The sequence below is a fragment of the Pangasianodon hypophthalmus genome, chromosome 1, assembly GCF_027358585.1.
Source record: "Pangasianodon hypophthalmus isolate fPanHyp1 chromosome 1, fPanHyp1.pri, whole genome shotgun sequence".
Classification (NCBI taxonomy): Eukaryota; Metazoa; Chordata; class Actinopteri; order Siluriformes; family Pangasiidae; genus Pangasianodon; species Pangasianodon hypophthalmus.
Window position 1 is genome coordinate 14,672,431 of NC_069710.1, and position 72,089 is coordinate 14,744,519.

General features: G+C 36.4%; 2 protein-coding genes across 2 annotated transcripts; one reads left to right on the forward strand and one right to left on the reverse strand.

Moving 5' to 3' along the window:
- Positions 1-245: 245 nt before the first annotated feature.
- Positions 246-18,936, forward strand: LOC113534116 (doublecortin domain-containing protein 2). Its single transcript, XM_026926727.3, has 9 exons — positions 246-844; positions 1,483-1,534; positions 2,790-2,866; positions 3,630-3,764; positions 4,307-4,456; positions 5,056-5,110; positions 5,575-5,728; positions 16,388-16,470; positions 17,933-18,936. Exons 1-9 carry the CDS (start codon positions 558-560, stop codon positions 18,410-18,412), a joined length of 1,473 nt encoding a protein of 490 aa, XP_026782528.2. The 5' UTR covers positions 246-557; the 3' UTR covers positions 18,413-18,936.
- Positions 18,937-19,554: 618 nt separating this feature from the next.
- nrsn1 (neurensin 1) lies at positions 19,555-29,416 on the reverse strand. The gene is made up of 3 exons (XM_026926058.3): positions 29,306-29,416; positions 23,823-24,010; positions 19,555-22,188 (listed from the first exon to the last, which is right to left on the reverse strand). The coding sequence occupies exons 2-3, from the start codon at positions 24,000-24,002 to the stop codon at positions 21,805-21,807; spliced, it is 564 nt and encodes a 187-aa protein (XP_026781859.1). The 5' UTR covers positions 24,003-24,010; positions 29,306-29,416; the 3' UTR covers positions 19,555-21,804.
- Positions 29,417-72,089: the final 42,673 nt, after the last annotated feature.

Below are 72,089 nucleotides of genomic sequence, written 5' to 3' on the forward strand. Positions count from 1 at the left end.
TCCCTGTGAATGAGATGTTACCATAGAAACAGAAAATTGATCAACACCTTCTGACCAATCAGAATCCACTTGGATTCATAAACACTTCATTCATCACTGTAGAATTATTCACATTAATATCATTCTTGTAAACTGAATCCTATACCTGTGTTTCCCACCTCAGTGTTTGTATCAGATCCACCTCTCGGAGTGGTTAACGACGTCTCCAAGGCAACCGTTCAAAATAACACCGGCGTTCCCGAGATGCTCGGCGTCAGTTCTGCGCGCGCTGCGCGGTCACCTCTCCGGTTTATTGTCTCTGCTTAGTATTTTATTTGATTTTTATGTATTCTTTAAGTTAATTAATATGGAGTGATGGTAATTTAAACACTGCACGATGATAATGGCGTGCGCGCGACTGCCTTCGGTAATTTCCAGTAACCTTCGACTCACTATTTGGAACAGAGATTTAATTCCGCGCACTTTATTTAGCGTGAAATCCAATAGCGGATTTTCTGATTTGTTTATTTGTTATTAACTTTATAAATTTAATTTTAAAAAATAAATAAATAAAAGTGATGTCTGGTGAGAAGCCGAACTTCCGCGCGCAGCCGGCGGTGAAGAGCATCTTCGTGTACCGGAACGGGGACGCGCACTCGGAGGCGCGGCGCGTGCTCATACACGAGAAGCGCGTGTGCGACTTCGAGACGCTGCTGCGCGAGGTGACCGGGCGCGTGCGCGCTCCGTTCGGCGCCGTGCGCTGCATCTACACGCCCAGAGCCGGACACCGCGTGCACGCGCTCGAGCAAGTGCGCCACGGCGAGCAGTACGTAGCGGCGGGGAAGGAGACGTTCAAGAAGTTAGAGTGAGTGACAACGAAAAACACACAGCTATGAAGAATAGCTTTATTAGTTAATTAGTAATTAGTTAATTAATTAATTAATTAAGGAATAAAGAAAACCCCGAAGCCTAATATATTATGTATAATATAAATAGCCTACGTATAAAAGGGGCGTGTTTCTAGACAGTGTTATAATGTATATAGTATACATGTTTTTATAATATAATATAAAAACGGATATCCAAAATCACACTGTTAAAGTTACATAAATAAGTAGATGTATTCTTCATGTTAATGGTTACACTAAGTAAACAAAACTCAGTATCTAAATATAAGTCATTAAATACATATAATTAAATATTAATATAAATAATTATCAGCACATTCCTGAATTAATGCATTTCTCTTTGTCGCTCATCTCAAATTTAAATGACTTCGATTTCATGGAAAATCTGAACAAATGTGAATGATTAAAAGGTTATCATATGGTTACATTTTTTTTTTTTAATTTCATTTGTCCTAACACAAGGCATGAACACTAACTCTGCCCCTATCCCTTAGCCACACCCCCTAACCCTAACTCAGTAAAGCATCCTGACCTTCTTGGTTTTAACACCTGAATTTTATGATGTATGTCATATAATAGTTCTTTTCTTTCCCAGCTATATGCAGATCGGAAGCAGGAAGAAACGGATGCTCCAGAACAACGGACTGGTGAGGGGGAAAGTCAAATATCTGCTTTATAATATATAACTAAAATGCTTGTGTGTGTAAATAATGTAATTTCCCTGGTTCCACAAGTCTCTCTGGAGTTAAATCCCACACCACTATCTAAATCACTAGCTAGCAAATTAGCCAACTATAATTACAGTACGTGAAAAATAACAAAACTAGAATAATAAACACAAATTTATTAAGATCCCAAATTTGCAAGTACAATTTTGTGTAAATGATTATTATAATTTGACGTAGCGTTCAATTCTTTATTGCCCTGCTGAGTTCAGATCTGTACCATGAACGATAGGTTTATATTAACGGGCTCCTTCTAGTACGTGACCGTTTTATGAATTTCACATTTATGTAAGGAGTCTCCAGTGTCAGCGTATTTGTAACAGTCAGAGGTAATGCTGTAAGTTTTCTGACATCTTCAGGAAAGAGAAGTTTACGCTTTGTAGTTTCTTGGTAACATAAGTTCAAGAGAAAGAAAAAAGAAAGGCTGGTGAGGGAACAACTGTTTATAGGTGCTAGAATGTAAGTGAGAATGTTTTGCCAGCGCTCCACAGCAATAAATGCCGCTATAAATGGTATAAAGAGTATGACTTTTCATTCTTTAATAAATAAATTGCAATCATTGGCAAACTCCTGTGGTGTCAGAAGAAATAAAACACTTGGGGATGTGCTGTTATAGAACAATAATCAACTTCAGAGTGATAACACTTACACTACTCTAACAGCAAACACAAACTAGCTTCCACAAATTTAATATCTGCCCTTCAACTGTATTAATCACGTTCTTGATTTTCAAGATTTGCTGGTAAATTAAAACAAATATATACGCGCACACACACAAAAAATTTCAGCAGAACTCGAGTAATGGGTAATCAGCGCCTCTATGGTTTTTAATGATTCAAATTAAAGTGCTGTCCTTTGCTTTCCAAGTAAAGCATGGCTGTTCCCTCGACACACGCACCTCACCATGTTGCTATGAGCTGATGCTAAACAGGAGAAAGAAGCCTTAACAGAACACAAACACACACACTTTAACAGCGAGGGTGTGTAGGACTCAGGAGTCCTGAAGTCTGTCCTAATTAAAAAAGTCTGTTACACCATGTGAGTGAAACACGATTTCATATACAGAATAATCAAGTCCCCATTTTTAATAGGAGATCTGTCCACAGAGGGAATTGTAACAGCTTTTGATAATGATAATATGCACGTGTGCTATAACTCATATGTTTTATGCGGACAGGTGAAAGCTGCACCACAGAACCGGATTATCGTCTCGGCCCGATTCCTGAAGCCCATCAAAGAGCCGTGTGCAATATTGTAAGTTTTTCTATTATTATTTACCACATGACACATTGCAGGAATGTCTTGGTATGATATCGCAGCTATTTCACACACATCTACGTTTCAGCTGTTTTTCCATGAACACAAGTGAAACAAACCATCCATCCATCCATCTGACTGTCAATCCATCCATTCATCCCTGTCTTTCCATCTATCTGTCTGACCATGCATTTAACCTATCTGTATGAAAATGTATCTATCCATCCTTTCATCCACATGTCGATCTCTGTACTATAGAAATATTGTAACCATAAAACATTAACCAAAATGTGTACTCATATTTGATAATATTTAATCCTCAATGTTATAGATGTATGGAACCGGTATAGTGCACAAGGTGACACAGAGGCCTGAAAGTGATCAATATGACCTTACATAGGTATATGTATCCCGCTAAGTGAGGAGAGCAGGAACATTTAAATTTAAATGTAAATTTAAGTGAGAAAGGCTGCCTTAAACAATAACATAAGCACATATGGGAATGTTGGGTCTTGTGAAAACCTGGATGTGGAAGTTTTGTTCATGTAAATGTATACAAGAATGCCCTTCTGAAGAGTTGGGTAGCTTTTCTCTGCAGAGAACTGCTCGGCTTGATTCGTGGAAGAATAAAGTCTATCAACCTCAACACCCCTGCTCTCTGGAGTGATCTTTGATCTTCATTACTTGCTATGACAGTACCAGTCTATCAATCTGTCTGTCAGCTGTTTTGATATTGTGTGTGTGGTGTGTGCGCGCTCAGTGTTGTTGCTAACGGAGACGTGCTGAATCCAGCTGTGAGGTTTCTGGTTCCTAACCGCCTGCTTGGTCAGTTTGAACGAATCCTGGAGATGATCACAGAGAAAATGGGGCTGAGGATTCTAGGAGGAGTGCGCAGGTATCAGTACACCTGAACACCGCTACAGCAGAACACCTCTACAGTAGAACAATCACACACCTCTACACCTGTACTACACCTGAGCTTTCATGTTCATTAGATAGGTAGCTAACAGGAATTTAACCTTTAGTTACAGCTGACGTTTACAACTGACATTAAACAGCCCATAAAACTCCCTTAACTTCCAATCAGCTACTTCTAACCAAGAAAAACAGTCAGTCAGTGTTTATAAAGGTTTTGACAATGATAACGATATTGCGATGTAACAATATCAATATTATAACTCACAACTCTATTCAGTAAAATTGACAATTATGGGCAAAAAAAAAAAAAAAAAATCTAAGACAAGACAATCTAAACTGTAAAATTCAAGACATGTCCATGTGTTTTGATAGTCTTAGCACAGCTTGTCGCTTATCACAAAGTTAGCGGAACTAGCTAGCTAGCTGTCTACTTTATAAGCAGAAGATGAATTAAAATGGCTAAAACTTTAATGTGACCTGTTCAATAAATGGTTGGTGTTTTTTGTTCATGTCTCGCAGTCTGTGTTCGTTCGAGGGAGTTCCTGTAACAGACGGGAAAGAGCTGGAAAACGGGCAGTTTTACGTGGCAGTCGGCAGAGACAAATTCAAATGTCTGCCTTACGCTGATTTGCTGTTCACCAAACCTGTGGGCATGAGGAGGATCGCCAGGTGAGACAACACACTTTGTCACTTTAGTCATAGCTTCACGTAAATAATTCCAAAATTTAATATTTTAAATCTGGATTCTGATTGGTCAGAAGGTGTTGATGAATTTTCTGTAACAGAAGCTCTGACAGTAGTGCAGCTGCAAGTCACAGGTTTTATTAAATACGTTATTGTTTCTATAGTAACGCATTCAAGTTTTCTGAAAGGAGACGTTTATTTAACGTTTATGGAAAGTCTTTTATGGAAAATAAGTGATAACAGGAACTATTTAAATGTAACTAAACAGATAAGTATCATTTTTCTCACAAAGTACTGTGGTATGGGGTGTAATAACGTCGTGCTGTTAAAGAAAGTAAATAATGCAATTTATTTGATAATATACTAATATTAAAATATGCATTGGCTCATTTGCATATTTTAATACACATTCAAATGTAAGTGACAAAGTGACTGAGCATAACTGACACAGTTATGCTCTAGTGCTAATTATTGCTAACATTTCACCAGTAATCACAGCGTTTCACTTCTGCATGCCACGAACTAGACTTATTACAATTTTTATGCTAATCCATTTAACCAATGTGTAATTTTGTTGCTTACAGATCAAAAGCAGCCTCTCTTCCACCTATTTACAAATACACAAGACAAAACGAGGATGTAAGTAACCACTAATCAACCATTAGACAACTTATTTCCACATGGACTTTTCACAGCCACACTTCAACGTATTTGGACACAACAGTTCATGTTCAGATCAATACTAGCTTGAAATTTCACTTGAACTAGCTACAGTCATAACGTTTGCATTTTCAGAATTTAGCAGTGATTCAAAAACTGAATACTGGCTTTTGTTCTAACGTTAATCCATCTTAATGGTTAGCATAGCTAGCTCACTAACTATCTATTGTTACATCACTTATGAAACATAAAAGTTGTGCTAGCATCTTTCTGTCTAGTTAGCTTGACATGCCACTATGAGATATTTCATACTGTCTCATCACTTTAAATTGGTAAGAAAGTTGTGACCCCTGCTCGGTTAAGCTTAGTGCGAGGATTGAGGTTAGTGTTTATCACATTAGCCACAAAGAAATCCTTCACACATTGTTTTCACTCTCCATCAGGCAGTTAATGGTATGAGCAAATCGAATCACAGCGACGAAGTGAAGATCACTGAGCCAGCGGCGTCTCTGGTGCGACAGATTTCCCAGGCGAGACTCATGGCCATAAGGAAGAAACGGAGCAGCCTGACCAAATCATACAGCACCCAGGATAACGGTAACCCCTGAACTGCTTACTGTACTTACTGTACACTCTAACACTGCTGAAAGCATTGGTTCATTTTGCAGTTTTCTTAACACAGTATTGCTTAATGCCGATTTATGCTTTACCATGTTTTTTAGCAAAGATTGTGAGGCAGCCAATCATATTTGAGAATTGTGCAATATTAAAAGAAAACATATATTACAAGTTACTTTCTAATTTCCTCTTCAGCTGGAAATTAGCTTCCCCAGGCACCGCAGCAAAAAGGCTGCCCACTGCTCCGGGTGTGTGTTCACGGTGTGTGTGTTTTCTACTGTGTGTGCACTTGGATGGGTTAAATGCAGGCTTTTTTGTGGAATTTAAAGTGACAAATTAATTAATTAATTAATTAATTAATTTATTACTAGTCATATTTATATGTTTAATATTGGCCTCATAGTTTATTCCAACTATTTATTCTGTATAGCGCTTAAGTACATCTAAGGTCTGAATGTGCAATTTTGTTATTAAATCCACTGCACACACTTGGACTTCAGGTTGTTAATGAAGGCGCACTGTAATTCTGTGTGTGAAAAAGAAGGGATGATGTCATGCTAATCACAATTTAATCATAATTAAACACAACATTCATTCCTTTTATTTGTATAGCATCTTTCTTATACTCGTACGCATACAGTATTTATTTTTAAACACACAGACGCCGAGATCGTGCTTGAACTGACATCATCGTGTGGATGCCATCATGTTTGGCATCCTTCCTTTCTCTCTATCCCTGTCATTTAATCTCTCGCTTGCCCTCTTTATCTTTCCCCAACCTATGACGTAATGCAGTTGTAGTTTGGTGTTATTACGTGTTCCGACCCTGAGATGGCGCTGTCGCTTCATGGGAGCTGCTGAGCAAACAATGTCATGGAGATCACAGTGGTGTGAAGAGCATTACAACATCCCTCTACTTCTCCCATCATCGTCATGATAATGCTAACACACACACACAACCCAGTTATTCAGCTGTTCATTAACACCCTGGGTGGCTGATGGCACTCTATTAAATCTCCATGGTGATGAAATAAACATCTCAATCTCCAGGGAGCTCATGTTGTTCTCTAAATGCTGATGTTCTTACAGGATATGGACAAACCCCTGAAAAAGTGATTATCACTCCAAGTTACAGTTTCTTTCTGATCGAGTGATTTATTCTAAGATTTCTCGATGTGTTGGAATCTATTCTGTTCCACCATGCCCTGCCTTTATTTCCATCTTATTTACTTCACATATACTTTAATGCATTTCTTAGAAGTTTTCTTGGTTATTGAGGTTGGTAATGGAGATTGGGTGGTTATTGAGGTTGGTAATGGAGATTGGGTGGTTACTGAGGCTGATAACGGAAATTTGTTAGGTTATTGAGGTTGGTAACTGACATTGGTCGGTTATTGGGGTTGGTAACAGAGATTGGGTGGTTATTGAGGTTAGTAATGGAGATTGGATGGTTATTGGGGTTGACAACTGAAATTTGTTAGGTTATTGAGGTTGGTAACGGAGATCGGTTGGTTATTGACATTGCTAATGGAGATTGTTTTTTACTGAGGTTGGTCATGGAGATTGGTCAGTTATTGGGGTTGGTAACAGATTGGTTGGGTATTGTGGTTGGTAATGGAGATTGGTTTTTTTTTACTGAGTTTGGCGATGGAAATCAGTTGGTTATTGGGAATGATAATGCAGAATAATTATGTATTAATCTACTAATTTAAAAACTATAATGGCAGATATTGTAACCTTTGACACACTGATCAATCCAACGCTGTAACCTCAAATATTAAGTCTTTTACTATCTACGTTCTTTATAATGTTTATAAATCATGTATAATTTGACATGTTGATTGTATGTTAGCGGTTTTGATTTCCAAAGCAAATTTCTGCACAAAAAATATTTCTAACCTATGAGTTAAGTCCTATATTTTTCTTTGAATAAATCATCCAGCAGTGGGATTTAACACCTAGTTCACCATGCACTTGGTGTTAAATATAAATCTTTTACAGGGAAATGGCACAGGGTGCAACAAACTGCAAATGTTAAATAACTGCAGGACAAATTACATCAGTTAATGAAGCTAAAGAGATGGAGCAATTGATGGAAGAGAGTCTATCAGAGAGAGAGAGAGAGAGAGAGAGAGAGAGAGAGAGTGAAGCAGAACAAGAAATGGATGGATGGAAGGAGGTGGTGAGGAAGATATGAGGAGAAAACTGGCATGGTACAGCAGCCTCTCTCTGATAATGGCAGGCAAGATAAGAGGGTTGAGAAAGTGTGTGAGAGAACGCCAATGATGGCCTTAACACACTCGTTATATTCCTTGGACAATCTTTCCGTAATGGTGTGAAAATGTTCAAATGGGCCTCCAGAGCCTCAGTGTCCACTCTGAGCAGAGTTTGTTCTTCTTTGAAGAGACCAGACCCTGGGAAGCTGTAAAGACTTACTAATCAGATGATAGCTGGTAAAGGAGCTAATACAAATGTGGAACTGATGGATTGACAAATTGATAGAGCTTTTGTACTTCTGGTGCCTGAGTTCACCGTAATAGGGGCTTTTCTGTCTTTCCAAGTCTCTTTGGTGCACTCTGCAGAAAGCTCTGCTGCCCATTATCACCATCTGAAACCCGATTACACAACGCAGTTACAGGAAATACAACAAGCTAGGACAGTTGTGAGTGATTTTTTTTAATCTGTAGAGTTACAAGAGAAGCTTACAACACTTTTTGGCTTCTGGAACATGCAGTGCAAGTTCCTTGGGGAACACCTGAAGATTCTAACACTACATTCACACAAACGAGTGGAAAAAGCAACAGGTGCTCGTTCATTTTCTACATACATGCACAACATTTAAATTAAGATTTCCAGATTCTATACAAATTAGCTACAACTCTTTAAAGGAACAAACCCAAATGATCAACTCAACTGAATCCCTGATGGCGGTCTGATCCTGTGGCGCGTGTGGTCTGATGTTTCTTCAGTTCCCCACTCACATTAATGCCTTAATTCCACTCGTCACTTGCTAGTATAAAAGTAGGGTAACAGTTCTACCATTAATCCTTAACTTCCTCCTGCATTTGTTCCTTCACTGTTGGAGTTCAGAGCACTTAGCATAAAATGTTTCATATTAGCCTTGCAAATGGAAGCCTATCAATATTAAAAATGAATGGCACCCCTATCCAAATCCATTTAGCCTGCGTAGTATGTGTTACCGTATACAATACTATTCTGTCTTTGTATAATACTGAGGAAGTGTGCTTGTGGAATGAGAATACACAAAAATAAACACAAAAATAAAATACATTTTTTTCATGAAGAGCCACTCTGTTCCCTTTAAGTGATAAAGTTTTTTATTTTCCAGCAGTGATCTAATGACTCCCAATTAAGTCATAGTCTACGGTTTGTTGTTTCCATCGCTGCTGGTATGGTTGGGGATTAGGAGCCCTGCTCAAAAACGCCACACTGGGTTGAGCTGGTTTATGCTGGTTAGTGCTGGACTGGTGTTGACTGTGCTGGGTGAAGCTAGCCTTGCTTGTTGCAGAAAGTGGTGCCAATCTGAGACCACAAAGCTTATAATACAAAGCTACAAAGCATAGAATAATGGCTGTACGGCATAGAATAATATATAACATTCTAAGGTCTACATTTATGGTTATAATACACTAAGATTTATATTAATGCTATAATACATTATAAGCTCTACATGTATGACTACAATATACTATAAGGTCAATATTAATGCTATAATACATTATTTATGTCTATAATACATTATAAGCTCTACACATCCACTCCACAGTACGCCTTTCCCTCTCCCAGTCTTTGCAATATATCTTACAATAGAAATTACGTACATCGTACATGCATTGTCTGTGCTTACACTTTGCCTTTGTAAAGATTAGGATTTGACAGCATTAAACAGCTCATATACTGTACACTGATCAGCAATAACATTATGACCACTGACAGGTGAAGTGAATTATATTGATTATCTCGTTACAATAGCACCTGTCAAGGGTTGAGATATATTAGGCAGCAAGTGACCAGTCGGTTCTCGAAGTTGATGTGTTGGAAACAGGAAAATGGGCAAGCGTAAGGATTAGAGAGACTTTGACAATGGCCAAATTGTGATGGCTAGATGACTGGGTCAGAGCATCTTTAAAACGGCAGGCCTTGTGGGATGTTCCCGGTATGCAGTGGTTAGTACCTACCAAAAGTGGTCCAAGGAAGGACAACCGGTGAACTAGCGACAGGGTCATGGGCGCCCAAGGCTCACTGATGTGTGTGGGGAGTGAAGGCTAGTCCGTCTGGTCTGATCCCATAGAAGAGCTATTGTAGCACAAATTGCTGAAAAGTTAAAGCTGGCATTGATAGAAAGGTGTCATAACACACAGGGCATCGCAGCTTGCTGCATATGGGGCTGTGTAGCCACAGACCTGTCAGAGTGCCCATGCTGACCCCTGTCCGCTGCCAAAAGTGCCTACAATGGACAGGTGAGCATCAGAACCACGGAGCAATGGAAGAAGGTGGCCTGGTCCGATAAATCACATTTTCTTTTACATCATGTGGAAGGCCGGGTGCGTGTGCATCATTTACCTGGGGAAGAGATGGCGCCAGCATGCACTATGAGAAGAACACAAGCTGGTGGAGGCAGTGTGATGCTCTGGGCAACGTTCTGCTGGGAAACTTTGGGTCTTGGCATTCATGTGGATGCTATTTTGACACATACCACCTACCTAAACATTGTTTCAGACCAGGTACACCCCTTCATGGCAACGGTATTTCCTAATGGAAGTGACCTCTTTAGGCAGGATAATGCACCCTGCCATACTGTAAAAATTGTTCAGGAATAGTTCGAGGAACATGACAGATTTCAAGGTGTTGACTTGGCCTCCAATTTCCCCAGATCTCAATCCAATCGAACATCTGTGGGGTGTGCTGCCCATCAAGTCCGATCTAAGGAGGTTCCACCTCACAACTTACAGGACTTAAAGGATCTGCTGTTAATGTCTTAGAGCCAGATACCACAGCACACCTTCAGGGATCTAGTGGAGTCTACGCCTCGACGGGTGAGGGCTGTTTTGGCAGCAAAAGGGGGACCAACACATTATTAGGCAAGTGGTCATAATGTTATGGCTGATTGGCGTATATGGTCGATCCGTTGTCCCACCTGCACCTAAGGACGAGCCACCAGTGGTGGTATCTAACACTAGACAATGAAATAATGTGGATAAAGCAATGCATTTACTGTAACTTTAAAAAAAAAAAAAACCACCACCACAAAACAAAACCAAACGATTCCGCTGTTCCAGGACTAGTAGATCTTGACACAACTTGACGCAGTGTTACTTGCTCTAGTTCATTGTTGTGTAATTTTATGAGGATCAACTATGACCTTGTTTGGAATTCACAAATGCATTTACTGGAACCTCAGACTTCAGGGAAAAAAAAAAAAACAAAAAAAAACATGAAAGACCCAGACGCTTCCTTTATACTCTGGATCAATAGCCGTTTTAAATTTTTTTTGTATAACTTCACAAAAGCATTTTAATCACTAGACCTTTGTTTCTTCATCCAAAGCCAGTGGATAAGTACCTTGTACAGAACACATTAAGAGGAGAGAATGTGAATAGAAAGCTTTTTACAATCGGCTGCATGTCTAACCTGTAAACAGTTTGCACAGTGTTATTGGAAGGCGACAAGTATGCGTCAAGTACTTTCCCTGTTCATAAAAACAAATTTAATTTTTATTATGTGTACAGACTAAGCCAGTGACATTGACTTTGTTCAGAATTACTTATTTCTCCACGTTCAAGTCATGCTTTAAAACCTTTTATTATTTCTTTTCTTTTTTTATTTAGCCCCTCAGACAGAATTCAAAAAGCACTGAGCTCCATTGAGTAGAAGTTTGTGAAAGAGCACAGAAATCTGAAAGCACTGCTGTGCCCTTGATCGATGCCCTGGAAGCAGCAGTACACTGCTAAGACACATTTGATTTTCCTTCTTTAATTTCGCACTAGAGAAGAGCCTAATAGCTACAGCTAATGAGTAATGGGAGTCTGTCTCACCCAAAAGACATGGTCAAGTCAAATCCAAAATCTCATTAAGCCTCATCACAAAGACCATTTCTCAAAATTTCAAAGACTGTTTGGAATTACAAAACACTCAGTTCTGAGCATGCAATCTGATTGGTTTGAAAATTTTCACTAAATCTGTATCTTTCTGCTGATTTAGTAACAGCAGCAACAGCATTACTCCAAGGGGTATCAAATTATTAACTTTTTTGTCATAAGAAACTAATCAGCAGTGTGCTGTGATGACGCGACCAACCAGAGGTTGATTATTTTTCTATAAGAGCATGTCCCAGAGTCTTATTCCTCCAACACTGCAGCAATCTGCCAACCATTAATTTTTTTTTTTTTTTTTTTTTTAAAGACCGACACATCATACTCTTTAACCATTTACTGTTACATTTAATGTTGTGAAACATCCGCAAAACAAGTTCATAGCAGCTATAAACAGTGGCTTCTGTCACCAGCCTCTCTTTTTCTCTCTTCAAGTTAAGATAATTTACCAAAAAAAAAAAAAAAAAACGCTTGTCATGTTACCAAGAAATCACAACAGCATAAACCTGCCTGTCCTGAAGATGTCAAAAAAAAAAACCTTTACCCCTGACTCTTAAAGTGCTGACATTGGTGACTCCTTCCATAACCATTTATTAAAAAGTCTACTTACAGAAAATTTGTGCTGTAACAGAAAATTAATCAACACCTTCTGACATGTCTGAAAATGGTTTTAGCTTCAGCAGTGACATTTTAATTCTGTACACATCTCACACATTATCATATCTATGGTGTTTAATGGTTTTATCATTAGAACTGTGCGTCTCTGAGCGGTCACACTCGGGCAGGAGCTGTAATCAGTTTCCCAGTGGCTTTGTTATTGCAGCAATGGCGTAACACACTTGCACATGGAATAAGATCACGAAAACGAGTGAAGCACGGCTTAAGCGTTACGCTGTTTCCCAGCGGACATCTCCTCAGGCTCATATTTACCAAGCAAAAAAGGTGTTATTTACAACAGGAAGTAGGTTTTGTTTGCAGAAAAGTGGAGACTGGGTTCCTGTTGAATGACATGAATCCTCAGGAGGCTTCCAGCTTATTAAAACAATACATAAATATCACATCTAGTGTTGTGTACACGCCTTGGAAAATGTCTGGCTTAATGCTAACGAATTAGCGAATACTGGATGGGAATTGCGTCACTACGTTCTTTGAATTTGCCAGTCTTTAACACACGCTTGTTGACTTCGCCTCACTCTTTCCCCTTCATTCAGTCGCTTACAATTTTAAGGGATGTTCCAATATTTTATTAGCACTAGCAAACTTGCGTAAGATCCTTTGATCACCCCAGAGGATCAAGCAGATTAACATATAATACTTAATATTTCACGTGTTAAATAGAACATTTATTTAATCTCGAGTCTTATGTAGATGAATTACTCTATTTGCATTGTAGCCGATGCAGTTTACTTGCTTCGCTTTGCTAGCAGGGTAACTAGCCTTAATTTGCACTATTAGCATCCCTGTTTCTGTGTCTTTAAAAAGAAAAAGAAAAAGAAAAAAAAAAAAAAAAACACATCCAACACAAAAATGTCCTCTTTGGAGGTTAGCAAAGGCTAGCCATGCAAATAAGACCTCCTGTTACATGCTTTTAGCTAGATAATTATTCTGCTAACTAGCTAATGGAGTAAATTAGCAAAGCCTCATCAGCCATCACATACACATGTAGTAGTTGGTGAAATAAAATCAAGTTCAACTGAGCTATCTCGTAGACTAACCACTAGTTATGGTTTCTATAGTAACAGCTCATTCACAGGGACTCTGCTTTTTCAGCAGACTCTCCACATAAATGGTTTAAAAAAAACATGCACTCTGATATAGTGAAGCCGTAAAGCTACAACTTTCAGGATACATGAGTTTACATTTTTTCTGTCATTTATTACAAGAGAGAAAAAAGAGGCTGCTGAGGGAACGACTGTTTATAGCTGCCATAAGTGAAAACAGGAACTAACTTGTTTCTCTGAATTAAAGGTAACTATAAACGGATAAAAAATACATGATTTTTATTTTATTGTTAGTAAATATGTTATAAGAGGAATAAATCACTTGGGGAGGCACTGTTACAGGAAAATAATCAACTTCTGGGTTTTAACAGTATCTCTGCTTCATTATTCCACCGCGCTGTTGTTTATTTTACTATAACAGAATGCTTCCAAGTGGTTAATTCTTTGGCCGTTTCATCTAACAAAACATGACACTACGTCTTTTAGCTAACTTTACATTAGCTACATTATCTCTAACTGCATCCAGCAATTTCCTATTGCATTATGGGTAACACTGAATAACTAAAAAAAAAAACAAACAAATAAAACAATTATTAAAAATTCTTATTATAACGGATTGTTTAAAGGGCTGGCATTCTGCAAAATAGATTCACGAATGTTTAAAAATACTTAAAAATATCTTTTAAATAATAAGCAGGCACTATATCTTAATTTACACAATTGATTACTTTAGAGTTTTATAAATTCGCCGGTGCTGAACTTTAATCAGCTTCTGCATTTGAAATGCATTAAGCATCAGCACAGCAATATTTTTTTTATTTTCATTCATTCTCCTGCTTATGGATTTCTTGCACATAACCTGGCTTTATAATGCACCTAAGAGATGGGGATAATTATCTTTACCAGAGCGCACAGTATACATAACATGACAGTAATTATTTAATGTAACACCTCCTCAGACTGAAATATTTTAATGGGATAAGTCTCAATAATAATAATAATAATAATAATAACAATAATAATAATCATAATAATAATAATAAGGCACTTGATGTAAGCAGCCATTTGTGTGATTCATTAGAGTGTTAAGACTTTAAATACACTGAGTAATGAGAAATAAACAAAAAAAGATTAATAGCAAAAAAAAAAAAAAAAAAAAAGGCTAAGTTGTCACAGTAGCTATGTGACACTTAAGTGCTCACTTAGTGTGATTAGTGCGTTCACTCACTCCCTGAGATGTAATGCATTATTAATACTCACTGAAAACTGAAGTGTGGGTTGTTGGACATCTTATGCAGGGATGGGGCCACCGAAGGGCGCTGCATTCTATGCTAAAATACTGAGTCGAAGTTTAGCTATGCAAAATGTTAGCGTTGGATTTAAGACACGACTTACCTGCATGTCGGATACTACATACTCACATACAAACAGTATAGTGTATAGTATATAATGTACAGAGTAAAGTGTACAGTATACCATGCGACACAGATAGAGGAAAAAAATGCAGGATTCAGTTGTAGTTAGGGACTGGATACAAAGTACACTTCTATACTACATTAAAGTAATACATTCCCATACTACAGCATGCAACAATACTGCAGCAATACTTTTATACTACACTTCCATACTACATTATACTAACCCTAAATTAACACACTTCCTTACAGTTCTATACTACAGCAATACACTTTCATGCTTTTCATACTACACAAGCACACTTTCATATTAGTTATACACTTCCATACTACACAAGCACACATTCATACTGCACAAGCACACTTCCATACTAAAGCAGCACAGTTCCATACTGCACAAGCACACTTTTCCAACCAGTTTCTGAAGTTCCTCAAAGATGAAAAGCAGGAATAAAATGGATGGATGTCACCAGTAATAATTCAGTGCATCCACTTGAAGTTAAATCACAGAGGCACGTGATTTAACTTCAAGTCTTTTACTCTTATGTTACCACAGTAATAATGGATTTAAAAAAAATATGAACTAAAAAAAGGATTAAAAAAAACTTTACAAACTGGATGAAACACTGAAAAAACTAAACATAAAACTAAAAACTAAATGAAACAAACTAAGAAACTCAGATTAAAAAAACTAAAAAAAGAAAGGATTTAAAAACATCAAAAACAGATAAAGAAAACTAGATAGAAAACTAAAAAAAATAGTTAACTAAACTAGATATAAATAAATAAACTGAAAAAAAAGAAAAAAAACTGGATAAGAAACTAAATAAAATCAAGAAAAATCCTAATAACTGGATAAAACACTAAAACAATGGGATAAAACAACTAACGAACTAAATGGAAAAAGTAACTAGCAAACAAAATTAATGAACTACCAGGTGAGATTTATTAGCAAGCGGTGAACTGGAGCGGAAGAGTGTGGGTGTGGCTTAAAGCAGAGGGTTCTGGGAGTTGGAGTTCCTGGAGATCCGAGACAGTTTGTGACAGTAAAGTATTAACTGTTAATAAATATATAATTGAATAACTATTAAATTTCTGTACTTAACATTACTGCCGATGGAGACTCCTTTCATAAATGTTAAATAAATGTTTCCTTAAAGAAAATGTTTCCATATCAGTGATTACATGTTTTTAATCAATTTCAAATCATTCAACACCTTCTAACCAATCAGAATCCAGAATTCAGCAGTGCTGTGTAAATGATGTAAATGCTCCATGATCATGTTTTCTATTTTTCTATATCGACATGACACACAGAAGCTCGTCTCCTTGAGGTGTTTTACACTCCATCAATTCTTTTTTTCTCTCATTTATTCCGTCCTTTACCAGATGACGCAGATCCTAAACCCGAAGGCAAGGACGTGGAGAGCGAAGAAAAGCCTGCGGAAGAAGAGAATTCATCAGCTGAGCAGGTCCGAGTTCACTATACAACTAACAACACAAAATAAACCTCCAGTGTTTGCCCAAAGTCCAGTACAGTGTGTTCCTATTGGCTGTGAGCTGTACAGAGTGTTCCTATTGGCTGACTGCAGTAGGGATGCATCAGCACACTTACATACTACCCCAGTACACTTCCACACTACAACTGCACACTTCCATACTATACCAGTACACTTCCACTCTACATCAGCACACTTCCATACTATACCAGTACACTTACACTCTACATCAGCACACTTCCATACTGTACCACTACACTCCCATACTACACCAGTACACTTCCCTGCTACATCAGCACACTTACATACTACCCCAGTACACTTCCACACTACAACTGCACACTTCCACACTATACCAGTACACTTCCATACTATACCAGTACACTTCCACACTACAACAGTACAGTTCCATACTACACCAGTACACTTCCCTGCTACATCAGCACACTTCCATACTATACCAGTACACTTCTATACTACATCAATACACTTCCACACTACAGCAATATGCTTTCATACTACATCACCACACTTCCATACTATACCAGTACACTTCCACTCTACACCAGTACACTTACATACTGTACAAGTACACTTCCACACTACACCAGTACATTTCCATACTATACCAGTTCACTTCCACTCTACATCAGCACACTTCCATACTACATCAGCATACTTCCATACTATACCAGTACACTTCCATACTACACCAGCACACTTCCATACTGCATCAGCATACTTCCATAATACTCCAGTACACTTCCATACTACACCAGCACACTTCCATACTGCATCAGCATACTTCCATAATACTCCAGTACACTTCCATACTACACCAGCACACTTCCATACTGCATCAGCATACTTCCATAATACTCCAGTACACTTCCATACTACACCAGTACACTTCCATGCTACATCAGCACACTTCCATAGTATACTAGTACACTTCCACTCTACATCAGCACACTTCCATACTACACCAGTACACTTCCATGCTACATCAGCACACTTCCATACTATAACAGTACGCTTTCATACATCACCACACTTCCATACTATACAAGTACACTTCCACTCTACATCAGCACACTTCCACATTATAACTGCACTTCCACACTACACCAGTACACTTCTATACTACAGCAATACACTTCCACACTACACCAGTACACTTCCATACTATACCAATACACTTCCACACTACACCAGTACACTTCCATACTATACCAATACACTTCCACACTACACCAGTACACTTCCATACTATACCAATACACTTCCACACTACACCAGTACACTTCCATACTATACCAATACACTTCCACACTACACCAGTACACTTCTATACTATAGGAAACTTCTCAAACTTATCAACTGGTGAATACTAGTAAAGTTTGAGGGGTGATCAATAACATTCACTTGCTCACAGGTGTACGGCAGTGAGGACATAGCAGCTGGAGAGGAAGAGGCAGCAGCACAAGAGGAAGAGGCAGCAGTAGAGGAAGAGGCAGCACAAGAGAAAGAGGCAACAGAAGAGGAAGCGGCAGCAGCACAGGAGGAAGAAGCAGCAGCACAAGAGGAAGAGGCAGCAGAAGAAGAAGCAGCAGCACAAGAGGAAGAGGCAGCAGAAGAAGAAGAATCAGCAGGGTCAGAGGAAGAGGCAGCAGCAAAAAAGGAAGAGGCAGCGGCGGAGGAAGAGGCAGAAGCAGCAGAGGACGAGGCAGCAGTGGAGGAGGAAGCAGCAGTGGAAAGAGAGGCAGAAGCAGAGTTAGATGCGGCAGTGGAAAACGAGGGAGCAGGAGAGAATGAGGCAGCAGGAGAACCCGAGGAACCCGCAGGAGAAACGGGAAACGGGGAGGGGGCGGGAGACGACACGGCAGCAGGAGGAGGAGGAGGAGAAGAAAGCTAAGAGAAGAATATACAGATAAATTAACAATATACAGATAAATTTAGCAACAGCGTAAGAAATGATAGTGCTTAATATTTTATTCATTTTTAATAGGTGACAATGAGAGAAGTCCATATAAGGTAAAATGAAAACATATTCACATATGACATTAGCATTAACAGAGAATATACAACTAATTCAAACTTTCGGGAGAATATAGTAGGCGTGTCTTTGACTCCAGACATGGAAATGAGAAGTGGAATATGGAAATGGGGCCGTATATGAACGTGTGGTGTAATAACGTCAGTCTGAGCCATAGCGGGTGTGTGTGTGTGTGTTGGTTTTAGTTATGTCATGGTGAGTGAACGTGTCGAGTTGTGATGTAACAAATGCTGCTTTATTTTATACACGTAAAAATGATCTAATATTTACAAAGGTGTATTTTGGTATGGCACATCATTATTCTGTGTAGATCTGTTAATCATCCTGAATAAAAAGAATTAATAAATAAAAATAATAAATAAAGTTATTTCGTCATGTATTTGCAGTTGAAAAAGTGTGTTTTATTTGCGAGTTTGAAAAATTTTTAAAGAATTCATATTCTTGTGTAAAATAACAAACAACAGCTCCTGGATTTAATGAGCGATAAAGCGATTAAGAAGTTTCAGTTGTTAGAACTCAGGAATGTTAATTATGATCATGATGACCTGAAAGATTCTTAAGCTCCATCTCAAATCACGTACATTATGCAGTTGTGTGTTTTACTTTGTAAAACCTTTTTTTTTAAATTAATATCCATAAGATGTTTTTACTCAGTAGTAACAATCGTGCAACGCCATCGACATACCAAATTTGGAGTTACAGGCAGCTATTCTGGGTTGTAAAATCGGTGGTTGTTTCCATGGGAGCTCAATGATACTGCCATGTACCCTGCGCAGTAACTACGGTAATTACGATTTTTTGTTGTTTTTGTTGAAACCGTAATCACCGGTTGGATGTAAAGGTATAAAGATGACTGAAAAAATGTCACGGTTAAAATAATTAGTCAGTATTTTCAGAATTTAACACTATACCTGTCTATAAAACATCCCCAATTACATGAAACGAATACTACATGAGAAATATATAAATCGTGCAGAAGAATAAGGAAGCGCAAACGCAAATGAAGACCTGGCTTTTATTGTTTTTACCAATATGGTACACTCAGAACATAAACCATCCAACAGACTTGGCTTTTCCATTTCAAACTGTGACACTGCTGTACATGAGAATGCAAAAACAAACACAATATTGCAAGTGAATTTCGCAACAATTGTCCAAATTAGCATTTTTTTTTTCCTGATTAGCATTGATATCTGGATTTGGTTGTCATGCACCTGTACCTGTCAGTCACAACAGAGAAGAAAATAGAAATTTTAAGCAATGATGGCTGTTGGGACAACTGTAACCATGGAAATAAAAGTCACTAAACAGTGCAGTCAAAAAAAAAAGAAACGTTGCAGATACTATATTTTCAGAAAACTGGAAAAAAATTGAAAAATAGCTAAAAAACAACAAAAAAAAACCCTTTATATTTGCAAAAGTTTTACAGAAATAAAAACGCTAACGTGATATGCAAACTCAATATCAAAGCAGAAGGACAGAGAAAGATGACCCTTATAGATCCAGATGCATTTGTTTTGGACCAATAAAAAATCCTCGATCTGGCTCATAAGTGCCATCCTGTCATCACTGTACGATAATATACAGCGCATTAAAAAGAACAGCTAATGAATGGATTATGAATGTTCTTTATAGCTCTCTAAGCAAAACTTGTAATCTTTGCTGAAGGGAAAAGTCGGCAGAAAATACAGAAAAACACTCAAGTGATGAAGGGCAGATTGGGACAAAATCGAGCTTGTTGGATCTCATACCTAGCATAAATGATTAGCATTTTTGGAGGAAATATTAAACTAGTCATGCAGCTTACTGCAGTGACATCAAGAGAAGCTAACGTAGAACAAATAGAGTAACTTATACAATTTTTATGTTTATTTATTTATTTTTTGGCTGTAGATAACAAATATACTGCGGATTAGCGGATTTACTTTGTGATTAGCATGTTTGGAGATATCGGCTCTAATCAGACGTCTGACAATATGTTGATATGTTGTTCAAAATGGAAATAAATCTACAGTTATATAGTTAATAGTTATGCAAATGATGATGATGTCATCTCAAAACAAATCAAAAAGTGCTACTCAAAAAGTCATCCCTGAAAAAAAACAATGAAGAAAACATTATTAGTGATGCTAGCTGCAGCTGTAAAGTAATCATCATCACGCAGTTGTAGTTTGTCTCTTGTGGACATGGCCTGTTCAGCAAATTAGTACTTATATATTCGGTATGAAAATCGGTTGTTTGATTTACATTCCATGCTCAGCTTCATACTAGCTTCGTTCTCAGAAAAATTACATACTAGTTTCGTACATAGAAAACATTGCTTTGTCACTTACTAGTGTGAACGTAGCATGAGGAAACTATGCTTTGACTTTAAGGCATCATGAAATGAACATCATAATTAAAATGCTACTTTGATAAATGATGATGGACTTTTCTCTAAAAATATATTACTACTTGACTTGAGCCTTTTTTTCTCCAAAACAAGATTTAATAACAATTGAGTTTTCACAATTATGTGAAAACCTCTGTCTATGTTTCTCAGTATAAATATTACATTACACTAGTATGATTAGATGGCCAGAGTTTTTAACAGAAAAACGTGACTCACATGTATTCCAGCAAAGATTGCAGCTGCTAATAGATTCTTATGCTAAGCTAATTTGTTCCTTTTATGATATTTAGCAAATACGCTTAGTTTCAGTATACAGTATATCTCAATAATAAAGTAAGGTAAGTATGAGCTGATCATCGGTTTTATGATATATTCCACACGCTTACTTACTTAATTTAACCGCATTACTGTGATGTTCGAATGTGCAATATTTTATACATTTTATATAATTTAATTTCTTTTATTATTCCTAAGGTGTATATATAGTTATAGTTTTCTTCCTTCCTTTTCTTTCTTCCTGCACTTTAACTGTCTGTGAGCTGCTGTGAAGTGAATTTCCCCACTGTGGGATCAGTAAAGTTTATCTTATCTTATCTTAGTCAAAGTTTTCCATTATTTAAGGTCATTTTCAGATTTACGTTTTATTTTATTTTATTTCAAGGAGTTCAGTGCAGCGGGTCGTTATCAGCAAAAAGAGCTGCTACGGAAAACCACACATCACTTTGTGTGTTTGTGTCCTAAATAGTGATTGGTGAAGCATTCTTAGGCTTAAAGTGTGCTGCTCTACAAATTAAACATATTTAAGTATTATATAATAATTAAACATGTTGACTTTATACTGCTGAAGTGTCTGTGGAGGTCAAGGGTCAGCGCCAGGCTGGATGTTCTGGACTTTGGACAGCGTGACAGGAACCTTGGCATCTCCGGGGTTAGGAACAGATGCCTGGATCTCCGCTAGTCGCTCTTTGAAGCGTCGCTGGAGGCGGAGCTCGTGTTTGGCTCCGCCCTGCCCGCAGGCGGCCAACAAGAGGAGACCGGCTGCCACACCAGCCCCGCCCACACAGAAGAGCACAGCTCCGCCCAGTTTGCAGGCGTCCAGGGCGCGGTTAAAACGCACGGCTCGGCCATCCACAAACAGCAGCTCGTCCTCTCCAAACGCCTCCAGACGTGGGGGCGTGGCATAACCGACGAGCAGCACCGACAGACCTGAGACCAAGATCACCGCTCCTACTGCCACACACACCTGAGACACAGAGACAGAAACAAAAAGAGAGATTAAAATTAAATACATTCACCTGGTTTTCTCCCAAGTTCCCAGCCACACATGAAATCTTGCCTAGCTTAACTACAAATCCTGACGGAAGTAAATCCTAAAGGCCTAAAAATAAGAATCTAAAGGCCTCCACAAGCTACTAAAGACACAAGATTACAACAAGAAGGCCTAAAAAAAATTACATTTAGTAGCTAAAAAATTTTTAGCTACTAAAAGGCCAAAAATTACATCTATACATCGATTAACTATTAAAATTTTACACAAAGAAATGTAGATATTCTACTAAAGACCCAAAAGTCAAAACTAAAGATCTAAAGATGCTCCTAAAAGCCAAATTTAAACCAAAGATCTCAAAAAAGCTACACTAAAAAATGTCATTTTAAGATTTTGTAGCTATTAAAAGGCCTACAATAAAAATGTAAGGTCTAAAAATCTACTAAAGTCTTACAAATTAAAACAATGACAAAAAAGTCCAAATATATTCAACAAAGATCCAAAAACATAAAGATCAGAAGATGCTTCTAAAAACCAAAAATTAAAACATAAAGATCTCTTAAAAGCTACAAAAAAACATTAAGGTAAAAGCCTACATTTTAAATAAAATGTAAAATCTGCCAAGGAGTCAAACATTAAAACCCAAACATCTAAAATAAAAAATAGAATCTGAGATTACCAAGGTAAAATCAGAAAATAAAATATACATTAGCTTCTATAGGCCTGGGATTAGAACCTAAAGCTGCTAAAGCTGAAAACATAAACACCTTAAATTAGGACCTGAAACCTTAAATAAGACAGTAAGCAAAGTCAATATACAGTTAGGTCCGGAAGTATTTGGACAATGACAGAGTTTTTGTGAGTTTGCCTTTATATACCAACACGAAGTGTAGACTTTCAGCTTTATTGTAAGAGTTTCCACAAAAATATGGCATTTACCATTTAGGAATTACAGCCATTTTCAAATCCATTATATATATATATATATATATATATATATATATTAAAAAACATCCAAAACATCTAAAAATAAGAATCTGAAGGCTAAAGTTGTTACTAAAGGCACAATCTTAAACCTTAAGCACATAAAATTAAAAAGTAAGATTAAAACCTGAAGATCTAAAGATGGTAAAGAAACTTTAACACACACAGTTAGAACATAAAAGGCTACATTAGCTACTACATGCACAAAATCTTTAAAACATAAAACTATAAAATAACAGCCTACAATAGTTCCTAAAATTAAAACCACCTAAATTAAAACCCAGAAAGGTAAATTTGCAATATAAAGGAATAAAGAAGTTAGTAAAGAGCTAGTATTAAACTGTAAAGAACTACAGAAACCAGTGTCCAAAATTAAAACCTAAAACCTCTGAATCAAAAAGGTCCATAAAAGCTATTAAGAGGCTTGAAATGAAAACCTAAACCTGTTACCTGAAAAACTAGAATGTTACTAAAGCCACAATCTTAATACCTAAGCACATAAAATTCTAAAAATCATCAACTAAAAGTGCAGAATTAGGACCGAAAACAAAATCATATAATTTCATAAACAAGCAACAAAAGGCCCAAACTTAAAGTTTAAAAAAAAAAAAGGCTGTTTGTCTGACCTTCCAGAGGACAGAGCTCCACCGGCTGGGCGATCTCTGCGTCTGGAACTCATCGTGGTGGCGCTCCCAGATGGAGGAGGTGCAGTCCTCGTAGAACTGGTGCAGGTAGGAGCGAACGCCGTAGCGCTGCTGCCCTCCATCACCGTACTCCGAGCCGCACAACTCCGGGCACGACGCCATCTTCACATCTGAGACACAAACACACACACAAGAACAAACCTGAATGCAAACACTGCAACACCAACACTTACCTAGCTGACCGGCGAGCGGAGAACAACGTTACCTCAGCTATCACATACAAGGAACTTGTAATAAAACCAGTCATAACTAATTCTTTTAAAATAGTTCATGCTTTTCTTTATACTTATTAATAGTTTAGCAATGCAAGACAGCAATGCCTTCTGGGAAATTTCAGCTTAAAGGATGCTGATATTGACTTAATTCCTCAAATAACAAACCTCACTTGACCTAATAAGGAATGGTGTAACAAAAGTGTTTTTTATTGTCTTATATTACAGCAATAAAGCTAGTGTCCGGAAATAGAGCCTTAAAAATTCAGGTCTTTGTCAGCACTTTGTCAGGCATTTCGCAAGACAGCACCGGATTTGAATCAGCAGTTGATGAATCAAAAGGTGATGAAGAGGGCATGTGCGATACAGGTCAGATGATGCTTGGATTACATTCTTATTATAAAATGGATAGTTTAGAATCTAAGATCTGATCTGATCATCGTAAAATGCACACGAGATTGCGCCACGATGACTGAATTCTGTATAATGCACCAGGATTCAAACAACAGCCATTGTTCTGTCCATAAAGTAGCATAAATTTTTTGCAGTTATGTTGCTTAGCAACCAGAGCTGTTAACAGACTCCATTGCGTGGTGGAGTAATTGTTTACTGTGAATATTTTGAACAAAAAATTTAATCATTTATTGAACACCAGATCTTATCATATTGTTTTATAAAAGCAATAACACACTCAAGGGCATACATTACAGCGATTTTATCACAGGTAAGTGGTTTTACTCCGTTTCACATCCTGCCTAAGTACACTCTTTCCCGTTATAAAATCAGCCTCGAGTGGCTTATTGCTTTAACAATGCAACAGTTTTTTATTTTTTATTTGTACAAATAACCTTGAAAATATGTAGAACATGATCTAATATAATAATTTAAGTCATGAGTATTATGTGGCTGAGAAAACCCAGATTTATGGTCCAGAGTGTGTGCTTGTGCTTACATGGGCCTCCTGTCAGTCATTTTATAGACACTCCCCCAACATTCCTGAAATCGCTAACTGCACAGCACAGCCAGATAATTCTCCCATAAGGAAAAAACAAACAAAACACCATGCTTCCAAAAGCTTAAAAACAAGAAACGCAGTAAAACCAGATTAAACACTGTGACAGTTTTCCCAAGATGGAGTCGTTTATTGCTGGTGAAGGAGATGAAGCCAGACTTGGAATTAGCGACACCGCTTTCTACTGTATATAAAGCTTTAAATTGCTTGAATGGTAGCTTTACATCAGGAATCAGTTTTTTCATTACAAAAGAAAAACAGGACGGTGACGGCACTCATGACCATCCTCATCCTCATCAAGATTCCTTGACCTGGAATCTTGCCTCATGATCCTTCATACTAAAGGGTTCTTTTGGGTTTCCATTTCATAATAGTCTCCAAGGAGAACCATTAAACATTCAAATAACCACTGACGACAGTCTATATGTGTATCCTTACCCAGTTATACAACACGTCACTCAACACGTGGACACGTTGAAACATCACTGAAATAGGAATTTGTCCCTCCAACTAAACAAACAACGGAGGATTTCCTTTTTAGAAAAGGTTCCCAGGAGAACATATTTAAAGCACTACCATCCTTAACTATTTAAAGAATTCTTCAGGAGCCCTTTCTATTGGTCAGAAGACTTACAGATAGTCGTTATTTTCAACAGGACTGTGTACTGGTCGGCGTCGTAGTTATGTACTGTCTGTTCTGTCTTGTGCTGTCTGCACATGTTTGCACTTGTGCACTTTACGTCTAATTTATGTAATTTATGTAGTCCCCGTAGTTCTGTGTTGTTCTGTGTTGTCTTATGTGGCACCTTGGTCCTGGAGAAACGTTGTTTCGTTTCACTGTGTACTTGTATATGGCTGAAATGACAATAAACTCCACTTGACTTGACTTATTTCATCTTGGAGTGTCTCTGAGTCACATTCAGGAGGAGGATTAATCAGGTTAAATCTAGAACCCACAGAATTTGCTTAAACTCTTAAAGCTTGTGTGCAGAACCCTAGAGGGTTCCATATGAGAGAGGATATGAAGTATAACTCCTTTAGAACCCTTTACTATTTAAAAAAACACCATGTTTTAAGAGTGTGGGTGATGTTTAATGAAGACAACAAAAATACATCTGTCAAATTCATGTGTAGATGATGTTCTTACTAGAACATTCACCATTTTGAGAATAAAAAGCAACACTTAGAAAAATAAGAAACACAAAAGCTTCTTTAGTTTGTTTCTCTGGAGGAAGAATAGAACGTTCGCCTTTGGAAAAGGTTCATAGAACCCTTTCAGAAACCCAAGAACTCTGAATCATCAAAGAAACCTGGAGGAACCCTTTCTTTTCTAAGATACACAGCGTTGTAGGTGCTATTTGTTCACCTGACGTGAAGCCTGTCCCATTTGTTCCACATGGAAACCGTCTTGTTTTGTTGTTTAGGACAAATCTGGAGGAGTTGAGAAGATTACTGAAGTAGATTTATTTTTTTAAATACAGCAGTATAAACAGTGATGAAAATCTTCATGGTAGGAACATTTCTAAATTAGATTCAGAGGAGGACATGAGCAGAGAGAACAAAATGAGCTTCCTGCACAGCGGTGTAATTAAATCATGCCTGGATGATGTGCTCTGTGTGTGTGTGTGTGTGTGTGTGTGTGTGTGTGTGTGCGCACGCTCCATTCTGGCTTGGAGGCAGCATGGTGTGTTATTTTCAGGTCCTCATGAGCCACTTCTCCTCCAGGAGGAACCAAATGACGCATTTAATGTGTGTGTTTGTACGCTTGTGTTGCTATTTTAACCTGTCTTCGTGACGCATCATTGCTGTTTTGCGCATAACAGTAGCTAAATGAACCATTAGCAAAGAGTGTGAAACCAAGGGTACCAATACTTTTACTCAGAAAGTTTGTCTAACATTAATATACAGCAAAAATTCATAAAGTAAGAAACTTATTTTCTGTTTTAACGCCATTCTGTTATACCCTGTGTAGTGAGCGTATATAGAGAAGAAGCGATTTAGAATAAAGTGTAAGAAATGTAATGATACATTTCATAGGCTAAGAAATGTAATGCTACATATCAGGGACCAGAAAACATTACTGTGGCTCGATAAATAAAACCAACAAAGCGGAAATATTTAACTATAAATGATGACGATACCTCATTATGGTAAAAAAAGTGAAAATGAATTTTTTTAATTTTTTTTTTTTTTTATATTAAACCCCTAATCAGCCATGACATTTTGAAGGATTTCAGGAAATCTTCTGAGGTCTGAGGAGAATCAGTGAAGAGCTATTCTGAGTGAGGAGGAAAAACTGTGAAATCTTTATGCAGGTTATTTTTGATTCACAGAAAAGTACATCAGTGAAATATGACGTTAAATTAGAAATAATATTACTTTTTTTCCACCTAGCTAAAACGAAGTGTGCTAAAACTAAATGTCCGCTTGCTCTGAGATTAGCCATTAAAATTTGCTCTAACTTAAAATATATTGTATATAACTTAATATTGTATATAACTTTAATACATTGTTGTATTAGTTTCAATGTATTAAATGTTACTCACATTAAAACCTGTGTATTTTGTATTTTTACAAACTTCTATATATTTTTTTCTTTAAAATTTAGCCTTCTTATAACATTGTTAGTCAAATCAGCTAGCTTATCAGGTCACGCTACAAAGTATTTACTTGGCTATAAAATTAATGTTAGCTCAATTTTAAGTTACTCATTACTATGTTACTATGTTACTCATTAACAACACACTACGAGTGTTATTCATGTGAGGTCTGCGTGATCATTTGCAATTTTTAAATCTTCCTTTAATGATATTTTTATTCTTTAGCTTTTGAAAATGTCTAGATGTTGCTGTTATTGTTTTACCTTTTTTTTCTATTGTACAGCACTTTGAATCAACTTACGCTGTGTTTAAATGTGCTTTATAAATAAATGTTGATTGATTGTTGATTGATAAAGTTCATAATTAACTATTGTATTGATGGCGTATCGTGATACGTAACTACGAAAGTTTACTGTCCTGTAAACCAAACTAACTCAGTAGTTCAGCATTTTACGGAAGAATGGAAGGATAACGTAGCAAAGTTTAAACATTAACAACGGAGCACACAGCATTGTGACAGGAGAAATTTCTGACACATGTGAACACATGTAGATTTTAATCCTTCTTACAGCCCTGGCTGTGGATGTTACAGTGATCTGTAATTACTTTACAAGGCAAATCTCATAAATTATCGTACGAATGCGTGATTAATTGTACAAATTTAACCAGAATAGAATCATGCATAATTTCCATTAGGTCCATGATAACTAGCTGAAAGGAGGGAATCTGTAAACATGTTACATTACTAATGTGAAGGTCATATTTTCTGTTCCTCTTGTCTACAATATTTTTTTTCTGCTGTGTTTTGGCTTGGGACACGTGGCACGCGCCAGGATGTCAGCGAACGTATTGCGTCATCACGCAGTCCCACTGTTGTCTTGGCAACAGCAGCTGCTCTCGGCTGGCTAGGACACGAAGGCGAAAAAAAAACCCAAAAAAACACAACCTTTTTTTAAAAAAATATATGTATATATATTATTTCCTGCTTATTTTTAAACAACATCTAAGACTGTAAGAATCTTTATCGAACTAGTTTTTCGTTATTTATCTTCTTCAAAAAAACAAACAAAAACAGAAAAAAAACTGAAGCCTGGTTTCAATAGCATAGCGAGTGACGTCACACTCACCCCCTCCATCACTTCCGTTTTCCTTTGCTTTCTAGTTTAGAGATTAGGAAGTGAATGTGACCTATTTGTTATGATTATTTTCTAACATAAATATTAATTATTACTGTCTTACCAGGTGGGAACGTATTTATCTAAATGATAATAATCGACATCTTAAAGGTCACGTGATGACTTTCTTAGAAAACAGGATTCTTTTATTTTCTATATATTTATTTTTTAACATTTTAAAAGCATGATATGATTATAGCTAGCGATGAAGAAAAGATTTTGAAATGAAATAAATAAATAAAAATCCTTGCCTAGAGCTCGCTTTCTGCACCATAAGCCCCATTTTAAACATTTTGATGCACTAAAACGCGCTTAGAAACAGTTCCACTGCGTCCAGAGCAAACATTTCAATCAATATTTGAGTATAATTGTGTAAAAAAAGAAAGAAAGAAAACTGCCCCCGTACCTGTGCTATCCGGCGGTGGAGAGTGATGTTTGTCCTCCTGCTGTCTCCCATCACTCTGAGCTCAGCATCTCCTGCAGGAGAGCGTTCAGTCACGCACCGACGCCACTGCGCATGCGCAACAGTCTCCCCGCTTATATAATGCTAGAAACTTAATAATCAATCTTAATAACTGAAATATTTACAGGATACTCATGCTGAACACTGAGCACAGAACACACATTATATTCATTACATTTAAATACTAACCATTTTTTAACCAAGCCTATATTTTCGAAATTAAAAAAAAAGAAAAGTAGCCTAATAATAAAAATAGGCTGATAAATAACTTTATTTATGGAGCACGTCATTTTGAGTGCTTTTCAAGCAAGCTTTACAAAAATTAAACAGAAGATAAATCAATACGCATACGAATAAAAAGTGTTAACAACTCTTTGACCTTTCAACAATTGTAGACACAAACCCAATTCCAAAACTGTCACATGAGCCCAAGATTAGATTAGATTAGATTAGGTTCACCTTTACTGTCATCCCTGATTAAAAAAAAAAACAATAGAAAACATCACAGAAATTCTAATGGTTTTCACTACCATTACAAACCATCAGCTAACCATTAAAACCATTACCATTACGATGGTCCTTAATGGTATCCACTAGACAAAACATGCCACCAATAGAAGGCAACAAATTACCAGTAGAGACCAACAGGGACCATTACAGTTTCCATTAAAACCATTTTTTTTTCAGCAGAGAGAGGAGTACAAAGTACAAAGCCAACGAAATGCAGTTAGCATCTACCCAGAAGTGCAAAACAGCAAAATAGCATTGAGTGTGTAGTGCCAGAGGAGACAATGAGGCAGTAGGGTGTGTCAGTTTTGTAAACATGTGCATATACAATATGAGTGGTGCTAAAAACATGTATTTTGACATGAGAAACTCAAAATCACTTTAAGTTTTAAAGTTCCTTTATGTCTTGCTTGGTAAATCATTACTTGAAAATAACAAATATTTTCAAACTTTAGCCCAGTATTTCATTTTGAAGAACACTTTATTATATTGGATGTTTTTATTCATTAATTTATTGATGTCAAGCAAGACTTGATGAAACTTGTAGTTTACGCTCACTAATCTGGTAGTTTCTAAATTGACACTTCCTAATGATATTGTTCTAACATTGTTTGCATGTTTTGGGGAATAAATGTTAAATTATTTAAAGGATTTAGGCCTCATCATAGCACAGAGACAGCACTGGTTAAAGTGGTAAATGACTTACTTCTGGCCTCTGATCAGGGTTGTGTCTCCTTGCTTGTGCTGCTTGACCTTAGTGCAGCTTTTGATACAATTGATGATGCTATTCTCCTAGGCTGGAAAATGTAGTAGGCATTAAGGGAATGGCCCTCTCCTGGCTCAGGTCTTATTTGACTGATCGTTACCTGTTTGTAGATGTAAATGGTGACTTCTCTTCGCATACTAAGGTAAAGTCTGGTGTCCCGCAAGGTTCTGTTTTAGGCCCACTGCTCTTTTCTTTACATGTGCTACCTCAGGGCTAAATTATTCGTAAACATGGTATTAGCTTCTACTGTTATGCTAATGACACACAGTTGTATGTTTCAGCAAAGCCAGATGACAGATACCAGCTTAAAAATAGAAACTGGATGCTTATTAACTTTCTCTTACTTAATTCTGACAAGACAGAAGTACTTGTACTAGGATCACATGCAGTTAGAAGTAAGCTTTCTGATTACATAATAACCCTGGATGACCTTTCTGTTTCATCATGTGCAGCAGTAAAAGACCTTGGTGTGATTATCGGCTCTAATCTTTCTTTTGAAGCTCATGTAGATAATATCACTAGGATCACTTTCTTTCGTCTCAGATATATTGCTAAAATAAGAAATATATTGTCACTACACAATGCAGAAAAATTAGTTCATGCTTTTGTTACCTCTAGATTGGATTATTATAATGCCTTACTGTCTGGATGTTCCAGTAGATGCATAAACAACTCCAGTTAGTCCAGAATGCAGCAGCGAGCCTCTTTACTAGAACCGGAAGATATGACCACATCACACCTATCTTATCTACATTGGCTCCCAATCAAATTTCATTGACTTATAAAGCACTAAATGGTCTCACGCCACAGTACCTGAGCGAACTTTTGGCCTTTTATGATCCGCAATGCCTATTTGATCAAAAGGTGCAGGCTATTTGTTGGTAGCTTGAATAGTGAGGGCTACAGCTGGGGGTAGAGCTTTCTCTTACAAAGCCCCACAGTTATGGAACAGCCTTCCACTCACGGCTCAGATACAGTCTCAGTCTTTAAATCTAGGCTGAAAACATATTTGTTTAGTCAAGCCTTTTGTGAATATTTTTTTCTTAATTACAGGGGCAGGTCTGGAGGGTTCACAGGCATAGAGTGTTGTGGTGAACTGGGATTTTTGAATGCTGTCGCCCCCCCACTCTCACATGTTCACTCAGGTTTGTTGAAGGTGGAGTGGCTGGCTGCCTTATGTCCCAGGGTGCCCTCATGTCTGTGTTAGCTTCTGGCTCTCACTTTTAGTTATGCAGTCATAGCTAGTCTTGCCGGAGTCCCTGCTTGCACTCTGCACGCAAAGTACATTGTCCTTAACCATTAGAGGACAAAAGCTTACCTAACAATCTCTCCCTCTCTCTCCCTCTCTCTCCATCTCTCTCTCTCTCACTCTCTGTCGAGCTACACATGCTACTTCTGAGATGCCAGTGATCCTGACCCCTTCTGCTCCCCGGACTTGCCTGACCTATCCTGATGCCCTACTTCTGGTTGGAGTTCTCATCAGTTTAGTTCGCTCGCTGATGGATTTGCATCAGTGGACAGTGGATAGATTTTAACAAACTTCTTGCAAAAACTGTGATGAATTTACTGGTTGCACATTTGCACTATTTGTCCATATAGTACACAATAATAGAAGGGATTTATTTATAATCGCACTATCCATTGCACCCAGATGAGGATGGGTTCCCTTTTGAGCCTGGTTCCTCTCAAGGTTTCTTCCTCATATTGTCTCAGGGGTTTTTTTGTTTGCCACCGTCGCCTATGGCTTGCTCATTAGGGATAAATTCACATATTTACAATATATTTTTTTGAATCCATTTATTTCTGAAAAGCTGCTTTGTGACAATGTCCATTGTTAAAAGTGCTATACAAATAAAATTGATTTGAATTAAATGATTGAAAACTTGTATTTTTACTTTTTTCACCCGTCATATGGTGCACAAACTGTTAAAAGGTACCAAGCTAAAGGCAGTCCAATTTCAAAATCAAATGTTGTTCTGGTATTTGCTTACCAAATAACATGTTTTTACTTCCCCTCATCAGAGGTAATAATCAAAACTGATTTTCACCCCAAAATTGATGCCCTGATGATGCAAAAGTGATGACATGATATGTGAGTAACATGAGTCCAGAGACATGGATTCATGTAAACCCAGACAGTGACCATGGATCCAGTGACGTGAGTGGAATTGCAAAGGCAGATCAGGACAGGTATAAAGTTAAATATCAGCAAATTCTGGATGCAAATGTGACACAGCCAGAAAAGCCAGAAAAGAGACTGGGATTTACAACAGGACAACAGTCAGAAACATACCTCAAAATCCACCATGAACTAGTTCAAGAAACGCAAGCTGAAGCTTTTGTAACGGTCCTTACAGTCCCCTGGCTTGAACATCATGTGTGCAGATCTCAAACATGCAAGAAGACCCAAAAATATCTCAGATCTAGAAACATTCTGCAGGGAAGACTGGGTGAAAATTCCTGAAACAAGAACAGAAAGAGTCCTAGCTGACTACAAAAAGCGTTTGCAAGCTGTGATATCTGCTAAAGAGGGTGTCCAAATTTTCGCACAAGCCACAATTACTATTTTTTCCCAGTAAAAAAAAGATTTTACAGAAAAATGCAGAGGTTGTGTTTATGTCTGTTCATTATAAAAAATTTAATTTTGTGAAGGGTGCCAAAACTTTTGTATTCACACTGCATTGTACAATATAATAACGTGATTATTACGTGTTGTGTGTTAGCATAGCCTGCGCAGTGATATTAACAGCATTAGCAAGTCTGAGCAACTCTTGTGTAGCGCTACTGTAAAGACATAGATGGTGTCCTTGTGTCTGTTTTAAAGACACACACACACACACGACTATGTGTGACTCACACAGCTGACTCACTGCTGTATCTGCTATTCTCAGTGACATTTACAGATCACACACTGCAGGTTCACTGGATATTATACAGGAAGTGTGTATTGTGTGTGTGTGTGTGTGTGTGTTGTGTCCAGATGGAGTTCAGTGAGAGTGAGACGCCAGACTTTCAGCCTCCTGCTGCTTCACTGCTGTGTTTTTTACTCCATAATGAGAGAGAGAGAGAAAGAGAGAGAGGCAGACAGATAGACAGATAAACGGACAGATAAATTGACAGGTGCAGACAGACAGATAACCATATATACAAACAGATAAATAGATAAACAAATAAACAGACAGACAGATAAATAGACAAGCAGACAGATAAACCAATAAATAAGTGAGCAGACAGATAAACAGACAGACACATAAATAAAAAGTCAGACAGATAAATGGATAGTTTAGAAGAAAAAGTCAGACAGATAAATAGTTCAGCAGACAGGCAGATAAATAAATAGACAGACAGACAGATAAATAGATTGACAGACAGATGAATGCATAGATAGACAAGTAAACAGATAGATAAATAAACAGACAGACATAAATAAACAGACAGACAGATGAATGCATAGACAGACAAATAAAGAGACAGACCAATAAACAGCCAGATAAATAAACAGACAGACAGATAAGTAAACAGACAGACAGAGAGACAGATAAATAGACAGACAGAGAGACAGATAAATAGACAGACAGACAGATAAATAAACAGACCAGTACAATGACTGGAGGCTTCAACATTTTAACACATTTAAGTCATGCTATTTGGGTGTGCATGCACACACACACACATGCACACACGCACGCACACACACACACACACACACACACAAACACACACTATCAGGGGACCTCAGCCATAGCAACCTGTTAATGATTTGTTGCTTTAGTAAACCTGCTCCATCTTACACACACACACACACACACACACACACACACACACACACACACACAGCTGTGATGAGGTTTTTATGGCTACAAGCCGTATCTCTGATACAGGTATCTTAAGCAGAACATTATTTGTCTCCACACACACACACACACGCACACACACAAACACCCACACACATTATTCTTATTAGCTGTGTTAAAGGTCAAAGGTCACTGCCTCACCAATAAGCAATGAGCTAGCAACGTTCTATTGAAATGATATATGTTAATAATTATAACAGATACTGTATAATAATGTGAGTGATGGTAGGAAGGGAAAAGTGTGTGTAAAGATGACATGAGAATTTGTTTACTTAGCTATAACACACCCTGTACAACACGTCTACACGTCACTACAGCTAGCCACACCGCTAACTGTCTCAACTCTGAATATGGCCCGAAACGAGGAATAGTGCTGAAAACTGTTTCTTTATTTTAAATGTGAGTTGAAACACTTTGCTCCTGTGTTTTATCTGCGATTATTGAGAATATCATGACTGAGTGCAGCGGTGTTTAATCTGTGATAAGCAGCGGCTCTGATTGCAGCTGTGTTTACACTTCAGGAGCCGCCATGTCTCTCTCTCTCTCTCTCTCTCTCTCTCTCTCTCTTTCTTCTCCGTTTCTATAGTTACGGTGCTGTAAAGGTCACCTTCAGGAAGTTCCCGGTGAGCGTGTGCAGCATGATAATAACACATTATCACATCACCATGATGGCTGACTTCATTAGCTGTGTGTGTGTGTGTGTGTGTGTGTGTGTGTACTAGTATATTTATAACCCCACTGGCTAATTAGAGGTGTAGAACTAGCAAACAAGCCCCGTATATTATTACACAGGTGAATTTAACCCACATGTACTGTAATGTCAGTGAAGGAATAAGGATAAAAATCTGGATATTAAAGGAGAAACTAGCACACATGTAAATGGAGCATTTCCAACCCATGCATCATGTTATCATAGAATTTTGTAACAACATGTAAACAGATCGTTTGTGGTGCTGTGACCAAAGACCAAAGTTTTTTCTAAAAGAAATCAGTTATAATCTATCAGTTTCTATTCTGATAAAAATAAAACTGCATGATATGCGAATTATAATGATGACAATTCACTGAATATGCTAATTATGACGTCTGTGATGTCATTTGCTGATTTTAGCTACTTCTAGCTACTTTCCCCTGAAAAGAGCTGGCCACGCAGGGATAAAATGTGGTTCAAATTGAGCCGGATTCCTCTTACTCATACCTGAAACATTAAAAATGATATTGTAAAATTTATCGCAACCTAGCTAATGATGAGCTAACATTTACTGTATCAGACTTTGCATAATACAGGATTTTTAAAAATTTTTACTGCTATTTCATAGGCAGTTAAAAGAATCTTCCATCAACAGGGATGAATTAATAACATTTAAGTTGCTCAAAAATAATAACAAAACATTAAAAAAAGACCCACTTTTTAGCTCCTCTTACTACCAAACAACAAGCCCAAAGTGCATTGTGGGATTTTCTGCCACCTTGTGGATGAATTTGTAATTGCAACACTATGTATTTCCACCAGTCATTCAGCTTATTATTATTATTACATAATCATCTAATTATATGGAAACAGTCATTTACTTCCATTACTTCCATTTACTGTTACTAAAATGTCTTTTAGATGACAAGATTTAGTACATACAGAAGAAGAATATAGAAATGCACATTATTTATGTTCATTATAAGAAAAGAAATAACTTTAAATTACTTTAAATAACTTTTAAATTTTAGGTTGAATTATTTGTGCTCTGTTTGCTCTTAAAGTCCAAAAGGCAGACAGAAATGTGATCTACTGATAAGTTCAGTGTCATTATTAAAATGGGTATATATATATATATATATATATATATATGTGTGTGTGTGTGTGTGTATATATATATATATATATATATATATATATATATATATATATATATATATATATATATGTATGTATGTATCATGTATCATGCTTTCGCAGATATTCCACAACATTAACTGCAACTATAAATGGATAAAAAAGTATGGCATGTGGTTCGTTATTAAATAAAAATGGTTATTGTTGAGAAGTTGCTGTGGTTTGTGATGGTGACAGTAACTCTACTTCATCACACCACACCTTCACTCAGTATTTTACTGTTACAAAGCACTGAATCAGAATCATTTGAACTGAACAGAATCAGATGACTCGAGTCACTGAAAAGACTCAAAAATTAAACAATTTCCCACATTTTCTCTCTCCATTGGTGCTGTTTATCATGAAAACAAAATGTATTACTCTCAGAGAAGATGCTATTCTTCTGTCTTCTATCTTTCCTGCACTCTCTTTTGAAACTGGGTATCTGAGGTGTTTGTTCTACCTCTTTCCATTCCTCTCTCTGTCTGTCTCTCTTCCTCTCCATCTGGGATTTTTTTGTCATTTGCTGAATGGGCTTTGGATTTGGGGGGGTTTAAGGGCTTTATTCCAATCATAATAAGATGGCGAGAGAGAGAAAAAGAGAGAGAGAGAGAGAGAGAGAGAAAGAGAGAGATGCCGTTTCCTAGGCAGCAGGCGACGGACATTTCAACTCTCAAATTATAGCTTTGGGTTCATGTCTCGCTCTGCACCTGCCTCCATTCCTCCTTTCATCTTGTCCCCTAATCCCTCCATCCACCTGCTTTGGGTTTTCAAAAACGATTTGTGGTAAACAGACTTAGGGGTGACAGAATGTGTGTTAAAAAATATTACATAAAAAGTTTAATACCAAAGAAATGCTGAAATCTGTTTTTAAAAAATGCAAACCTAGTATTTTTAGTCTTATATTTGGTTGTTAGTTTTATTCTGTTGTTCTTTTTCTTTTATTATTATTTTATTATTCATTTATTTGACTAAAAACTACTCTAATTTAGTAAGTTTTCGTTAATGAAAATGAAATTTGTTTATGTTAACAAACAGACAAAACAAGTGCACTTTTTCATCACTGCTTTCTCAAAGCTTCTCCTTCACTGATATTTGTTGCCTAAAATTAGTTTCCAAAACTTTAATCACTTGATTATAGTTGAAAATAAAATGTGTTCTTAATCAAGAAACCGTATCTACAATAAATAATGGGAGCATATGTTGCTTATCTTTTTTTTGTAGGCTTGTTCTCAAAATCATTGTTGTTGCAAATAACTAACGATAATCAGGAAACAAAAAGTCAGTAGCTATGTTTACATGCAGCCCAATAATATGTTAATAATCCAAATGAACGTAATCAGAATAAAAAAACGCCCATGCGTAAAACTTCAGTCGTAATCGGAATTGAGCGAATGAAGCTTTGTAATCCTTTTAATAATCTTTTAAATGGAAGAATAATATAGTGTTTTATTCCTCTTACACCACAGCAATCTGCCAACAACTGCAGTTTATTATTAAAGAATGGAACATTTTACTTTTTATCCTTTTGTAGTTGCATTTAATATTGTGGAACATCTTGTTCTCAATCATATTATAGCAGCCAAAAACAGAAGCTAGTAGGACAAAAAATGTAGCTTGTCACACTACCGAGAAACCGCAAAGCATAAACTCAAGTCCCTGTGAATGAGCTGTTACTATAGAAACGATAACATAAAATATAAACCTGTGATTTGCAGCTGCACTACCATCAGAAAATTAATCAACACCTTCTGACCAATCATAATCCAGAATTCAGCCACGCTGTGGTGTAAATCTGTTTTACTGATGGACAACATGTGTTTTACTGATGGACAACATCTTCACTAATAATAATAATATTCAGATAACAGCATGATTAAACACTTGGATAAAATCTGAACACGCTGACCAAACTCACAAGCTGCTCGTTGTTATGGTAACATGGATGCTTAAACCCCGCCTCTCTCACATGCGTAACTTTGTGTCAGATTACATATTACACAGAGGTCGTCTACAGATTAATGACAATGTGATGTAAATAAATGATTGTGAGCATGAAGACCCCAGAAACAGGACCTTACATGAGACATGTCTCATAAGAACATTTGGTCCACATAAATCCCTCATTTCCAGAACGTTTGTATGGAAACATGATGTGTGTTAGTGTGTGTGTGTGTGTGTGTGTGTGTGTGTGAGTGAGTTAGAGAGAGAGAGAGAGAGAGAGAGAGAGGGAGAGAGAGAGACTGTAATGAATAATTATTTTTTAAACAAAACCGTACCACTTTTTTTTCCCTAAAATCCAGATTAAAGTGTGATGTAAATAAATTATTATAAACATCTGGCCCACAAGAAAAGCACCTGTCTCATGAGGACATTTGGTCCCTGTAAACCCCTCATTCCTGAATGTGTGTACGGATTAGCACAAAGTCCTGTAATCAAGACACATGACTTCCATTTCCTAAGCGAAGTGCTTCAGCGTCATGCTGAAATTAGATAACGGCCTTATCCTTCTCCTACTCGCTCCTCTGTTCGGATTAGTGAACGCACTCTGCACGCTGACGGAGCTCTCTGATAAATGACGAGACACAAATGACACTTTTAACCTTGCTGTATTGAGTAAACGACCCCGGAGCTGAATGACGGAGAGTCCATTTTATTATTTATGGTACATTATTCCCATTGCGAGTTAAATAGCACATTACACCTCATTCCAGCACTCGACTAAATTACACAGCTGTCTGTCTGAGAGAGGAATGAAAAATGCACAGATGACAACCATGCAATGCAACATTAACCTTTTTTATTTTTTATACTTTTATAAAGCGGGCTTGTTAAGAGGATTGATCTGTTTTTTACTGTTTTTTTTTTCTTTAAAATTGTTGCAGGCTCATTGCATCAAGAAATAACATTTTATGTTAATGGTACAGATAAACATTAACACTATTTCAGATTTTACAATATATTTTGATTTATTGGTAGGAATATATATATACTCTACTGTAAATATTTGGATTTTTTTTCTGTTTCCATACAGAGCAATTCATGCTCTACTAAAATAAGCAACAAGAATGTAATGAAGCGGAGTTACTATTACCACCCTGAAGCTGATTATTTTCCTATAACATTTTATCCATTTATAGTTACGTTTAATGTTGCAGAACATCTGTGAAAGAAGTTACTTGTTATCACTCAGGTTTTTGCTTACGCACTTTTTGAAAGCTTTCTACTGAGCGCTCCATGTTTAAATTTGTTAACTTGTCTCTGAAACTTATTTCATTGCCTGCTTTTATTTTTGCCAACAATTTTTTCATTATAAAAAAAAACAAAACAGATTCTACTTTAAATGTTATAGCTATTTAAATAATCAACCTCGATTTTATTGGATACAGCTGCAGTGAATTATGGCTACACCACACTGGCCCCACCCCTTACCCCACATTAACCATACATTCACACTAGCGAACAACAAATCCCCAGGCGATCGTTCATTTTCTAAATATGTACGCAATTTCACTGAAACTGACATCTGAACTAAGATTTACATTTACTGTTTGATGTACAAAAACAGATAAACTTAAAACTGTTGTTTCGTCTACTATCTCTCGTTAAATGTGTATAGAGATGTTACGAATTAAAATAAAGCTTGGAAGGAAGTAGAAGAGATTGGTGCCTCTAGTGAGTGTACATAGCTAGTACAGTTTTTTTTACTAATCTAATCTGAGAATGAAGCTAGTATGAAGCCGGGCATGTAACGTAAAACAAATAAACTATTTTCACACTGATTATAGCTACAACAATTTCTCATTGGAACTAAAAAAACAAAAAAAAAAAAGCTGGACAGGCCACGCCCACACCATCCAGCATCGCGACACACCCGCAAGTTTACAGTAGTGAGTTCTTTAACATCACAAAAAAATCCCCTCATTTTTAGCAAGGCCATGAGTCATGAGTATACGAATACAAATTAATGAAGCATATGTTCAAAATTTCCACATGAGCCCTATTCATTATTGCGATTTGTCTTTTTCTCTGCATCATGTCACATTTCTGCAGGAGGCATGTTTTTTTTCCCATCTTCATATCTCTCTTCCATGCATTATGCATCTCAATCCATCATTTCGTTGCCAATAATGAGACCGTACATCCGCTTGCTGTCACTGTTCGCATCCTGCGATGTCTTTCGTGTGAGAAGAAAGCGGCTGTGGGATTATTTATTCACTTCCACTCTCACATGAGCTGCTGATGGAGATGTGCACATGATTCCCAGGAGTAAAGCACAGCTGATTAGGATTTATAATGCAGGCATTATATCATTATATATTACAACAATTACTATATTTAAGGCTAAGTGATTCGATAGATATCAAAGTTTATGAGTTATGGATTTTGTCTTTAATGACTAATAAACAAAGAGAAGTGAATGATAAAGGTGATGAGATTTAGGTCAAGAAGATCAGGATGCAGGAGATCCTGCAATACAAATCATTTAAAGCTTAAATTCACAATTTGAATGCTCGTTTATATACACACGGTTGCCAATATTTACAGTTTAGCTAAAAAAATGTCAGATTTTTTGACCTGTTGCTACAGCAGTATGGAAGAACTATGCTTTTCTGCTCTTGGGTCAGACTATATGTGAATAAAATTCACCTGAAAAGCTGATTCACTGAAAGGGAATGGAATGCCGGATCTGAAAGACACATTTTTTGTGGTTATTTTTTTCTTTGCACTGATTTGTCAATTATATCTGCCCAGAATATATGCCCTGAAAACAAACTGAAGGAGCCACTAATTATTAACAAACATCACACTAGACATTCGCTGTTTTCCTAATGAATGGAAAAAAGTAGCTAGCTAGTAAATAGCTCCAAAAAAAAAAATCACACATCATCATGACTGCATGTGATCACTTGATTTAGAAACGCAGATGAGGAAACTACCACCGCAAAAAAAAACAGATGTGCTGTGTGTCGACCTTAAAGCTTTTCTCCTGCTTTATCTTCTGCTCTAAAGGCTAAAAAGTTTTTGGGTCTCAGTAACTGAAAATCTTCAAAACTTAAGCCATTTAACCCAATTCTGATGAGTCCTGAGATAATAAAGGAAATTCTAGCACAAGAATAAATCAGTGAATATGACTGTAATCCAATAACATTAAAAAAACCTGCATCTGGTGCCTTATTAGCCAAACTATCCAAGTGTATACATGCTGAAGGTTAGCAGCCTGCTGATCTATGATCTTCACACACACACACATACACACACACACACACAGGGCAGAGGACTTGCGCGCAGCTCCTATCCATCAATAAGTAATCAAACTGTAGGTGGTCTGGATTAAGTACAGTAGTGAGCACTCGCTGCCTACAGCCAAGTCCCCTTTTCTAAATTAGCACAGTGATGGATTCTGCTGAGCGTCTAGATAATAAGAGACTTCATCTGCTCAACATCTGTCTCTACATGCACGGGAAAATGTAAAAGGAGGGACAGAAAGAAAAATGGAGGGAGGGAGGGCGGGAGAGAAGAGTGCTGGGCTTTAATTGTGAACAGAGCCGATTATAATGTAACAAATCTTCTGAGTGAGAGAGAGAGAGAGAGAGAGAGATAGAGCAAGAGAGAGCGAGCGAGAGAGAGAGAGACTGAGGGAGAGAGAGAGAGGCAGAAAGTAAAGCAGTGGGACAGAGAGAGAAAGATTCAGAGAGAAAGAAAGAAAGAAAGAAAGAAGAGTTATAAAAAGAGAGGGAAAGAAGGAGAGAGAAACAGGAAGAGAGAGAGAGGGAGACAGATAGATAGAGAGAGAAACAAAGAGAGAGGCAAAGAGGGAGTGGGAGAGACATACAAACAGAAAGACAAACAGAAAAGAGAGAGAGATACAGAAAGAAAAAGAGTAAGACAGAGAAAGACGTAGGGAGAGAAAGACAGAAGAGAGATAGAAGCACAAAAAGACAGAGAGACAGCGAGAGAGAGCTACAAAGAGAGAAAGACAGACAGAGGCAGAGAGATGGAGAGAGATACAAAGAGAGTGTGTGTGTGCATGTGTGTGAGAGAGAGATGGATTTTCTTTTTCTCCTCCCCATGTTAAAGATGTCCACGCACCAGGCTGCTGTGTAAAGACGTCTGTCCCTTCAGCCAAACTGATCTGTAAGGAAGAAGAATAGTTGCGCTCGAATGAGATAAATATGTCCTCAGGTGCGTGAAGCATGAAAGTGTTCAAAATCCAAGGCAAAGGCTGTCCACACACTGAATGAAAACCAGACCACAAAATATATATATATTAAACTTGCATAGTGAGAAAAAGAGCAACGATCAGTGAGTTAAAACAGACCAGTGAGGAAACATTTCAGTCCACAGCTTTCTTCAGTGCTCACCTAACAAACAACAGTTCAGCGCTCAAAGTTACAGCGCTCAGGTCCAGAAAATATAATATAGAAATTCATCACAAAAACACAAAAACTACACCGCAAGATAACAAAAAAAAAAAAAAAAGAAAGAAAGAAACCCTGAAAAATCCAACACTTCATTCAAGCCATTAGGGGTCTGTCTGTAATCCAAATTGACCTGTCCAGAAGGAAAAATGTTCTCTTGCAGGATAAAGTTCAGGTTCCACAGCAGGTTCTCTGAAGCAGAACAGTAGGTGGCACTGTTAGTCCGCAGTCTGGGCTCAGCAGCAGCGGCGGTGGTGGTGATGATGTAATCCCTCCACCGAGTGGAGATGAATGACGTGACGATGGAGAAACATGCTGGTCTGACAGCGCTGCGCTCCAACACACACAAACACACACACATGCACACATGCACACACGCACACGTTCTCCATCAATCGGAGAACTGTCAACCTTATATATCCACTTACACTCCTGCTATTTATTAGATTTATTATTATATTATACACCTGCAAGAGAATACGCTCAGCGTTTAATCACACACAAAAAAGTGAAATGTTACACAGAAATACTTGTATATTGATAAAGAAAGGTAATTAAGTTAAAAAAAATTAAGAAAAAAGTAATAAAAGCACCTTTTGAGAATCGAGTTATTATTTCACCTATTTTAAGATATTATGTCATTAATTTGACATAAAAATTTGAAATAAATTTTAAGATACATTGTTATTTTGATCTAATTTTAAGACAGCAAGTTGAAATAATGAGATGTTAAGTGAAAATAATGATTGATATATACACACACACACACACACACACACACACACACATATATATATATATATATATATATATATATATATATATATATATATAGATAGATAGATATTTTGACATCTTGGGTCAGTCGGTGCATTTTTTCCACTTGATTTAGTATCTTGCGACTTCATTAGTAACCGGTATCAATAATAAATAAAATGCAAAATAAGGGTCTGTGCTGAATCAAGTGCTATTCTATATGCCCCTGAATAATGAGTGTGGAAGCCATTTTGTTCAATTAAACCAGTGATTAATGTGATCATTGCAAATAGCACTGTACATGCAGCGATATATTGGAAACTTTAATTTTATTTCATTTTTAAATTGGTGGTCTCTTGCTTTTATGTGGTTAAAAAAATGCTATTTCCTTCTTCAGTCCTCATTTTCTATCCCAGATTTTTTCAGGTGAGTGTTTGTGTTTAAAGATGGTGGTCTGGATGATATAGAAAAAACCTCCATCTCAAACGTATCTACTCAACAAAAATCTGGCAATCTTGGAAGTGTGAACTACATGCAGGTGATTTTAATAATCTGAACGAGCAGTGGATCAGAAAATCCACTTAAGTACATGTGTAACCTGACTCTGAATACCAGGAACTTTCCCAGACTAAATAGTGACACAATTTTTGGACTTAACTCACCGTTTGTGAATACGGCCCACCATCAGGAAGTGGTGTTAGATGGATAAAGTGACTCTTAATTTTAGCATGTTAAAAGAACTTTCTCATTTTTCCCCTGAGAATCTGAAGACAGTTGTGATGCTGATAACAGGTGATGGTTTTACGAGCAGAGAAATTCCCACAGAGAAATCCAGCCTGGGGTTGGCATTTATAAGGAAAAGATCAGGTTCCTGTGCAGGAATAGATTCAGATGCTCGCTTGTTGAATATCCTGAATAGCAGCAATATATTTTGCTAATTTGAATGAAGTTAAAGCTCAGAATGTTTGAGAAACAGTTTTTTTATTTAAAAATGTGTTATTATGTTTTCTGTTTCTTTCTTCCACCTCCTGTTGTGACATTCCGATATACGAAGCGAGTAAAATGTCACAGGAGGTCTACACAGCCAATTTACTGAAGAACATGCGCAGGGACAAGAAAATCATTACGGCGAGATTCATATCGACGGGTGTTCTCTTAATGCACCAAGTTTGGTTTAAAGTCCTGCAGCCAAAACACTCAAGGATAGATCAATGTCGTCCGAGCAGGAATGGGAATGGCAATGGGAATGGAGCAGCTCAAAAACGAGCAGCTTCAGGCATGAAAAGCCATATCAGGGGGTTTCATTTCATGAATTCTTTAATGCGAGGTAAAGTCCAAATGGTTCCCTCAATGCACTGGTCCAAAAAATAATTGAGGACTTTTTCCAGGTTCTTTCAAAAATGACCTCGTCGCGTTTCAGAGCTTTGATGGCTTCTGGGCCGAAAGATGGAGTCGTGTCGAGCCGTAATCTAGAGAGGTGTCAGGAAATGGCCCCCCAGAGGATTCCCACATATCTGACATCATTTATCCGGCTGTCTAATCTCAGGGCTCACAGATCAATATTAAGAGCCCAAGTGAGGGAAAGTGGAAGACCAGAGAATGTGGAGGAAGTGAGTTCAGGTCTGGGATTGGAGTTACTTTGGGGTTCAAGGTCTATTTGTAAATGATAAACATTAGGGACAGACCACAATAAATAAGGATTCAAACACTGCATGTGGTGTGGTTATAGTAAAATAATCAATGATGTGGTTGAAGCAGGGTTGATTACTTTCCTATAATAGCACACCCTGAAGCATTTTATTCCTCTTATACCACAGCAAGTTGTTTTGTGGAGATTAAATTGATAAAAAAAAGTATGATGTAGAATAAATTTGTTAACTTTGTATTAGATAACTGAGATGGTGACTCAAAGCAGCAGGGCAACTCGGTTAAAAGTCAGGAACTCCTATACCATAAACTGACAATTATAAATATATAAATATATCACCAAATGTACTCCTGCATTTGAATGGCAGCATGCTTAAGCAATAACAATTTGGTTCCTATTTTTACACCAAAAAAAAAAACATCTGGAAGCACTGACCCAAAAGTTATAGCTAAAAGGAAAGCAGACACGTATGAGCACTGGCTCCTCTCCCTGTCATGGCTTGTAGAGCGATAAATGTCCCTGACTACTACACTGTGTCCCCACAAGAGCCGAGAAAGACGGCATCATTTTCAAGATGAATGAAGCTCGCAGCTTTAAGGTACACAACAGAAATCCAATGAAAGGGAACGCAGCATCATTTGATGAGGCATCCCAGAGGTGGAGTCCCTGGGGAAATTGAGACCTGGGGCTATGTGACAAATATACGCTAGTCGTGCTGGTTTTTCTCTCAACCCACCATCAGATATTATCAGACATTTGCATGTTGGTGCAACCGCTACAAAGTTTCTTTTACTTTCACATTTTTTTCTCCTTTTTTTAGACAGGGAGTCTGGAAAACAAATCTCCTTTTCCTGATAAACTGCAAGTGAGTGTTTAAATCTCTGTGGTCTTGATCCGTTTTTCAATCCGGTCCGGCGTTCACGCTGAGGCTTACAGTGTCAGTTTATTTCATTTCGGCACAGGTTTTCAGCTATTTACAAGAGACTGACACCACATCCATCCTCTCTGACAGCCCACAAATAGCCCTCAGGCCTGCACTCGTCTCCTCTGGGGCTCCTCAGATAGCAGAATATAGCTGCACCGGTGCGTCTGAAGTTCCTCGAACTTGGCTTCATCAGATGAATCCCCCCTCCTCGCTTTCTTTTTAAAAAATGAAACTCCACATAACTCCCCGTAGCCATGATTCAGCCAACATGACATCTCTCTCACTCGCTTCAGTTTAAACGCATGAGCTCTGTCCATTAGAGAACTCCTATCTCAGGTTTGAATTGCGTTATATCGTCCTGCTCAGGTCGGTAATCGAATACACTTTGGGTTTTATAAATCTAAAGAAAGTGGTGGGGCTCGAATACAGGTCTCATATTAAATTTGTAAAGCTTACGGTCAAAGACTAATGTCATATTCGTTGCTTTTTTCCTCAAGGACAACAGAATTTCTCTCTCTCTCAATGTCTTTCTGTGTCTCTATCCATTTCTGTCTCTGTCTGCTTAATACTCTTTCCACTCATTATATCTGTTTACTTCGTATACTCCGGGGTATTAGAACACAGAGCATACTTCAGCTTTTCTAGAAAGCTTCATGGTTTGAAAAAAAAAGCTCCAATATTTCTCCACTACATTCCTGATGTACAATAAAATGTTCCCCCATTTCACAGGCATAAAAAGTTCTCCACAAGCCAACATCTTTACCACCCCTCTGGTGAGGCATCAGAGTCTTAAAGAAAGTCAGGGATATTTTAACACAGATCTCGAGTGTGGGTTTTAAATTCCTTTATGACTGAACTGTACATAGCCCTTTATTCAGAATAAGTGTTTGTTTGTACAATTTATGGGACAAAATCTAATGGAAACTGATAATCATTAGAAAATCTGATCTCTGATAGAGCATGTCTTCATTTTCAGGAAAATCTCTTGAAAATTTTGCTTGTCTTGTTAAAATGAACACCAGGGAAGCCATTTTCCTGGCTTACCTGACAAAACTCCAAGTCTTCTCCAAAGATGGGAAAAACATGGCAAAGTACGATTTTTAGAATAAATCTGCTTCCTAAAGTGAATAATTTCCTATTACATGATGTCCACAAGTGGTTTATTCCTCTTATATTTGCCAGCGATTACAATTTTTATTTACTAAAGAACGACACATTGTACTTTTAATCTGTTTACATTTACATTTAATATAAAATTACATTTAATGTCTGTGAAACAAGTTAGTTCCTGTTCTCATTTCTGTTATAGCAGATATAAACAGTCCTTCCCTCACCAGCCTCTCTTTTTTCTCTGCTGAAGAAAGATGAAAAACTTAAAGTTATAGCTTTACCTCTGACACTGGAGACTCCTTCCATAAATGTTATATAAATGTCTCCTCACAGAAAATCTCAGCATATCAATGATTTTTTAATTTGTTTATGTTGAGCCTCTGCTGTACACGTTCCTGTGAATGAGCTGTTACTATAGAAACAATGATGTATTAGAATAAGTGCATTCACAAAGCTGTCAAATATATATACATATATATATATATATATATATATATATATATTTTTTTTTTTTTTAACTCGACCTCATGGAGAACTCTTGCAATTTATTTTGATTTCTAATGAATGGAATGAAGTTAAACTGAACTTGAATCTCTCATGCTAAACTTATACCAATTAGTTTACAATCATAACGATTATATGATATATCGATACGTCATATGGCTTGGTCCTGGCACTTCAATTCCAGGTGAACACTCACATCCATCACAGTGTGAAACAATAACGCCTGCCAACGTCAAGACACAGACCCATACATCATGGTGAGAATATATCCACACATATGTGCATATCACCCTCTCATTTTCATACAAAAACAAAAAGGCAAGTCAACATGACATGGTCATGCAGAAAATCTAATTATTGTAATAAACTGTGTAAAAATCACCTGAGAAGGATAAATTAAAGTGTTTTGCTTTAATATCTGAGTTGAATTCGATGATGGTATGAAGTGATCTATCTATCATCTATCAGTGATCTATCATGAAGTGATCTAACATCCTTCACGGTTCTCTGTTGCATGTTGAATGAGTTCCGTCTTGTTATCACTGTAATTTGGTGTGATGTTGAAACACTTTCCACATAAAGAATGAAAATTTCATCAATAACTTCATTTGTTATTAAAGGTTATTGCTGAGCATAGATTAGGACTTAAAGCAGCACTCAAAATAAAACATCAATCGGTTCTCTCTGAGCAGTTCTTTTTAAAAATTTAATTTAAGGGAATCCTTAAAGTTATGTAGAATCCTACAAAAAGAGTGTTTCTTTTATAATATATTATAAAAGAACCCTCAAAGAACCATTTTTGGAAGATAAAAAAACTTAGGGATCCAATGAACCCTTGATGAAGCATTTTTTTGTAAACTAAGAACCCTGAATTATCCAATGAACCCTTACAGAACCAACAAAGAACCAATTTTGGAAGCAAAGAACCCTTTAGTATCCAATGAACCACTGAAGAACCCTTTTTGTCAAATAAACCCATAATGAAGCTATGGAACCCTTTTCTTTATAAGCTAAGAACCCTTAAAGAACACTTTCATGGATGCCAAAAAACTTTGCCACTCAATAAACCTTTAAAGAACCCTTTTTTTAAAATAAGTATGTAAGCATTAACTTAGTAAGTGAACAGAACTTACTAAATACACTTTTAGAAAAAAAGGTTCTTCAGGGGTTCTTTATGGGTTCATTGAAAAATTTAGATTTCTTAGCCTCCTAAAAGAGGTCTACTTAGAACCATTTTGGATATTGAAACAATGTTGTAGGGCTCTTCATAGGACCTTTAAAGGTTTTCCTCAAAGGGACAACTGAAGAACACTTGAGGGTTGAGGATAAACTCTTAGAAAAAATGGGTTCTTTAAGGATGCAGAACTTCCTGAAAGGGTTCTACTTGGATGTGATTCTTTTAATCAGTCCCTGTATTTTAACACTAAGAACACTGGTGTATAAATAAAACTATTACTCCATTCTGGGAGACTTTTTTCCAGCGTCTCCTGCAGCCATTAGTGGATTCTAACACAACATTAACGGCTTTCATATCCCTCATTTCTCACAAGCTCACGCCGCCAAGGTCACCTTCACTAGATCCCTTGGAAGGATATGTGATTACTCCAACTGTGGCCGTCATTAACGTGAGAGGAGGGAAGAAAAATAGACTGGGGTCTGGCTGTTAAATCAAAGCATAGAAATATCTGCATGTTAACGCCAGCAAAAACGTTAATTATCCCTCACGGGTTTGAGGTTTGCATATTTAAAAAAAATAAAAAGCGCAGGTGATGAGGTCCCCGGTGGGCATCATGAGACATGAGTAATGTTTCATTTACACGTTGTTTTGGAGAATTCACAAATGTGTGCACATTATTAAAGTCATTAAGAGCAGGATGATACATCAGTGTAAAGAAATACAGCATGCAGTATGTAATGAACGTACGTAATGGTGGTGTGATGAAGCAGAGTTACTGATATCACCCTGAAGTTTCTTTCCCATATCAGCACCATATTGGATGTCAGGAAACTTAAAGTTACAGCTTTACCGCTGGATGTTACAAGGGAGTAACACTGGAGACTCCTTCCATAAATGTTAAATACAAGTCTCCAAATCTCTACAAGATTCGACTCACTGATTCTCCCATAAGTAGTTACCTAAACACATCTGAGCTGGAAATGATGGTAACCAGAAGCAGGTGAAATGAGACTCCACAGACGGCGCCAAAAAAAAAAAAACCCAGATCAGTCACAAGTCACATATTTTCCTTGTTATAGGTTCATATTTTTTACTGTCAATGACATTTTATCATCATTCAGTGTATCATTAATGCAGTTGTGATATCGCCACGATCATACTGTAAATTTATCATCCAGTTCCATTATAATGAGCAGATCCATCTCAAAATGTCCCAAACTCCCACCAGGTTCAGGTTTTAATCACAGCGTAACATTTACGGCTTGGATTTAAGGAACACAGCATGCAAATGACAGTGTGTGGTAATGCTCATGACACGCTAGCTAAAGGTCGGTAGAGTGGATGAGTTCAGGAGGGCGTTTGCTGCAGGTCGGCCCTCTGCCTAAAAGCGCTTAATGTAAAGCCAAATGTCTGGGGTCTAGGAGAAAAAAATAGAAATATTTGTGAGTGAAAAATGAGCAGGGTCCTAATCAGAAATGTGCTCAGATACGTTTACTGGGCCTCGGAGAGTTCTGCAGATTTCAGGCCTCAGAGGAAAAAGAAAACTAGTAAGTAAATGCAGGCAATTATGGCAGAGTGATTTAACGAGGCAGAGCACAGCATTTCTCTAACTGCGACTCGAGGAAATGCTGCAGTGTCCTAGAGTAAGAGCCTCAATTTAAATGCGCATAAATATGACATCATAACACTCACACGTTTTACTGCTTTTACTGGGAAAATTACATATTAAACACCAAATAAAATAGAAAAGAAGAACACTAAGCATTATAATTCTATCATCAAAGAGGTGTTTAGAGTGAAGGAGGCGTGGTCTTTGAGTCAGTCTTAATGAAAGAGGTGTGGTCTTCGTCTCAGTCTCATTGAAGCAGGTGTGTTTTTTGTCTCAGTATGAGTGAAGGAGGTGTGGCCTTTGTCAGTATCAGTGAAGGAGGTGTGGCTTTTGTCAGTCTCATTTAAATCAAACTGTGTAAAATCTGAACATGGTTTGTAAAGAAACGTCTCTAACTATGATCATATTGAAATACCGGCTGCTTTAAACACGTCTCTCACACACCAGATCTTCATTGCTGTATCGAGATGGACGTCATTTCACCTCAGAAACAGAGCCATGCCCCCGTACTGCTGAGGAATAATACAGAGTTGTGTTCCAGCCTCCTCTCACTGACCTTCACTGCTTCCTGTTTATTTATAAAAGCATTCTTTATTCAATTGCCTTCATATATCATCATAATGGAAGGTCAATAACATCTATAAGGCTTATAGTGATGCAATAAAACCCAATCAAAGAGTTCACTCACGCTCCCAGCTCCAGTTAGTTCTGATGTAAAGATTTAGATTCTCATGCAGGAGGAATAAACTCTCAATACAATGAAGCATGTTAAATATTTAGCCAAAACGACTTCAGTTCGTTTTGTCCCTGTCCCTGATATGCACTTGTCTCATTATTTGTAATTCTGTGTAAACCAAGTTCCTTTAGAGACTTATATCATTAAATTTCAATAAAAATTGGAGCAATAATACAGAAATTTTATCATTTTTATAGAAGTTCTTAAGTGTTGTAATGTTGAACTATGCTTTGGCTTAGCACTACACATCAGTAATTCAGAATGCTAGCATTATTATTATTAATAATAATATTATTAGCATGATCAAGTTCTAATTAGCTGATTAGCTGAAGTGGTTGTTGTATAAAGCTTACTGATTAAATGTTTTTATTTGAGGTAAATTAGTGAGAGTTCCATAAATGCATTATTTCCATATTGCACCTGTTCACACGTGAGGAACAGCATTAAGGTGATTATAACCAGGGAAATGCACGTGTGATTTACAGTGCTGATGCTGAAATCATCCTCACAGGTGTGTGTTTGTGTCCATTAGCATAAAACACTCAGAGACAGAAGTGACTCGTCTTTTTCATTTCTCTCTGGCTGGAGTGTGTTATTAGATATAATAATTTCATTTTGACTCAGCGTTGTGCATCATACAATGAAGCTGAACCGATTTCCTTGGACTTTTGTACAATCTGTAAAATCTATGAAGTCATATTGGCTTGATAGCAAGCTAGCTAGCATGCTAACCAACTGGTTTGCTAGCTCATATTTAAAAAAATAGTTCTTCTTTAGTGCTTATATATATTTTTAAGAGCCCATTTCCTTTCAATACACAGGGTCGCTCGGTGTAAATCCTATCGCATGGAAAATACACAGAGGTCTCTGAACAACTGAAGTACGAAGGACTTTGATTAGATTTGTAATCCAAATTAGCAAATACAAAAAATTTTGTTCACTATCATCCACGCTAACAGCAGGAGGACATAAAGGATATTCTAATGATTAATTAAATTATGAATAATTTACCTTCAGTCAGTAATGTGGGTATCAGCGTGACCTCGCCAGTCAACTTCTTTGAATTCTTCTATTTAAAGAAAATCCAACGAGAGTACTTTTTCTTCTTCGCATGATCCTCAGGAAATTTGGATGATGCAACTTCCTGTTATGGAATATTCCTGATATTTCATAGGGATGAGTTAATGAGCCAAAATGAAAGTTTTTTTATCATCTACAATGGACATTTCAGCAAAAATAAGAACTATTTTATGTTTAAAATGTCTTCTGATTTTACTTCACATGCATATCACAGAATCATGGCCACGGGAACGCTCTTAAATCCCCGAGTGAGCAGAAATGCATCGTTAACATAATTGAACCATTAAGCTAAATGCTACACCATAATAATAACTCACCTCACAGCGTCAGTGTCATACTGATAATAAAACATTACTAAATGCAATACCACAATATTGCTAGTTATTGCTAATGCTTTATATTTCATTATATTGACTGCATGGTGTTTAAGCGCTGTCATAACGGAAAGGAAAGATATAATCAGCGAGTTTTGCAGCCTTTTTTTTTCTTTTTTTTCCTTCCTTCCTCATCAACCATTTTAATGGCCGCTCCATTACGCTCTTAGCTCATGTGAAGTTTGTTTCATAACCAACTCAACATCACTGGAGATTTCAAGAGCAGAATTTACCCAGAATGCTAATTAGTATGTTAGCTAGTTAGAAAGTAAATAAATAGGATATAATATATATGAATTTTAATATAGAGAATATCTTAATGAGTAAAAAAAAATATATATTTCTCATCATGATTTTATAAAACTAAATAAAAATAAAAAATTAAATAAATGATTAAAATATCCTTAAAATAGCAAAATTAGCTGGCAAAAACTGCATTATTGCACAAAATATTACTTAATATTTCTGATTGTGAGATTATTCTAAAAAGAAGTAAAATTATTACATTGATTTTCAAACAAAATTCTAATTTCAATAATTTTTTTTAACTACAAATAAATGCACTAAATACCAAGGTTATCTGCCAAAATAATAGACTTAAAACTCAGGAAATTACATTTAGAAATAGACTTAATAATATTAATATGCATTTCATAATAAACTTGTACTGAGAAACAGTCAGTTCTGGAATTATTGTCACCCTCGAATCTCAACAAGCATTATAGGAGAATACTCAGTGCTAAATGAAGGGATGCCAATAATTGTGACAATAAATGTGTTGGTTGAAAAATAAGCCTTCTTATTTCCCCATTAGAATAAATTTTCAGTGTGACACTAAGCTAAATGATCACAAAGCCTAGAGCACATAAAATAATAAATAAACAATTAATTAATTAACTAATTAATTAACTTTTATTATAGAGTTAATTGTATATAGTTAATAATTTCTTGTTGGATTTTTTTTTACAGTGAAGGAAATCAACAACTAGTTAGCTAACTATTTTTAAAATATCATATTATACGTATTTATAGCTTAGCATAGTACGATTATTATTATTATTATTATTATTATTAAGTACATAATATAAAGTCATATAATTATTACTATAATAGATTAATAATATTGTACCTATAAATGTACGTCAGTAAAGATTTCTGTAAAGCTGCTTTGTGACTGTGTCTATTGTAGAAATAAAAATAAAAATTATCTGAATAATAATAATTATTATTGCATAAAGTATATCATTTTATCTTAGTTAGATTGTCTAGAAAGAAACGTAGCTAGCACATTTTACGTTAAAGTTCGTAAAGATGGACTTTACCTCGATGTTTATTCCATACTCAGAGTATGACGTGCACTCGTCATGCTAATTTAAGTTACACCAAAATTAGCAACAGAATTAGCAAATACACAAAATTTGGTTCAATAGCATCCATGCTAACAGCAGGAGAACATAAAGGATATTGTAATGAATATCTAAGGAGAGAACATAGTTTTCCTTCTTCACGCGATCCTCAGGAAATTTAAGAGTATGACGTGCACTCATCATGCTAATTTACGTTAGATCACATACTGAAGCCCGTCTGCCATATAATGGAGATGGAAGGCCATTATTAAATATGTTAATGTATATGAAATATGGCGCACAGGAGTCATTTCCGCTCGGCTAATTCAATTATTCCTGACCGCATCGCTCTCCATTTACTGGACTGATTAACGCCGGAGTCAGGGCTCTCAAGATCCACCAATCAAACACGGCCATTAAACCTGAAGCTTCACTCTCACATGGCTGGTGAAAGAAACGCCAAGCTAATTTCTGTTACAGTTCATTCCTGCACGGCTTCATCGCATGTGGTCTGAATTCGATTTTATACAAGCGCTAGCATAGATGAGGGAATCTGATGCTAATCGTTCAATTACATAGTAGCGTGTATGAATATGACCTCTGTCCTGGTGTGTGTGGTGTTTTAATCTGTGATAAAGAGTGTTAAAGAGTGCAATAGACACATCACTTCCTGTGGTAGGATAAACTGTGCTGAAAAAGAATAGCTAGTTAGCTAATTTTCTTTGTAGTTGGCTTAATTCACGTGAACTAAAATGCACCAACAACTGGATAAAATAACTGCTTTATAATGTCTGTGTAGATATATATATAAATAACTATTTATATATATAACTATTTTTAATTTTAAAAAACTTTCATTATCGACAACATTTGTTTATTTTCAAGATTATTTAGAGGGTAAAAATTACGAAGAAAAAAAAAGCGTCATCACGTATATATTTCTTATACAAATAGACTTTCTTTTTAGAAGAAAAACAAAAAACAAAAAGCAAGGGCCAAATTATATATATATAAAAAAATTCTTATACATAAACTAGATCTAACAAAAACAATGAAAAAGCCTAGACCTAGCAAAAATAATTACATTAATAAGTAAATAAATGAATGAAAGAAAAAGCAAGCAAAATGATAAATAAAGTAAATAAGTAAATAAATAACAGTTTAAACAAAGCATAAATAAATAAATAAACGAAGCTCATACATAGTCAAAGGACAAGAAATTTATTACAAAAATAATTACATTAAAAAAAAATAAGCGAGCAAACAAGCAAAGTGATAAATAAATGAAGCAAAATAAATAAAGAAAAAATAAATATGTAAATAAATCTTACACTTAAAGAAAAAACTTAGACCTAGCAAAAACAAACAAACAAATAAATAAATAAATGAGCAAGCAAACAAATTAGAAATAAATAAATAGAACATGAATTAATTAAATTATAAATAAATTAATAAATACATTTTAGTTAATGAGTTAACTACTTTGCTTATAAAAACAAAAACAGAAAACAAGATTAAGTTTTTATTCAGAGCTTTACTTTTAGCTTAATCATCATAATTACATTTGCAGTTGCTTGTTCCATATTTTATTTTATTTTATTTATTTTTGTTCCAAAGTTTATTATTTGTTGTATGAGATATAAAGTAACGTTTAAAGTAATGCTAAAAGAGAAAAAGATATGAACATGAGCTTCAGTCAGCGGAACCTTTTTTTTGTTTCTCTACAGCTGTATTACATTTCTGTGAAAGCCATATGCAGAAATCATCAGTAAAGAACACTGCTGGGGAATTCCTCCACCTGAGCTTTCTCAACGTAATATTACTGCACAGAGGGTTTTTTTTCCTGAAGCATAAATCTGGCTCTGAAAGTGATTTCCCAGATTCCTGAAAGCATCTCTACATAATAAACCATGCTTATGAGCTCATGCTGAACACCCAGACATCCAGAATGTCTTTACTGAGGTTTTATTTCAATATGAGGGTTTCGTAGAGCTCATATTTGGGGTTATTTATTACAACAACATCACATAAGACCTAACTGAGCTGAACAACAATGTGAAAAAAGCCTTAAATAAAAACGTTACCTCCAGCGCTAATCTAAAGCTAATCTAAAACATTTATAAGATGAAAATTTTGTGTTATTTTGTTTAGCTAGTTAGCTAGCTAGAAAGTTTACACCTTCTCAGCTAGATACATTTCACGAACACAAACATGGGTGTTAATTGCGTCATTTTCCAAACAGCGGCATCTTACTGCAAATAGCTAGCTAGCTATCGTAAGAACTTAGCATATGGCACAATTTTCAGCTAGCATCAACAGCCAACATTGACTGAATGACGGTACAAAACATCTGAAAATCAGGATGTATTACTTTGTGCAAAAAAAAAACATTTCACACATTTCACGTAATCAGCGACACAAGTGATTAACTAGCTAGCTGACAACTAGCACTAACACAGCACTAATTGTATCAGTTCTGTTATAAACCAATTTGTAGATTCATAAAAAAAAATCTACTGTTTTTTTCCCCAAAACTAGTGTATGTTTAATGTTTAAATATGTATAACCTGATATTAGCCTTCGCAAAAAAAAATCAGGCGATTATGGGCGGTCCTGGTGAGATGTGCTGTGATTTTGCTATGAGTTTGAACTGCTAACATTGGCTAGCTAGATTTGTCAGCTCAGCCGCCATTTTGACAATGCCATAAATAATTCAGAAGACATTTAGGATGTTCTTTGTGGCTCCATTTGCTAGTTTAAGTATTAGCTAGCTCTCTTTGCTTCACCAACAAGGCAATTGGAAGGCAGAGCTTCCCACAATATAACCACTCACCTTCTTCGTTTCTATTGGCTTAGACTTTCAAGTTAAAGTTTACCTAGTTCTCAAATGCTAAATGCTAAAATCGTACCTAAATCCACATACATAAGTGTCATATGATGTCAGAAACAACATTGTAAATATCTACTTGACATTTGCACAATGCTAAACTGGAGGCTATAAGCTTCATAATCATAACATTTACCGCCAGTCAACTGAGAAAACCTGACTCAATTTATGAGCCACAAATGCTTGTTACAACGCTCACTGCTAAAGCATCCAGGTAACAGAGGCTAACAGGATCTCTGAGTCAATGCTAATGCTAGCTAGAGAGGATTTTCATAAATATTCATAAACGTTCCTAATTTTCATCGTTCTAAGCCTGCACATGATCCCTCTGGTTTATTTACTAACCTTTTAGCATGCTAGCTAATAGCATGGTGGCTGGAAACCAAATTATCCATGACGACTGGTGAGTGTTCCCTCATTTCATAGCATCGCTGATTCGGGTGCACATTTATTTACTGGCTAAATGAGATCCCTGATCCATACATTGTCCACCCCGCGCCCCCTTTCTGCCCCCTCAAGGGAGGGCAATAGTCAGATAGCACGCTGATATTTATATATTTCCACTAGCGAAATGAATAGCGCTGCATGTTCCTTGGCTCTTTTGCATTTTACGTGAGGTATTCATTTTTCCTTCAGTCTGTAATAAGCTAGCATGACCTCAGGCTCACGGTGAAAATGGAAAAAAAAAATGGCTCATGTTTAGACAAATGCAGCGAGGAAATGGTGTTGTACGTAAATTTAGGCAGAGCCCACGCTCTACGCACCTCACCTCTGTGCTCGGGAACTAGCAGACACCGAAAGATATTTGTTTAAGCAAGACGAGATTTAGACTGCGATAATGGCACTGCTGCGTTGGTTATTCTTCACTGTGCCCTTTATTTTCATACCTCATAAGCATACTTTTACAGGCTAATATTTCCTAGGAATTAGGAATGTGTGTGTGTGTGTGTGTGAGAGAGAGAGAGAGAGAGAGAGAGAGAAAGAGTTGCTTCATGCATGGAAATGAGAGCAGTTTGTAGCCAGCTAGCTAACATGAGCTAACTTTACAGGATTTCTGAGAAGATTTAGACATATTCCTAAATATTCATAATCTTCACTAATGTGAGCTAACTTGAGCTAATTTGCCAGGTTTTTTGAGAGGATATTAAATGCTAGTGAGCGAGCTAATATGAGCTAACCTCACAGGATTTCAGAGAGGATTTTAAATCCTTGTCATCAAACTAATGTGAGCTAAATTCAAAGGATTTCTGAGTGGATTTTTAATGCTAGTCAGTTAGATAACTTTGGCTAACCTGTCAGGTTTTCTGAGAGGATATTCAATGCTAGTCAGCAAGCTAATGTGAGCTATCTTCACAGGATTTCTGAGAGGATTTTAAATGCTAGTCTGCGAGCCAATGTGAATTAACTTCACAGGGTTTCTGAGAGGATTTTAAATGCTAGTCTGCGAGCCAATCTGAATTAATTTCACAGGGTTTCTGAGAGGATTTTAAATGCTAGTCAGCAAGCTAATGTGAGCTAACTTCACAGGATTTCGGAGAGAATTTTAAATCCTAGTCAGTTAGATAACTTGAGCTAACTTAACAGAAATTATGAGATGGCTTTTAAAGCTAATCAGCTAGACTAACTAGCACTAACCTGGTGGGTTTTCTGAGAGGATTTTATTTATTGATTTAGAAAGGATTTTTAAGCCATGTTTATATATTTTTAAAATTGCTGCTAATGCTTGTAGACTAAAACTTGACCATTTTCTTCCATGCCATTTGAAGCAAGAGGAAAAATGTCATTATTATGTTATTATCAGTATTATCCAGATATGCATTCCTGGATAGCACACAAATGCACAACACAGAGTCAACACAGAGTCGTTTAGAAGACAGCACTCCCTCCTGGTGATGGTTTCCTAATTCCACACAAAAACACATTCAGTTTGTTGTGCAACATTCCTCCTGTAGCTTGATTTTTTGTCGTGTTATTTAAGCTAGCTTTAACGTTTATGGAGATATACATACTGTATATATGTAGATATTTGTATGAGATGCACAAATATTTTTTTTATTTCTGTGCCATTCTTTGTGAAATGAAATTAGAACCCTCACTTGCTTTTTTTTATTCTGCATATAAATAACATTATGGAAAATTGTGGAACTGCGATCTGTCCATCATGGGTCGAGTTATACGAGTCCAGTGCTGCTGTATAACACTATCTGCTCCACCGCTCTTTCAGATCTGATACACGAAACCACTGATGGAAAATCCAGAGAAGAAGAGTGACATGCTGGCTCAGAGTGGAACGAGAAATACACAGCTGCACTATATATATATATATATATATATATATATATATATATATATATATATATATATATATTTATATTTCTCTTGTAGAGTCTCTCTCTTAAAGAATCATTTCTGGCACCTTGATTTTTGAGACACATCTACAATTGATTGCTTTGTTTTACAGTTTCCTATCAACAAGTGCCACTACAGTATTAGCATCACTTTACACACTTTATCGTCAACAAATTAATGAATATTCCAAAAAAAGAGGTGAATATTTCTGCATGTGTGTCTTACACAATTTTCAGCATCCAAATTATATTTCAGCATCCATGTTTAAATTTTAATATGAGATCAAATTAATATCAGAGATAAAAAATAAAATAGAATATAAATTGTTGAAGATGAAAGGCAAAATAAAAGATAAAAGATAAAATAGAATAGAGAGAAAAAAAGAAATGTGTAAGACAAAGTAAAATTATATAAGTGCTAAAAATAAGATACAGTTAAGTTAAAGAAAGATATCAAAACTTAAAAATAAATTAGAATATAAATGATAAAAGTTCAAATAAAAGAAGGATGAGGAAAGATATGTAAAAGAAAGAAACAAATAGAATATAAAAGATAAACTCTAAAAATGTACAGTATGAAATACAAAAGTTAAAAAATATAATAGAATAAAGATAAATAAAGTTATATAAAAGATTAAAATGAAATAGGACATAAAATATGAAAGCTAAAAATAAAACAGAAAAGCTACAATATAAAGACAGAAATGTAAAATATAAAAATTGAATAAAATATCAAAGCTAAGAAATAAAACGGAATATAAGATGAAAAATGAAAGAATAATAAATAAAATATAAAAGAAAGCGATTCATATATGAACGATTTAAAAAAAACTTAAGGTTCACAAATATTCTCTTTGTACTTTACAAATAAAAAAACCTGCATAAAATCACTAATTAACATATAATTGTGTCGTTTCATTGCCTGCCTGTGAGCCCTCGTGGTTAGCCATGACAGACGCTATTAATCTGCACTGATGGCTAACAGCACTTTACCGGACCTCCTCCCTCGAAGAACATCAGTCATGAGGCGAGACTTTCTCTCTCTCTCTCTCTCTCTCTCTCTCTCTCTCTCACTTAAGCCATGGCTCTTAACCATCCTTTATTCCATCTGAAAACCCATCACTGAACAGATGTCACATTTCTGCACATTCCGAACAGGAAGGACGCATGACATGGAATGAATCTGATGCTATTCCTCAATTATTTGGCCTGTTCCTTGTTTAATGAGAGGAAGAAAACAAGAATTTGGCTCTATTCATAGTTCAGGCAGAGAAACATGGGGGATTTAATGGAAACAGCACTGTTTGGCTGAAGAGCGAGGCATCATTGTGCTTGGCAAGGCCGAGCCACAATAAAAAGCCTATTCAAGCTGGAGATATGCACTGGCACCAAATTAAAGGAAAACATCGCCGTCCCACGTCGCTCTTTACCTCGCACAGACTCAATCAGAGAAATGTTCATTAAAAACACTCTTGCTGACATTGTGGCCCGGCATTGAGCTCGCGCTGAGGGCTTTCATGTGCTCATGATGGCGATCTGAGCCCGTGTCCTGTATTAATGCTCAGGACTTTACTTTTAAATGGATGCTTCCGAGTAAAAAAAAAAATCTGTTTACTAACCCTTTCATGCACAGAGTCCATACTTGTACATATTCAAGGAAAATATAACCTCCAAATCACATTCATTTAACATCATTAATTATTTGCCATGTTTACAAACTTTCTACACAAAACCCCAAAAATTCCAGTCAATAGCAGACTCCAGTGAATACCTGAGCTCTCTTTACCTAAGAAATCATGTAACGATCAAACACCTGTAGCAATATATGTCAAAGAATATTGCTATATTTTGCTCAAAAAATGATATTTTCTATAATTTTGGTCATCAACATAAAAAATTTTAGACCTGAATGTTAATTTTTTGGTTGTAAACACATTGGAAGATTTTTTTTATTTCATTAAAATATTTTATAATCTTTAGATACAGTCATAATTCATATAAGATACAGTTTGATCTATAATATTGATAATATGTTCTAAAATTTTGGTCATCAACATTAAAAATTTTAGACCTGAACATTGAATTTTTGTTTATAAATTCATTTATTTCAGGTATAATATTTTATAAGTGATCTTTTTTGGAAATGATCATAATTCATATAACATTTTAATTAGAAAATTCTATAATTTTTGGTCATCAACATTAAATATTTCATATCTGAATGTTAAATTTTTGTTTATAAACAAATTACAAGTTTGCTTTGTTTTATGTATAATGTAAAATGCAATTATAACATGTATAACATTAGATTTTAAAAAAATTATCATTTCTATAATCTTGTTCATCAATATTAAATATTTTATTCCTGAATGTTACATTTTTGTTTATAAACATATTACAAGAGTTTGTTTTTATTTCGTGTTTATTATTTTATGAGTGATTTTAGATCTTCAGAAAGTTATTGTTCATATTACATTTGATTTTAAGCACTAAAGCATAAAATATAATAAAAATAAAAAAAATTATGTATGAAAGGGTTAATCCTGACTTGAGTAAAAGTGAAAAGAGTTGTTTATATATATTTTTGTGTATACATATATATATATATATATATATATATATATATATATAAGGTGCTCCATGAATGCTGTTAAATGTTCCTGGAATATAAATGATTTCTAAAATATCCATGATTTTTTAATCCCTTATTTTGTAATACGCAGTCACTACTGCTCCCCATGATCACCAGAGGGTTAGAGGTAAACTATGGAACTATACACTTAGAGAAAATGGTTCCTCCAGGGTTCCTAAAGAGGTTGGAACCATTTTATGTAAAAGTTTCCTGTTAAAATGATTAATGTTCCCCGCTGACCCTCCATACACTGTGCCGCATCTGTCGCGTTTAGTCCTTATATGGTCATTGTTTCCTGTTCTCATTACTCTGTTGTCATGGTTGTTAATTAATGTCACCTTTTGTGTGTTGATTATGTCTAATTTGTTGGTATATGATAATGTGTTTGTGCAGATCTACACGTGCAGCAGTTCTCAGTTATATAGCGGTTCTCTCGTTTTCACCTCTGTCTGCTTGTCTGGTGTTTGACTGCGGATATGTCAGAGAATACTCGTCTATAAAAATACTCATCACAAATTTTACAAACTTTACATTAAGTGTAAAAGAAAAAAGTGAAGAGTTTTGAATGCCAAACTCAATTTGTACAGAAATTTCAGTTACTGATGATTAAAGTTAAATTATAACAGCTATAAGCTGAGCATGAGAATATATAAATATACAGTATGTTATATATAGTAGCAAATTATAGCTATATAGGAGAGCACCAACGTTTTTTTTCTAATCATGGAATCCAAAGAAATACATGTTTGAAAGTAAAAGAAAACTATTTGTTGTTGTTGTTGTTTTAAACTTTTTAAAAACTTGCTATTTGTTTGTTTGTTTGTTTAAATCATTCCTTTTTGGTCTAAAACATATGTTTATCCCACATTTTCTTTCACGTTTAATCATGTACTTTTTTGGTTACTGTGCTTTCATGATTATGATCATAAAAAATATTGGTATGTTCTAGTAATATAACATGTCTTTATTTTCACATTTGCATACAGTTCTGCTGTTTTTTTCCCCACTCCTACATATTCAAGAACATTTAGAGACTTAGATCTAAAAGTCTTGGATTTAGTCATTAGTGAAAACTTTAAAGATAATCTTTTAATTAATCTTTACTGCTAATTGTTACATGAACTGTAGGATTTATTTTAAACTCCTTAATCTAATCTGTCATCTCTTCATCTGAGTAACGACAGGATGTTAATGAAGTTGTCTCAGAATCTTTTGATTCGTGGGATCTTTTCTCATTGATGTGAGATGGAGGGAATGAAATGGCATCAGCACCATTTTAACATTTACATTTTTTGTTAAATATTTGTTTATGCCTGGGGTCATTATGAGCAAATTATAAATATCTGTCTCTCTTGTTTTTCTTTCATGGATCAGTTCATTTCCCAACCTGCAGGGGCCCTCGATGTGCTTTGGAAAATGCCTGAAAAACAGCATCTCAGCACATTTTTATGCTGAACACTGGAATGTGAGACAGTTTTTCCTAAAATGCATCACTGCATCTCACCATCAGCCCAAATTCTCCAGCACTGAGCTGAGAAATGAGGAAACACACCACCAGAGGACGTCTCTAATACAACCAGGACATGGAGAACATTTGGGTTTTGTTGTTGTTGTTTGTTCTACATAATGTTACTTTTATTTGCTTAAGAAGAAAATTAGGATTTAAAAAATTAGCATGTAGAGTTAGCATTTAACATTTAAAAATCACCAGCCTGAACATAGGAAAGCGAGGAAGTTTAATAAATAAATTAAAAAAAAATGCAAACGTATGAAGTGATCAAGTTTATCAAAATGTTGTAATAACATTTAGCTTAGCTTATCAGGACATTTAGCTTAGCTTATGAGGACATTTAGCTTAGCTTATCAGGACATTTAGCTTAGCTTATGAGGACATTTAGCTTAGCTTATCAGGACATTTAGCTTAGCTTATCAGGACATTTAGCAGTCATTTAGATTCATGTAAATTCATTATATACAGTCATTAGATACATTATACTTAAATTTTTACATCAGAAACACACTGCATGGTTATGTTGGTGTGAAATTAAACTTTATGCATTAACAAAGAAATTAAGTGCAAAGGATTTCCTTCTCACACCATCAATCAACCAAGACATGTTTGCTTCTTTAGTGTTGCACTGGAGCTACAATGCTAATATAACTAACCTTCAGTGATCTCTAGGTAACGTAGCCGGTAGGCGTTAACTAACATTCACCAACTAGCCTTTTAAACATTTAACATTTTAAATACGTGAAACATGTAACTTACTTCCTATTTTTCCCTGTAAGATTTCTTCTATAAAATTCTGTCCCTGTTGTTCTCATTGTTTATTATTTGATTTCTATTGTTTCATTATTTTATGCTATTTTTATGCTATTCATTTTTTTATTAAATAAAGTTTTTTTAAGAATATGTTTTTGTGAATTGAAGGAAAATTGTTCATTTTAATATTTCTTGTTAAGATGTTTAGGATGTTAGACTCAATTTTATTTAAGATTTAAGATGACTATATTTGGCAATGAAAGGGTGAAAATATATAACTATAAATACAACTATAAAATGGCATTGGTGTTTTCTAAAGTAATTTATTCCTATCACTATGTAGTCCTGTAAAAATGGTTTTACACTTTAAAAAATATATTATTATTAATGTGAAAAAATTGCATTAGAGTAGACATTCTGTAAATATAAATTTTGTGCACCTCTCCTGCCAGTAATTTACTGAAAGTTTATAAGGGATTTTTTAAAATCATGATCAGGAAGGGGGCACAAACATTTGTGCTAATATCATTTTAGGAGTTTTTCACTATTAACATCTCTTTTTTTTGTTATTTTAGAAAACATCTGTAAAACTGAACACACTACATGTTTTTCTTTTTTTGTTATAATTTATTTTTCCTTATTTTGTCCCGAGGGTGTACAAACTTTTGCACTCGACTGTAACCCATCTGTAACACGATACCAGTGAATTACTCTGAAGCTCTGTGATTGGCGGGATTGGTTGATTTTATTCTGAACGTATTTTTTTTTTTTTGCGTTCTCAGCCAGTAGCCACGCTTCCTCGCTCCAGCAGGTCTCTGACACTTCCGTTATTCGATTTTGAATGGAACAAATGAAGTTAATAGGAATGAGATCACTCTCGTTAGGATTGATTGGTTCTCTTGGTGCCGAGCCAAAAACACTTGTTGTTATTTATTTATCTCCTTCCTGTATTCACCTGACTGCAGATACATGGCCCGGGGGAACTGTTTCACTCACATTACATCATCGCTATCGTGCTAGCTCAGACTTCTGCTAGCATTATGTCATCTCAGGGTTCCGCATCAGCGCTGAGGTAACTGGAAATGATTGGCACAATCCCAATGCAGGGAAGTGTTCACTTTGGAAAATAGGTTCCTCAGGGGTTCTAGCTTTCTACTTGGAGTTCCAATCATTCCTCCTGAGGGACAGAAGGAAGAAATGTCTTCTAAAGTGTACACTTTGGCCATTTCCACAAACCAATTCAAAACCTTAGAGTTTAGTCTAGTTATTTGGTTCACCCCAGTGTGAGAACCCTTTAAGATTCTTAGTAGAACCCTAGAAAAGAGGGTTTCCCTTTGAGAGAGAGATCTAAGAAATAATATTTATCTAAACTGTCTTAGTACTTGTTAAATTCTTAGAAAATTCGGTTCTTCAAGGGTTCTTTATTCTGAGAAGTGAAAGTTCCTTAAAAGTTTTTATTTGTTTTTACCTTTTCTTTTTAATACCAGTCATACCCATCATGGTTCTTCAGTGGTTCCATTATGAGTTCTTTGGATAGTTAAGAGTTGTTACTTTCAAAGAACTGGTTCTATATGGCCTCTCAAAGTATACACACTTAGAAAATAAGGTTCTTCAAAGGTTCTCTAAGGGTTTGTTGGGTAATTAAAGGATCTTAGTTTCCTAAAAGGGTTCTACTTGGATCCCTTTCTGATAAGGAGACACTCTGTTGTATGGTTCTACAGTTATGGGTTCCCCAAGTAGGACAACCAAAGAACATTTAAGGGTTCTAAATTTTCTAAGAGTATGCACACTTAGAAAAAGGGTTCTTAAAGGATTCATTAAGGGTTCTTTAAATAATTAAGGGCTCCTAGTTTCCATAAAGGATTGTACTTGGAACTCTTTCTGATAGGGAAACACTCTGTTGTAGGGTCCTATAAAGAACCTCTATGAGTTCCCCAGAGAGACAACCAAAGAACCCTTAGGGGTACAGAATTTTCTAAGAGAGTACACTCTTCAGGGTTCTTTAAGGGTTCACTGATCATTTAAGGATGATTAGTTTCCTAAATATAGTCGGTTCTACTTGGGACACGTTCTGATAGGGAGACATTGTGTTCTATGATCCTATATAGAACCTTTATGGGTTCCCCTGGTAAGCTAAACAAAGTACTATTAAGGGTTCTTTGTAAGAGCATAAGGATTCTTAATCTATTAAATATAGAATATAGAAGGTTCTACCTGGAACCCTTTCTGATATGGAAAGACTCTGTTGTAGGGTTCTACATAGAATCTTTAAGGATTCTAAATTGTTTAAGAGTGTATACTTAGAAAAAGTTTTTTTTTTTCAGGGTTCTTTAAGGGTTCATTGTTTTTTCTTCGTTCACTGAAGTTTCTTGCCTCCTAAAAGGGTTTTACTTGGTTTTATTATTTCTATTAGGGAAACTCTGTTGTAGGGTTCTACACAGAACCTTAAGTATACAAAGATGTATACGAAGAGGGACAAATGAAGAACACTAATGCTAACACTGGGTATCTTTTAGAATCTAGTAAAGGGTCAATCGTTTGTCTCTTTTTAACATTTGTTAAAAAGAGACAAACGATTGAGACAAAAAAAAAAAATGCACCGGTCTCCTTACATGACTTTTACTGAAATGAATTTGTTTGAATGCTTTATACAGAAAGTGACACAATCAATAACAGTGTGCTTTCTGCAGTCCTCTGAGGAAGCGTCCTGGCACAGAGACACACGCTTTGTATTTTACTGCAGTCCCTGAGGATTCTGGGTACTGAGTGTGTTTCCTTATATTTATCCATGATGTCCTTTTACTGCCAGTGTGCTTACTTAAATGAACGAAATGTACACAAGAGTGCACAGGTGAATAATAATAATAAAGTGTAAAATTACATGCATCACATGTAGAAACAATAAAAATAAATAAATCATTTGTAAAAAAAAAAATTATCTAGAAAAATCATGTCTAAAAATAAATAAATAAATGCATGAAGTTAGTCATGTAAAAAAAATATATACACATTTTTTTATGATTAAGTTATTTATAAAAAACATGTGAATCATGTGTGAATCACTCCTTCAGCATTTCCCAAAAGGGTATTTGGGATTTTTGAAATGTTAAATCAATGTGAAAATCTTCATCCATACCAGGAATTATTAGCTTAAAAAAAAAAAAAAACATTTCATGGACGATGTCTTTTGTTCAAATATACACACAGAAAAATCTTAAGACTAACGTTAGTCAGAAGCAGAGACTTATGGCAGAGAAGTGAGGGATTTCCGCTGGGATGAATCCCACTAGCAAACTCCCGCAAGCACTGAGATTTGTTTATTTCCTTTTCAGCTCCTCAAGCTACCCCCTCGCTCTTTCTCATCTTTCTGCATTTACAGGATAACAAAATCTTCTGGCCTGAAATCATATTGCTCCTGTTTCAGGCTCAGATCCCAAGGAACCAGGCTCCAGGCAGCCAATTTGTCGGACAGGTCAAAGGTACCTTTTTTCAGCGCTCATGTAGCAGGAAACTCAGCGACTGAGCCTCACACTGAGATCCCACTGGTCCACAGTTTGTGTTCGGAGGTAAAGGACGCTGACAGAGCTGTGGCCTGCCATCGCAAATAAACCTACCAAGGGAACGTGCCTTCATAACTTTGCTAACTCTTGACCTAGCTAGCCTCAGCCAAAGACAAGTCCTGAGAGTAACGACTTCCTGCATCTACTGGGAAATGGAGGAAATAGTAGTTTGGACTTTAATGAGACATAGCCACAGACTGCAGCTGTACGTAGCATGGACTGTGTGCTAAAATTCAATTAGCTTCACAATGCTAAGATCGCTCAATAAACCTTGCACTAACCGATAATGATAGCTGGTCCCTGAAGACAAGCCGAAAAACACTGATGATAAATATTGATTATCATGGAGTCTGATTTTATATAAGCAATGTAATTAAAGCTCTGAATGCTTGTACGATCATGGCTTCATGATGGCATCCATGAATATACTGGGATAATTTCTTAAAGATTCCCATAGCAAATTAAACAACTGCTCATTGTGTGGAACTGTAGACTTGTGACAGGAAAGAAGTTCATAGAGAAAGCCATGACTTCTAATTAGAGATTACATTTTAAATAAGTCATATCAGTGACTTGAGTCATTTGAATCTGTTCGAGGCATTTGAATCTGAGTCATTTCAATCTGTTCAGTTAAATCATTTAGATTCATTCGCTGACTTATTTGTGTAAATGGCTTGAGCATGGTTTGACCAAATGTGCAGCCTGGCTGAACGAGCTCAGGTGGGAATTCAAATATGATTCACTCAACAAGACAGGAGTGAATCTTGGTCATGACTAAAAGATTCACTGATTCAAATACTGATTCACTCAACAAGACAGGAGTGAATTTAGGACATGGCTAAAAGATTCACTGAGTCAAATACTGATTCACTCAACAAGACAGGAGTGAATTTAGGACATGGCTAAAAGATTCACTGAGTCAAATACTGATTCACTCAACAAGACAGGAGTGAATTTAGGACATGGCTAAAAGATTCACTGATTCAAATATGATTCACTCAACAAGACAGGCGTGAATCTTGGTCATGACTAAAAGATTCACTGAGTCAAATACTGATTCACTCAACAAGAGAGGAGTGAGTCTTGGTCATGACTAAAAGATTTGCTGATGTGAATACTGATTCACTGAACAAGACAGGTGTGAATCTCCATCATGACTCCATTCACTGATTCAAATACTGATCCTTTGAATGAGCGAGAAGTGAATCTCAATCATTTGATCATGATATTACTATAGAAATGATAGCGTAGTAGAACAAGCGCATTAATATAAACCTGTGATTTGCAGCTGCTCTATTGTCAGAGTTTCTGTTATAGAAAATGAATCAACACCTCAACATTCTGAGCAATCAGAATTTGCTGTGTAGTGCTGTATAAAGGATAAAGGACAATCCTTGTCCTTAATATTCTTGTCCTTTATATCAGGATGTTGAGTTCCTAATATTGTCCTAATGAGGTGATATAATGAACCACAGGCTCATGAAGATTTAATTTATGCGACCTTTGGTTTTACTTTACAGCAGAAGAGATTAGATGGAGAGGCCAACATTAAGATTAATAAAGACCCCGGGATTTATATCCGACATTACAGACAGACGCTCGGTGATAATGAACACCTCATTACGTCCAGCACAATGACCACGGCATAAAAACCAAACTTCAGTTCCTTATTAAGCTCAAAAATTAAATTAGTTTTAGATAGCGGATTTAAAAAGGAAGTTCTTACAAGATAATGATTAACACCTTGATGTGTTTAAAAGATCACAAGATCAGCATGTTTGATCTTCTTGTGTTATTCTTTTTTTATCTGAGATCCTATATCTCTTTTCAAGGCGTTTTTTAAAAGCAAAAATAGTGACAGCACTTTTCCACCAGTAAGCAAGTTTTTAGAGCATGTCATTTCTCTTTACTAACCACAGATGGAGAAGAAAATTTGGCACTGGTTATGACACCCTGCTGGGAGAAGCAGAGCCAATATCTCTGGCTCAACCAGAGCACAGTGCTGTTAATATAATTCCGGTTTAAAATAAAGTCGGATGCGAGAGATTCCAGTCCGGCAAGGGAACGAGTCGCGCTCTCAAACGCAATTTCATCAGCTTGCTCAGTCAGTGGAAAGCTGGAGGCTCTACCAGCCAAGAAACATTACACATGACATCACTCCTCGATCTGTCCATGCAAATGGTTGAGTATGGAACGCAGCAGGAATGCTGAGTGTGGAAAACAGGGAGTATAAAGCCACGGAATTGTGTAGAAAATAAAAATGAATACAAATGAAGTTTTGGTGGGTTTTAAATACTGAGTTGTTTATGATCGTATCATTGAAAAAACATGCTCTGGTTGGTGATGCACAATGACGGATAGTAGAAACGTTGGATCAGGAGATTCCAAGTTGAAAAACTGCTTCAGAGAAGGACAATGGAGTGCTGCTATCCATTCGTATCCGTCTATAAGCTTGTGTATATGTACATGGCACTTAGCACTCACCTTATATGATGTTGCTGGTTGCAGGCTCAAAAAAGATGGCTTGTTAGCACGTTAGCGAAAACCTAAGTAAAGAAAAAACAAAGAAAATTAGACCCAAGTGACAAGATGGCACAACACACTTTGAGGAGACACTTACTTTTGACTCCTGAAGAGAACATACATAGCATGAGCATATATTGCAAAAGATAGCACATATGATATTTTGTATTTGGCAAATAATTACATTTTATTTGCACAGTGCTTTTAACAATAGATATTGTTACAAAGCAGCTTTACATGGATTATCTGGATGCAGATTTAGATCTCTAATGAGGTGACAGCAGAGAAGAAAAACTCTGAGACGACAGGAAGAAGAAACCGCGGGTCACTATCTGAACCCACTCGGCTAGTTTAGAGTCACATCAGCGGCATGTTCCGGCTCAGACAGACTGATTCAGCTGATTCAGACTCATTTTTAGAGTGCTACTGAGGCTGGATTTGAACATGGAAGAAAAAAAAAATCACAGATGCTGCTGTAGACATCAGGTCCTCTATCCAAGGAAAGCTTCTCATTGATCTGTAATGAAGGTGACGTCGATGGACATGAGCTTCCACGCTTCGCACTCACAGTACTCACTGAGCTTTTATGAGGGTGACATCGATAGACACAAGCTTCCACGCTGCGCACTCACAGTTTCAGAATCAGTGATTTCAGCTGAACCACCACATCATCCACATGAGTGTGTTTTAAAAACTGTTACAACCTTAAATTTTGCCCACTGATTTATTTCTTTTCAGTGTTAACTTTGTAGTTTTTGCGTTTCATGTTTCCTTTTCAATTCATTTGTGAAGTGACCTTGAGTGAGACGAATCCACTTCCTGGACAGAACTTCCAACTTATCATCATCTAACCTTGCCTTTGACCTCAGGAGCGTGTCCTAATCCTGGAAACGTCTTTGAGTCTGCTTTATTCCTCCCGTTTACCTTGAGCTTCATAAATATATATTACATTCGACCGTGATTTCATCCGTCCACCTCTCGACATGCGACAAGTTCCTCGTCCCCAAAACAGATGGAGAGAGATGCCGAGTGACAGAGGGGACAAATTTCATTTCGCCGCCAAGCGCTTTTTCAATTTCTCTTGCCCTCGGCTGCTCACGCCTCTTGACCCTTGGGGAGTGTGTGTGTGTGTGTGTGTGTGTGTGCGCGCATCATTGGCTCAGATGTCCAAATTGCTCAATGTAAATTGTGGCGTGTCTGCCGGAGTTCATTTATCAGTGTGCTGTGAGGAGTCAGAATTTGTCATTTAGATGGAGGAAGAGAGTATCAACACACACACACAAACACACACACACACACACACACACACAGAGCAATCATCATTATCTACAATGCTAACACCATCTGCACCATCTGAAGCTGCTGAATGCAGACATTCTCCCATAACACAACAAAACACCATGTGTGGTGCTGGTCTAGTAAAATAATCAACTACAGGGTGGTGTGATCAAGTGGAGTAGAATTTTTTTTCCCTATAACATCATGTGCACAAGTGTTTTATTCCTCTTATACCACAGCAATTTGTCAACAACTACAATTTATTTATTAAACAATAACTTTTTTTTTATTCAAGCACACTAATAAAAATCTTCTGACCAATCAGAATTCAACAGCACTGTGGTATTAATACTCAATATTAGCAGTGCCTTAAGAAGTCTGATGAAGAGAGGATGAGAACTGGAAAGATTGAGCCGTTGTTGTTGCTCAGGAAGGCTTTTTTATTGTCGAAAAATAAGAGAGACAGATTGGATCAGCTTACTTCCTCTATGTTGGTGTAATAAGCATCATATCATCACAGCCCGAGCTGATATGTTCATGATGGTGTTAATTTGG

Bases quoted from the DNA above. Each gene is read 5' to 3' on its own strand.
- LOC113534116 (XM_026926727.3), top strand. From the start codon at position 558: ATGTCTGGTGAGAAGCCGAACTTCCGCGCGCAGCCGGCGGTGAAGAGC. The intron at 5,111-5,574 runs GTAAGTAACCAC...ACTCTCCATCAG, and splicing joins ACACAAGACAAAACGAGGAT to GCAGTTAATGGTATGAGCAA. The intron at 16,471-17,932 runs GTCCGAGTTCAC...ACTTGCTCACAG, and splicing joins AGAATTCATCAGCTGAGCAG to GTGTACGGCAGTGAGGACAT.
- nrsn1 (XM_026926058.3), bottom strand. From the start codon at position 24,002: ATGGCGTCGTGCCCGGAGTTGTGCGGCTCGGAGTACGGTGATGGAGGG. The intron at 22,189-23,822 runs GTCAGACAAACA...TCTGTGTCTCAG, and splicing joins GGAGCTCTGTCCTCTGGAAG to GTGTGTGTGGCAGTAGGAGC.